The 66,874-nt window shown below is 41.5% G+C and overlaps 3 protein-coding genes across 17 annotated transcripts in view; 2 read left to right on the plus strand and 1 right to left on the minus strand.

Annotated features, from left to right (window-relative positions):
* Window positions 1-237: 237 nt before the first annotated feature.
* Window positions 238-6,099, plus strand: LOC111923831 (gap junction beta-2 protein-like). 5 transcript variants are annotated; one of them, XR_015284752.1, is made up of 3 exons: window positions 238-445; window positions 490-550; window positions 2,715-6,099. XR_015284752.1 is itself a non-coding variant. In XM_086881847.1 (2 exons), exon 2 carries the CDS (start codon window positions 2,737-2,739, stop codon window positions 3,412-3,414), a length of 678 nt encoding a protein of 225 aa, XP_086737973.1. In that variant the 5' UTR covers window positions 343-406; window positions 2,715-2,736; the 3' UTR covers window positions 3,415-5,993. The 5 variants fall into 5 exon arrangements, 4 of the variants coding, with proteins under 4 accessions (XP_086737973.1, XP_086737972.1, XP_086737969.1 ...); XM_086881847.1 differs by lacking the exon at window positions 490-550 and having other exon boundaries at window positions 343-406; window positions 2,715-5,993; XM_086881846.1 differs by lacking the exon at window positions 490-550 and having other exon boundaries at window positions 368-452; window positions 2,715-5,993.
* Window positions 6,100-14,315: 8,216 nt separating this feature from the next.
* GJA3 (gap junction protein alpha 3) lies at window positions 14,316-27,037 on the plus strand. Of its 11 annotated transcripts, none has more exons than XM_086881852.1 (4): window positions 14,316-14,510; window positions 16,233-16,310; window positions 16,523-16,613; window positions 21,286-26,543. In XM_086881852.1, the coding sequence occupies exon 4, from the start codon at window positions 21,303-21,305 to the stop codon at window positions 22,839-22,841; it is 1,539 nt and encodes a 512-aa protein (XP_086737978.1). In that variant the 5' UTR covers window positions 14,316-14,510; window positions 16,233-16,310; window positions 16,523-16,613; window positions 21,286-21,302; the 3' UTR covers window positions 22,842-26,543. The 11 variants fall into 11 exon arrangements, with proteins under 11 accessions (XP_086737978.1, XP_086737975.1, XP_086737981.1 ...); XM_086881849.1 differs by having other exon boundaries at window positions 14,432-14,510; window positions 16,523-16,624; window positions 21,286-27,037; XM_086881855.1 differs by having other exon boundaries at window positions 14,432-14,510; window positions 16,540-16,613.
* Window positions 27,038-61,386: 34,349 nt separating this feature from the next.
* ZMYM2 (zinc finger MYM-type containing 2) overlaps window positions 61,387-66,874 on the minus strand; it is a 92,624-nt gene continuing 87,136 nt past the window's right edge. Inside the window, exons 22-25 of the mRNA XM_086883792.1 lie at window positions 66,809-66,869; window positions 65,448-65,699; window positions 64,963-65,083; window positions 61,387-62,295 (exon numbers count right to left, since the gene is read on the minus strand). Coding sequence (XP_086739918.1) covers window positions 62,103-62,295; window positions 64,963-65,083; window positions 65,448-65,699; window positions 66,809-66,869 — 627 coding nt within the window. The 3' untranslated portion in view covers window positions 61,387-62,102. The remainder of the gene's footprint in view (window positions 62,296-64,962; window positions 65,084-65,447; window positions 65,700-66,808; window positions 66,870-66,874) is intronic.

The following is a 66,874-nucleotide window of genomic DNA, read 5'->3' on the forward strand; positions in this document are numbered from 1 at the left end:
GGAATCAATCACAGCACTGGGCCGTATTTGCGAGGTGCCGGGTCCGCTCCGCCCGATGCGCGCCCTGTGCTCCCGGGCGACCCCGAGGGCGCTCCCGCGGGGGCACCATCCCCATTCCCGCTCGGTCCGCAGCAGCTCCCGCCCCGCGGGCACGGCAGAGCCCCGGGCCGGCGGCTCAGCCCCGGCACAGCCCGGCCCCGCCCCGGGCTCCCACCGCCGCCTCGGCGGGCGGCCGGAGGAGCGGGGCGCGGGCGGGGGCGGGTTAAAAGCGGCGGCAGGTGAATGGGGAGGGACCTTAAAGCTCGGGGCCGGAGGGGCTGGGGCCGCCCGCTCCACAGGCGCCAGCGGACCTGGGAGCGGAGCAGCGCGCCCGTCTCGTTCGGCGTGTCCAGCCCAGCCGTGCCGGGTGAGGGTCCGGAGCGGCTTCCCCGTGTCCTGCCCAGCCGTGCCGGGTGAGGGTCCGGAGCGGCTTCCCCGTGTCCAGCCCAGCCGTGCCGGGTGAGGGTCCGGAGCAGCTCCCGCGTGCCGCACCGGTGGGATCAGGACCGAGGTTGGGATTAGGCTGTGCGCCCATCTGAGCGGGGGGCGAGCCGTGTGCCAGAGTGGGCTTTGGGTCGGGGCGGGCCCGGCGGGTCTGGGGCAGCCAGGCCGCGGCCGCGACCCCGGGCAAGCCGCGCTTGGGAGCGGCGGGGCAGCGGGCCGGGGGCCGTGACTGCGGCTGCCGCCACCTTCGGACCGCGCAGCCCGTCCCGGGAGGAGCCGTCGGACCTCCGAGCAAGGCCCGTGTTTGGCAGCGGTGCCCGCCGGCGGGAGCGGACGGCGGTCCTGCCGCTTCCCTTCGCTGAGGGCTCGCAGCCGCGCGGGAACTCGGCGGGATAAAGGTCGGCGCGGAGGGAGGGAGGGAGAGGCTGGGATCCAGTTGCTAACCCCGAAGTGGGGATTTGGAGTGGTTTTCAGTAATGGTGTCTCGGTTGACAAGTTGGGCGTCCGGGTAGATTGGCTCCCTAGCAGCCAATTCCAGTGTTTCAGTAGCGGCAGATTAGCGAGAGAAAAGTTTCCCCCCCACTCTAAGACTTGCAGCCTCGGTTCAGAACTGCAGTGTGAGAAGGCACTTGGAACCCAGGCTGTTCATCTCAGCACAGATATGCACTTCCCTGACTTTCCTTCAATTCTGATTAGCCTCTTGTGAAGGTTTAATTGACTTTATTTTAGTGACTATGCAATAGACAGACGTAAGGAAATTCTTTCTGGAATGATGCAGCTATCTCATCATAGTCTGCAGGTTTGGTCAGTGTTAAACGATTGCATAAAATAGTACCAGTTTCAGCAGAGACAAAACATGAGAAGTCTCAGGAATTTCAGCCATCTTCTCAAAGTTGTTTTCTTTTTTGCCTTACCCAATTTCACCTTTCCGCATCACAGTAAATCTGACCTCTCCCTCTTGCCTCCAGGCTTGTCCGTACAAGCTAGGCCCTCGTACCAATGGTATGTGTTGGGGCACGTTTGTCCTTTGGTTGGGATGCGACTGCACCAGGGTAAAGAGTTATTTTTTTCCCTCTCTGTTGTGTGAGAATGAGATATTTTCGTGAACTTTGGCCAGTGTTGCTTTGCAAGGTACCATGCTCTCCCCACAGCGCACAGCCAGCACCAAGTGGAGATCTATCCATGGCCTGTGTGGCTTCCCCAGTCTAGCCTTGAGATGGACCAGCTATGCAGGTTCCCAGCTCGGGTTTCAAAGTGTTTTGTCCGCTTCAGTGATAGTTTCCAAATGGCTGCAATCAGTGAAAGCTGAGCCCTGAGAATGAAGTCTGAACTTCAACAAAACTTACTTTTGAAAGGGCAAAGAGTGTGGATTTTAGTTTTTAAGAGTAGGAGGAAAGCTGAAATGGAACTTCTCTGATGTTTGACTTCCTGTATTCTGCTGGAGTGTGATAGCATCTAGAAAATCAACATAAACTCTTTAGCTTAGGGCTTTTTCTTCTCAGCTCTATGACTCTGCTTGCCTCCTTTTTTGGATGACATAGCAATGAATGTGGAAGGGCAGGCTCTGCTCTATCTGCCTTTGCCTGCTGGTTTGTGCTATATAAGCATGCAGCCCTGACAGAGCTAGCTTGAGGCTTCTCAACAGTGCTGGCAAATTCAAACATTGTACTTTTGAGATTAAGTGCCTTGTCTGAGCTGCAACAGAAAGTCTTAGAGGCCTGCTGGAGGTGTCTGGGTGGAGCAAGGACTTCTGTTGAAGAAGGCCAAGCAGTACTTACTTCTGGGACAAAGAAAGCAGTTCAGCCTTTTAGGGCTATCCTGTAAAAATGCTGGGGAAGTCTCTGCTTTGTCTAGATGTGGCTTAACTCAAGCAGTGATGGTAATTTCTTTTGCTTTGGGAAGTACACCGAAAGGCAAAATGCTGGTCAGAGTCAACCACAGAAAAGGAAGGAGAGCATAGTGGATGTACAGAGGAACTGTATTAAGATGTGCTTAGTTCCTGCCCAAAGCCTTGTTGAGAAATACACTGAGGTATGCTTGTCCCATAATAAACTGATGGAAGGAGAGAGTTTAATAAGTTGTTTGAATCCATAATCATATGGGTGACATAAATGAAAGTGACTTGCCTATGGCTCTGGAGAGACTGTTAGGGAGTTCCCTTTTTCACAGGTCTAGAGCTGTTTTTTCACAGTTTGAAAAGTCACCGTTCTGTGTATTGTGTCATCCTGCAGGTAAAAGGACACAGAAAAGAAGATGGACTGGGGAACTCTGCAGGCTGTTTTGGGAGGTGTAAATAAGCACTCCACCAGTATTGGGAAGATATGGCTCACAGTCCTCTTCATCTTCCGTATCATGATCCTGGTCGTGGCTGCAGAGAGAGTCTGGGGAGATGAACAACAAGATTTTGTCTGCAATACACTTCAGCCTGGCTGCAGAAATGTTTGCTATGATCACTTTTTCCCCATCTCTCACATCAGACTCTGGGCCCTGCAGCTGATCTTTGTCTCCACACCTGCACTGCTGGTGGCCATGCATGTGGCCTACACCAGGCATGAGAAGAAAAGGCGGTTCAGAAATGGTGAGAAAATTGATATTGAAGAGCTAAAAAATGAGAAGATTCACATTCGGGGCCCCCTGTGGTGGACATACACCAGCAGCATCTTCTTCAGGATCGTCTTTGAAGCTGTCTTCATGTACGTCTTCTATTACATGTACGATGGTTACCAGATGCCCCGCCTGGTAAAGTGTGAAGCTTGGCCCTGCCCCAACACCGTGGATTGTTTTGTGTCTCGGCCCACTGAGAAAACCACATTCACTATTTTCATGCTTGCTGTGTCTGGGATCTGCATGATGTTGAATCTGGCTGAGTTGTGCTACCTAGTGATAAAAATTTGCATGAAAGAATCCAGGAAAACAACAGTTTTGAAATAAGTCCCAACTTCCAGGATTTACTCACTCTCCATTTCCCTTAAACTTTTTTAGGTGTAACAAAACAATAAACAATATTTTCACACTCAAGGAAAAGGATAAAAAACATGAATGTTCTTTTGTGTTTTAAAACTGATAGCCTCCCTGGGAAGCCGATTCTGAAGCAGGTTTTAAAGATCATAAGCTAATTCAGTATTCCTACATCTGCAATTAGAGAGAGCAGTTTTCTGGTACCAGCTTCTCCAAGTATGCCTGCTGCTGGGATCCTATTGTTGGGACAGTTAACTCTTCAAACAGTGGGAGTGGAAAGGACCAGAGAAGGCTCTAGTGCCCAGAGGAGATCTAGTAATCATGAAAACCCTGTGTTGGCTCAGGCAAAATAATACCAAAGGTTTTTGATTAAAAGTGGGGTAAAGGATTGTTTTGGGGCACATCACATCTGGAGAGCACAAAAATGGTGTAGAACCACAGGTACTCTGGCAGTGCATGATATCAGCTTTTCTGGGCACTAGCATGTTTTTTTCTTCTCATCTTCTTGCCTGTACTGAGAAGTATTTCCTTAAGGGCTGGGGGTGGCAAGTCTCAACAGCCTGTGAATGCCATTAGGTCAATGCTGCCTCCCCACAGTCACAGAGACTACAGCAGTGGGAGGAATGAAGTTAATTTTCATTTAGATCAGATGAGAAAAAGGATTGTCACTTCTGGGTGAGTGAAGGCAGTGCAACAGTCTTCCTCCTTCTCTTGTTCTTCCCCAATATGTTGTGAGAAATCTCAGTACAGTAGACTTCACCCGATGGAGAGACATTTTACCACCTGTGCCTCACTCAGCTATATACTTTTAAAACTTTTTTTTTTTTTCCAATAAAAACCAAGAAAAAAACCTTTCTTCATTATTTTGGTTATCCAAAGAAAGTGCTTCAACTTGCACCATGATATCCAGTGCTCCTTTTATTGCTCTTTTTTTTTTCTATGTGGCCTGCACAGCTTTACTTCATAAAACCTTCTCCTTATCTGAGGTACCTTTCAAATGAGTTGAGCAAACCACTCCCAGTCTCTCTGACATTCCACATTATGAGATTAAATCACCATTCCTTTTCTTAGAGTTGGTCTAGCAGGAATTACAGACAGCTTGCAGAGCTAAAATAATAAAGGGACCCAATCAGAAATGAGGAGGAATTTGATCTTTTTCTATAAGTTACCTCTGCTGTGCTCTAAATTGTATATTACTAATTTGAAGTACTATATGAGTCAGTCTAGTCTTGTCTCAAAGTAGTCTCAAAAGGTGTTTTATGGCTGTAATGGGCAGTATCTGGCATATTAGGGCAACACAGTTTATCTCCCAAGTGCCTGCCCATTGAACCCACTTCTAGAAAACTGGCTGTTTCTCCTTGGCTTTAATAACTGGCTTTTCCCCAAAATGAATGTTATCTCAGCTTCTCTATTTGCATTTATAATTTACTGTACATTTAAGTTTGTCACTATTGGAGTAAACAAAGCTTCATGAATTAAGAGCCACGACCCTTCACTGTGCACTGAAAGTTGATCATAAACAGGCTTCCCTTGCTTGTGAGCTACATCCAGTGTTACAACCTGACTGCAGATGGAAATCTGTCATCTAAGAGGGAAGCAAGAAAACCATAAAAACACCATCCTTAGAACCATGAAAAAAATATAGAAGGTCATTCATAATGAGCTGGACTGGAACCTTGGGCTATGAAAACATCCTTAATTCAACTCCAAAGAACACAGTTTGGCACATATCAGGTTTGTGCTTGATAGGGTTCCTGCATTGTTCCATGTACAAGTACGGAGAGAGCAAACTAGTCCCTGTGCTCTAGTATTACATTTCTTTTGTAACAAGATTTTTTTTTTCTCCCTGAAATTATAGTTAAAGCATTTCTGTGGTGTCTGTTTTCTGTATTGTACGTGCTGTGTGTTACTTATTGTGTCTAATGAAAAATGTTACTTAATGTGCCATAATGGAAAATGTATGCACCAATACTCTACTCAGTAGCCAAGGGTTAGTGTAAGGATTTGAGCCTTCTGCTGCAGGTTGGTGTTTCCACTGGTTACATTGCCTGTTACCCTGAGGTTTCCTGAGCTCATAGTGGAAGGCCACATATGTGCTCCACTTGAAATCAAATATGCTGCCTAAGACAGCCCTGCAGCTAGAAAAGGCCAGTGATAAACTTAACCATAGGGAAAGAGTTTGTTTTCTCCGCCTGCCTTCGAATTCAGCTGGAACTTGAAATGAGACACACCAAAACTGTTAACACTAACACTATGAAGTTATCTTCAACTAGTAGCTTGGCAACCAGATTATCAGGAAAAAAAGAAATACAACTGGGGAAAGTGTTTGGATGTAGCCAAGACAGGGCTTTGATCCAGAAGTGCAGCATCAGGCAATGATAGCTCTGAGATCTGTATATATTTAATTTGACTGAATAGCTGCTTTATATGTGAAAAAATCAGATACGTTATAGGAACGTCGGAATTGCACTTATTTCTACATGTGCTACATTGCATAGCTGACCTTCTACAGATGGATTTCACGCAGATTAAAATATATTGCTGTGTTTGAATTGTGTGTGTTCTTTCCTGAAATGCACTAGTAGTGTCTGCATTTCTGGTACTTGGCTCCTAGGCTTTCCTCAGAATAAAGATTGCAAAGCATGTTGAAAAACTTAAGCAGCAAATCTGAGGTCATGACTGTAAAAGAGGCTGATTCCTCATTGTTCGGTGTGCAGCATAGGCAGGGTATAAAGTGTCTCATAATGTGATATCAGAACTGGGAATTGTAGGAATGGGACTGGCCGAAATTATTCTTTGACTGAAATTGCCAGGAAAAATCACCATTGACTCAATCAGGTTAAACTTCCACCCAAAACCTTGACACCAAACCCACAATCATGTTTGTCAGAAGAGTAAGGAGATGAGGGGAAGGAAACTTAATTGGCAACTCACGGACCCAGACAGAATAAAAATCCTAACTACTTTGGGAGAAAGACTGATTTAAAAGGATATCAGAAGTATCTATCTTCTGTTTTTTGACTTTTGGATACAGAAGTACCTTTATTAAAGGTTTTCTTAGACAAAAATAAAAACATCCGTTAGTTGTTTACATTTCTTATAAGCCAACGTGCTAAACTATTTTATATCTAGTAGGACAAATATGGAAGATAAATTATATGGTCCATACAGAGAAGTGCACTCCTGTACTGTGGAGGTTCAATTCACAATAGCAACTCTGTTAAAAGCTGCTTTATTTTGTAAAAAGTGTACTGCAGCAGTAAGGAACAGCTAAGAGCATTTTGCTAGAAACTAAACTTGGTGAAAATTAATCTGGTTTGTTTTTGGTTTTTTCTCTCTAATTATAATTTCCTCACCTGAAAATTAGGCTAATGGGGTTTACCTCACAACAAAATCATACCCAAAGAATTGCACTGTATTTTTGTTCACCTGTTCTGATATTCAGCCACTACCCTGACAGTTAATTACAGGGTCATTTGATTTTTCACCATCTTATTATCTACACAGTCATTTGAACTTGTTTGCAGACACTGGCAAGAGTAATGGTAACTCTTTGAAGCTTAATGAGGTGAGACTAATGGTAATGACTTTCAGCATAGTTCAGAAGGTACCTACACTTTTGTCCCCATCTGACCAACCTAGCTTGTTATTGCCATTTTCTCTTACAGATTGTATTTCTCTTCTATAAAGTTGGCTCGGCTTTGACTTGGCTATTTTCTATACAAAGTTTTCTGGTCATATAACCTAGGCTTGGAAATGCATTGATCTTTAATTTGGAAGGCCCAGATGAGGAAACAAGTCACACCTCAGACTCTCCATCTCTGAGAACATTTCTTGCTCTTGCTATGGTTGGTCCCACATCCTACTGCAGATTTAAAGGTCAGAATTGGTCACATCATTGCACTTCGCTTATCCCTTTTTCTAATAGTTTAATCATTGCCACTAACTCAGAGATAATTTCACATCCATCTTCTCTATGTATTTGAATAGCCAAATCCATTGGATTTGAATTACCTATCTACTAAAAACATCCTTTCCAAGAATCCCACCGGGCTGACAGATGCTTGCATAAGTTTTTGTGGCAAGGGAGTGATACAGTATCAGCACGATGTACAGTTTAGGGAGATTATGTTTTCAGTGAACTGAGAGACCTTGTAGAGTTGAGCCATGAGTGACTGCAGGTTGTAGATGAATGTTTTGAACAGCAGCATATATTCTGTGTGCTGCTAAGAACCCACATTTTGGTCATAGCCTGTCTCCAGGACAAGGAATACTGTAGTGTGTGGTGCAGACAAACTGGTCTGAAACACAAGGCATTTTTCAGTGGACAAGCTATGCTGGGCAGCTTTACTTGTTTATGCAGGATGTATATTTTCTGATGTCTTGGCAATTATGACAATTTTGACACATCATCTGGGAAAGAAAGTAGCAGGCTTAAAACTGTAAGTTGGGACAATGAAGTAGGGTTTAAAAGTGTTCTGCAGATAATTTTCTGTGGAGATTCAATCTTTATGACAACATATAAAAACTCCTCCCTCATCTCTCAGCAATCCACACATTAGCAGGAGGAATGCTGCTCTTCTGTTGTGATGATTGGAAAACTTGCTATCTCTTTGCTATCCAACTATCAACATTTCCTTCCTCACAAGACTTCTTTTACTTGATTTGAAAGTGGCAGTTCTGGTACACAGAGTCAACCCTGACTCTCATTGTCCTTGAGCTTTTCCCAATTGAAAGATAAAGGTGACAACTGTGTCACGTTCACAGGGATCAGAACAGTTTAATCAAGCACTGTTTGTTAAGATCATTGCAACAGGTGCCAGAAAAAAATATAATTATTGTGTGGTAAAGATTTCAAACCTATTGTGTGTTGCATCATTAGTGTAATGCCTGCTTACAGTTTGTCATGTCCCTGCCCTACATATTGCATCCTTTCCAAGGACTGAGTGTTTAATACACGGTATAAACAGCTTCCACAATCTGTCCAACACAGACAAAAAAACCCAGTCTATTCCTTTACACACACATGTGCACAAAGACAGAGCAGCAAACTGACTAAATCATTCTCTCACTGTTATCTGATATTAGACTGAATGAGACATTACAACATGGATTTGTCAGGCATAATTTCTGCCTATGTCATGATAGAACCTTTTGTGTATTGCAGTAAAATAGTTATTAATGACTCATTGTCAGAGCATCCTAATGGGATAAACTGTATGCAGCTGGGAGGAGCTGCAGGTACATGGGAAGATAAGCTTAGGATTCAATAAGATCTTTATCACCCGGAGAAATGGTTTAACAATAGCAGTTTTAGAAGGTAGGAAGGTCTAAGTGCTTCTATTGTGAAACATGAAGCACTTGCAAAACTGTTGGATAGAGACCTGTTCTGAAGCAAAGAACAGTTTTGTAAAGAAGAACTGGAATTTGTGGAAGATCATCCACAGAACATTACACAATAACGTGACTGACTTGAAAAAACATCGTACTGGTATGCACGTTTGTCAAAACCGGGATGTTCGAAATCAAGTTCTCGGTCTTGTTGTCAAAAGTCTATTTGCCAGTGCAGGGTTTGTCCAGGACAATCTCTGTCAACATTGCTCCTTTGTGCTTTTAGCAACTGCAGTAAGACATTGGTGTGCTATAGTATGTTCCATCTAACTAACTATATGAGGTGGTACTGTGAGTAAATAAAATTCCAATTAATATAAGTGAAATTTGTAATGGATTTTTTTTTTTTTTTCCTTCTCAACACAGTTAGTAAAAAGTCCCTTGTAAGGCCTTGGTTGCATGTCTCACAAAACAGGCATCGGTCCAACAGGAGAAAGACAGAAACCCAGATCACTGTTCAGTTTTGATCACTGTTCAGTCATGTTGCCCGCTTTACTGTATGTGCAAACATTGGTGGAGCTCACTGAAGCCTGGTCTGCAGCCAGGAGATTATTTCCCACCAATGGCATGCCATTTTGTGCTACCAGTTTCTTTCATTCCAAAGGCAGACCATCACATCGTGCAACAGTTTGAATTTTGTGGAGGAATTTTCCCTTACATAATACTGTTTTTTCTGTTTTAAAGCAAGGTCCTTTCTGTGAAAGGCAGTAATTATTTGAGGCCTTTACAAATTCATCATGCATGACACCCTGGTATATTCCTGGTAAAACACAGTGTGTTTGCTCTTAGCCTGAACATGAACAATGAAAAAGAACATCCTTGTTTAGAAGGATGTTTAGAAGCCTTGGTTGTGGTTTGGCACAATGAATTGCCCACTGGCAATACTAGTTTAGGGCATTAATACTGATATAATTCCTTCCTGCTCATTCTTATCCTGTCTGTATCCCTCTCCTACCTCACTGAACACGGTGCCTCCAGCTCCAGGGCCTGCACTGAGCCAGCACAGTTGTTTGCACAGCCGTGCTCAGCACTGGACTGGCCCACTGTTTTAGCTGATGAAGAAACAAATGTTTTGCTTTGCTGGATTGTTTATCAGATGGATTAATTCCTTGATCTTCATTACAGGGAAGCCATATGAACTTCCACACTGATAAGACTGTGGGCCAGTAGGCCACGGTGTTAGGCAAGAAGAGCTGCTGGGAGTGAGTGGAAGGGGTGGAGGGAATGGCAACATGAAGTGTATTTACTGCTACACATGCTGCAATTTCAAACCACAGCCTCTGGCTGTGTTTTCCTGAGTGACTGCTACTAAAAAGGCAAAAATCTTAACTGCCTTTTGTCCCTTTGCTGCTATACCTTTGCGTGCTCCCTATTCCTCTCCACTGGCCCTGCTCCTCAGCTACTGGCCATCTTCTTCCTTACTCCAACACAATCTTTCCTCAACTTTTATGTGAGTTGATTTAACTTACTAACTCAGCAGCGAACTATTTTAACTCTACATTTCAAATTTGTTTTCTTCAGCTCAGATTTCTGCCAGATTTCCTGTTGTGGCAGGAATCAATGTGTTTCAAACACCAATATTTTTATTTCTGTCTGCAGTGTCAGAAAAAAAATACCATCACCCTATGACAGAATGATAACAGGCATAATTCCTCTTAGGATTCTGCATGTCCTGTGTCTCTCTTTTTGATTCTTCCTCCTAACAAATGCCTGGCTTGTACAGTTGTAGTTCTACCTCTGCTACATCTTACAAGGAGCTTTTGATTCCATGAAGATGAATGGAATGCACCTTGCTGTTCCATATCCCAGAACATTCAGATTTATCTTGTTGCTGTTGTAGTTGTAGTATTAGGAGACTTCCCACGTTTCCGAAGGAAAGAACCAGAAAAGACTAGAGGAAGCTGGTTCTGGTGGGTGAAACACCAGCCTAGAGTCTCAGTACTATTCTCAGAACCATATAACCCAGGACGAGATATTTAGTCTTCCTACGCCTCCATTCCTACAAACTAGAACTCACAGTGTCATCCTACAAAACTAGAAATAATAATACTTCCTGACACAGTTCTTATGCTGCTTTCTCTGATGTGCTTAGCAGTAGTGTCATACAGAACACAACACTAATCACTGACTGGTACAATAATAAAAATTAGTATATAATGTGAGATCAACCTAAAGTCTTTTTATTGTCATGCTACTTATTATTTAATTAATTCTAAAGTCCTTTGATTCCCCCATGTAGAAAATAGCTAGAGATTTTAATCCTCTTTGCTTCAAGCTGTGCCTCTGGATGTAGCAGTACCCTTTCACAGAATTTAAATATCTTTAGTGCCATCTTCTGTAGGGCAGTGGCATGTCAAGTGCAATTCTCTTAACTCACATACCGTACAGTGCCATAATAAGCTGAACTGAAGGCATTTGTAGCTCTTTTTTTCGGCTGATTGTGTGGACAAAACTGCTGTCAGCACTGCTGAGCCATGTGTCACTTTGACTGAAGACATGTAGTAGAGTTTAGGGGTCTTTCCACCAGACTGTGCTTGGATGCACAGTTACATAAGAGTAATCATCTTCTGTACTTCAAAATAGACGTTTATATTAGAAATAGCAAGGGGTAAAGTACTGTTTTAGATCAATACTGAACTGTTGAGAAGTAGCTCAGGTTCAGACTAAGATCAATCAAGAAATATCTCCTTAATTTACGAGATCTTTTACCATTTCATAAAGCTTGGTGTCTATTTTTTATTTTCTTTCCGGGTACCTTGTCAGGAAAACTTGATTCATCTAATCTTAAAAATACCTGCCTGACTGCTCTGTCTCCCTGCTTCCTGAATTCACTTTGTTTCTGCGCCAGCCAAATTATATATTGCTAAATGCCTGCCTACGTGTGGAACGGGGGTCATCACTTGTGAGAAGGCTTGGATGGAAGACAAAAGACAGTACTAAAGCAGATAATTAATCCCTCTCTGGAGACATTCAAAACCCAGCTGGACATGTTCCTGTATAACCTGCTGCAGGTGACCCTGCCTTGGCAAGGATGTTGGATTGGATCATCTCCAGAGGTCCCTTCGAACCTTAACCATTCTGTGAATCTGTGTTAATTAAAGAAAGGCTGAAAAATTTATAAGTGTGCATTTTAATATAAAAATTTAAACGTCACCGTAAGTTGTATGTCAAATGCCAGCCCTTTAAATACAATGAGAACTAGCAGCACTGTGCTTCTTCAAAGGTAAGTGAGGAAACTAGCAGGATGGCTCTTCCAAGGAAATCCTGTCAGAAAGTCCACACAAAGAGACACTTTTGAACACCATTAACTAAATCTGAGCCCATTTTCTTTCTGAATAAACTCCTCAGAGAGACAAGTCCTACTTTTTCTATTTGCCCCTTGTTTGGCTACAGATCCTCCTGTTCTAGTATATGACTCACAAGTCATATGTCCTCAACATGCTTTCATGCTTGGGCTTTCACCAGTACATAATTGGTTCTTCACTTTTGAAACTGTTTCCCTCAAGTTTTCCCCATGGATTTTGCATCCTTGCCTGTCCTGTTTTCTACAAATGATCCAGAGGGTTTTTCTGACAGACCAAACCTCTTCCTGTATGAACCCAGAAGGGAATTCTTGGAAAGGAAATTTTTAGCTGATGGGTGTAGTCCCATGGCAGGCAGGCACTGCATCAGCCTCTCCTAGTTTAAAATGTAAAGGATTCTATCACAAAAATTTGTGGCACTACTAAAAGGATGCTCTAGAATCTCACTGCCCTCCTGAATAAGATTATTTTACTTAAAAAAGCAGGTGTCAAAGCCATTTTGTACAGATAGTGGGAAATACCACTTGAAACTTCCAGAGAGTGAAAAAGCCATCAGAGAAATACCCAGTGCTTCGTGCCATTAAAACTTATGAGCTGAGAGACTTCATTGCATGAAGAAAGTTTTAATGTTAGGAGTTACTGCAGCTGCAGTAGATGGGATTCCATCCTGTCCCCCAACACAGCCTCTCATGCCCCAGTGCTTCAGGATCAACCCTGTGATACACTTACAGTTGTGGCAGCACTGTGTTTCAGATATATCACCCATCTCTTGGTGATAAAAAAAAATTCATTTGTCTTTGTGCCTCCTCTGGTGCTTAAGGTCAACAGAGATCTTCCTCTCTAGAGCTTTCAGCTGAAATACTTGCAGGGACCAATCAAGTAGTCCAATAATACAAGAACGTGGGCATGGTTGATTCAGATTCTCAACAGTTGTTATACATAGCTCCTCAAAGTGTCTCAAAATTTTTATTGGATTTTTTTACTAAATAAAGACTTGGGAATGACTGGTGTGGTTCTGTTTCCAGCTCTTTGTAGAGCAGCTATCAAGAGAAACTCATATGTTACTGCTGAGGAGTTGTTTAAGTCCTTCTTTCATAGAACAATAGGATGGTTTGGGTTGGAAGGAACCTTAAAGATCATCTAGTTCCAACTCCTTTGGCCAAGGGCAGGGACACATTCTACTAGACCATGTTGCTCAAAGCCCCATCCAACCTGCCCTTAAACACTTCTGGGGATGGGGCATCTGCAACTTATCTGGGCAATCTGTTCTCATGATTCACCACCCTCACACTAAAGATTTTCTTCCTAAAATCTAAGCTAAACCTACCCCTTTTCAGTTTTGAGCCACTCCCCCTTGTCCAGTCACTACTTGCCCTTGTAACAAGTTCCTCTCTGGCTTTCTTGTAGGCCCCGTTAGGAACTGGAAGGCTGCTGTATGGTCTCTTTAGACCTTTTTCTCCAGGCCGAACAGCCCTAACTGTCTCAGCCTGTCTGTATAGCAGAGGTGCTGCAGCCCCCTGTTCATCTTCATGGCCCTCCTCTGGACTCACTCCAACAGATCCACTTCCTTCTTGTGGTGGGGGCCCGTTGAGTCGGATGTAGCACTCCCAGTGGGGTCTCATGAGAGCAAAATAGCAGCAGAGAATCACCTCCCTAGACTTGCTTTGGGCAGAACCACCTCCCACTTTAGATGCTGCCCAGATTTTGTGGCTGTTTTCCTTTCCCTGCGACAACGCTATGGAACACACAAAAGCCTAAACAAAATATAGGTGATAGTGATATTTTTGAGTACTTATCTGAAAATGTCAAGAGCTACTTTTAAATAATAACTTTCAGAACAGTGACAAATGATCTCTGCTTCGGGGAAGGGTTGTTTTTCTTTTTCCAAAAGTTCTGTGCACAACAGCTTGATAGCTGATCCTGACTGAGGAGGGGTCTGACTGAGGGAAAGAAAAAAGGGGCTGGCAGCTCTTTGGGGCTCTTCATGCAGGACATACATGCATCACATGCAAGGTTTATCTGCTCTCAGAGAGAAAACCCTCGTTTTGGTGAAGAAGCTATTGGGTTGTTTTGGTGGGGTTTTTTCCCCCTTTTTCTCAGCTATCTCTGACCCCTGACGGAGGGCCGTGCGTTCTGCGGCCGGGGCGAGGCGCCGTCCGAGCGCGGTGCCCGGGGCACAGCGCATCCCGCGGGCGGCGGCTCCCGCGGCGCTGCCTCCGCCGGAGCCCGGCGGGGCGGGGAGGGATTTCTCACGCTTCCATCCTCAGCGGGAAAACTCTTCTATTTCCCAGGAAATCCCGCGGAGGTGGGATGGGTCATCTGCACAGTGACAAACTTTTTAAAATCCAGGCAGACAATCCGCTTGGAGCCTCCCGGGTGAGGAGAGGGGCTGCCGGCCCGTCCCGTGTGGAGCCGCGGCGGGAGGCGGGGAGGGGAGGGCAGAGGGAGGGCCGGGTGCCCGGGGGCTGCGGGGCGGCCGCCAGAGGTGCCGGCGCCGGGCGGGCAGCAGCAAGCACGGCAGCGGGCACGGAGCCGGGCACGGAGCCGGGCACGGCGGCTCCCGGCGCCGCCCGCCCCGCCCCGCCGCTCCCGCCACAGCCCAGCAAAGTCTGGGGGCGCCGCTTCCCCCCGCTTGAACGACCTGTGGGCCATCTCCTCCCGGGCTCTTCCGAACGAGTCGCGCCTCTCCCGAGGAGCGTAAGTAGAGCGCCCCTGGGCTGCGCCGCCCGGCTGCGGGCAGGGCCGCGGCCGCGGGCGCGCTCCGAGTCGGCGCTGGGGGCGGGAGCCCGCCCGGGGCCTCTGCCCGCTCGCCGTGTCCCCCGGCCGGGGGATGGGCGCCAGGGAAGGGCAGGGCGGAGCCGAGCCCGCTCATCCTACTGAGGAGGAGTCGCGGCGGGAGCCTTACTGCTCGGAGTACCTTCCTGAGGGACCCTGCCGCGGGTGTCCCTCTGTTGCTGCCCCACCGAGGGAACCGTCTGCAGGCAGCGGCGCTCGCAGAGGGGACGGTAACTGAGCCTGGTGTGGCAGGGAGAAGTGTCCAAACATCACCAAATAACTCAGAAGTGGAGGACAAAGCAACAAGTATTAATATCCAGGATAGTTGTGTAGGGACGTGTAATATCTTCCTTAAAAGTTGCCACTAACATGTGAACATTGATGTGCATTTCAAGCCAGTTTTGTGCTTGGAGTAGAGTCTTAAATATAAAGCAGAGCCAGAATTTCTTTCAACGTTGTAAGTGGTGCTGCGCAGAGTGATGGAGCTCATGAGCAAAACCCGAGATGGTTTCGGGGTTCCTTGAGGTGAGCTCCGAGTTATCTGGCCCATACAAACACTTTGTGCTGATAGTGGGGAAAACGGCCGGGTGGCCTCCCTGCATTGACCAGGCTGTTACCTCACTCTCTTCTCCTCTTTGGTCTGAGAGTTACCAAACATGCCGGTCACTTGTTCACTTAAGATTCACAAGTGATGCAAAGTATTGAGATGAATAAATATTCTTAGGAAGGTATGAAGCTTGATGAAGTAAAAATTTGCCAGTGTTATAAGCAATATAGTTGTTTCATTTGTGTCTTTTTTTTTTTTTTCCTGTAGGCAAAAAATATTTGGGTTCATTGCTGACTCACTGAAGAAATCGTATAAGCCTAGCATATTATTAGAAATCCTTATTGTGTTAGGTCTTTAAGACACTGACATAGATACAAAAAAATGAATTGAGCTGAATAGTCAGAGACACTAGAAGCATTTACCTCTTTTATATAAAGGAAATGAGAGAATCCTACAGGAACATTTTAGAATTAAATTAGAAAAATGTAAATTGTTTCCATAGTACAAAAGTGTACTTTAAGGAGTAACAGGATCTGCCTTGCAGTTACTTTAACTTGCTGGAAGTCCTTTCAGACAGATACTCAAACTTTTGAGCCCCTGCTTCTCTGCAGTGAAAAAGGGTCTTGAGTCTTTGAATGCCAGAAAGGCTCATCTTTGTGTATCTGGGGTGGGGGGCGGGACACTCCTCACGGTGCAGTTTTTAGATCTGCGTGGCTGGTGGTATGTGGGCACCTGACAGCTCTGTCTCATTCATGCTTCACTCACTCGGGATGTAGGACTGCTGCCCTCATGCTCCACGGCTGTTCCGCAGTCCCCGGGTAGCTCCACACCCTTCACACCTTTCAGCTTTACCGGTAAGTTGCTGTCTTTTCCTTCCTGGGTAGAGCTCTAAGATGGCATTTGAGTATTCTGGGGGAGAAAAGGGGTTGCTTTTTGTTCCTGTTTTTCTGCTGTGGCTAATGTATTAGAGCAGGAGTTCCAGCAGGGAAGTGAGGAGTTTAACAGGTGGGGTGTAGCTCTCCTCCTGGGCTCCGATCTGCACTCCTCGCGCTTTTCCTTTACTCAGGCCAAACTTTCACTCAGAGGTCAAGTGGAGTCAAGAAGAAGTCAAAAGAAGTTTTGCCTGGGATTTAAGGAGGAGGCTCCATAGCAGTAAAGTAAGTTCAAGGTAATAACAAGATCAGTTAAGGAATTAAGTTTTAACTAGTGTTTAAAATACAGTGAGAGTGGTGATAGATGTGTCTGCAAGTATGACATTGGGAGCATGAAGAAAAGTATTTTTCATAATCCTCATTTAAACAAGTTTATAAAATAAACTGTGAAGCCTCTGTGGTGATTTATGAAACACTCATCATTGTGCTTCATATATATGTACATGGCTAAATACCATTAAGTTTCACTGGCAATTAGAGTAGCTCATTCTGTGCCTGCACATACACCAGTTTGTCTGGAATTACATGGTCATGCTGCAGGCTTTCTGCAGGATGGATGCTTTTGTCTGATTTAAGTTAGCAGAGTCAAGAACCTAGTAGTGATGGAGATGCCTGATTGTTTGGTGTAAAAACAAATTAAATATTGCAACATGTTTTAACAGCTTTTTTTGTCATGTTGCTTTATAAAATAGAGATAATTTTGAAGAAAAATATCAAAATCCCAGTTTTTTTAGACTGTCACAAGAAATTAAAGGAAATGTGGGCTGAATTTAAGGAATTGTATTCAGACAAGGATATCTGTTAAGTTTCTAAGTATTTGTTTTGGGACATTTTTTGGACATACCAGTATAATGAAATCATAAGTACATCAAGTGTCATGATCTGGTAATGTATGTAATATAGCTGTGTACTTATTTGTGTGTATACATGTATAGAATAAATTTATAAAAAATAAAATGTAAAATTTTGCACATAGTGCACACAGTGATGAACCTCTTCAGTGACATCATCAGAAATAAAAATAATTGGAAAGTTTGTCATTGTCACATTACAATTATTCTTCTCCTGACGAGGGATAGATATGGCATTGCAGCTTCTATAATTTATTCTCGCTTGCTTGTTCTCTTTGTTACATGCAAAGTGTGTTTGTGCATGTAACAAGCTAGTAATTAATAACACAACATTGATTCTTTAATGCCATGCCAATTTTTATGAATGTCCATTTAACAGTATGGTCTCAAAGGAATGATTTTCTAATACAAGAAATTCAATAAAATACACCAAATAATACAAGACTCCCAGTTGTTATTCAATGATACAAAGGTTCATTAAGTCCTTGCTTTTCATACCATTGAACTATATTGTTTCCTGAGACAGATTCTCTGTCATTCCCTTGTGGGTATTCATGGACATCTTGAAATGCAGATAAAGATGTTTCATTTCTTAATCTGCATTTTTTTCCAAGCACAAAAAGAAAAAATGTCTCTTTTCACAACCCATATTGAAGATTAGGTCTTAACAGCTGCCTGTCTCTGTAGCACTGAAAGTAATACTATACAGTTGAATTTTATATAATATGACAAAAGCAAACTTGGCATCATTTGCAGCTAAAATATTGAGTTGTAGCTATTTAAATTTAGACAGGTATTGTTGAACTCAATAGGGAAAATAGAATATTCTCTAAGCTTTGTGAACCTTCTGTTTTTATTTAATGTAACTTAACAATACTTTGTATCAAGACACTCCTTTGCAGTTGTTGGTGTGTTTTTTGGATGAGTTGTGTTGGTCTTAAGAATTGCTCATTGAAGAATGTATTGACATTGAAGAAAGACACAGGACTTGGATTTCTGGGAACTCTCCAGCCAGTGGAGATACATAACTCTGCACTGCCCTTGGAAATTATGTCCTTCCAATATTTATGTCCTATGGACAAGACACATTTGTGGTGAAGGCAACAGCTGCTGCAATTCATGCTAAGATGTACACTGAGATTTTTCACCTCTGTGCAGTTAAGATGCTGTGAGGTATCTGCTCACAGCTTAAGCACTTTCTCTTGGTGTGCAGGATGAATCTGCACACTCTAATATGCAGAAATACATATTTTAATTAATGTAAGCACTAAAATAGCTTTTTTATATGTATCCTCTGAGAACTGCATTGTGTTATGTCTTTGGTGTCCTGAATTAACTCAGTCTGGGCACTGCAGACCTGTAGTAAAAAGAAAAAAAAATTCTTGAGTAGTATTTGTGATTGGAGAATGATTAAGACCAAGTTTGATAGATTTATTATTTGTCATCTTTAAGTTTTAAAAATTTTTAATGTTCTTCTGTTAATCACTAGATAAATCCTCAGAAAACACACTTTCTGAAAGAAAACATCCTGTTTTCATTGTAGAAGTCATGGCCTGCTCATTACCTGAGCTGCCTATTTTGTTTGATCTGGATGGAAAATAAAGAGAGGCAGAGAGTATTGAACTGAGAGGCGCAGAATGGTGTAAAGAATAGAAGAGAAAGGAAATATTGAACTTTGTTTTATGCTAAACTTCTTTAATCCATCAAATGCTACATTATTTATTTTGCTTTTCCTACATTTTCCCACTCATAATGAGAACTTACCCGAACAACAGTTTAGTTCAGTTCAGTTCAAAGCTGGAACTAAACTTGGTATATTATCAAATGATTTGTAAAAAAAAAAAGTATAAAATTAATTCATTATTGCCTTAAAAATTATTATTTGTTAAGATTAAAATTACTTAACCATCCAAAAATATTTAAAACCTCATAAAATTAAGACAGATAATTAAATTTTAAAGTAATATAAACATATTAAATTAAGACTATAAAAATACTATAACAAAATTTATTCAGCTTTGGGCTACTATATTAAGAGGAGAAAAAAATGCATTCTTCAAAAATAATCTGAATATATTTTTAAAAAATGTTTTAGGACAGGGAACATACACAAAATCAGTATTTTGTTGCTAGTGTCATCATTTGTAGTTTATCATGTTATATTGGAAAAATAATTCACTTAGAATAAAGGGAATGCGTTTTTGAAGAATATCAAAGATGGATTTTTAGTGGGAGTTTTTGTTAAATTAACTTTGTGTGATATAAAATGAATTAGTATACCAGATTTTATAATACTACTGCAAAATACTAACGGGTGTGTTGCTGCTTTTTGTGTCAAAGTGTACTATTCTGCAGTTAAAGGTATTTCATTGCCTCACAGTAAAATCAAGTTATTAAAAAATATCTTAAATAAATTTAATTTCTTTCGTTGCCTTAACAAAAAGCCTGAAAGAAGTTCAGGACAGGAAATGAGGAGAAAATAATTCTTTTAGAAAATCAGTGACATAATTGCTGGAAATTACACTCATAAAATGATGAGAATAGTACACTTCTTCAGTGGTAAATTCCTAGATGTAGTGATAAACACTGTTTTTATTTCTTGGAAATTGTAAGACACCCAGGTGTTTGGATAAGAAGTATAAGCATAGTAATGTAATTAAGTTTTTTATATATATATAAAGTATTATAAGATTTTTAAACAAAACGATAATTACTTTTCTGGTAGTGGGTTATTTGTATGCAAATGGTTAAATCTGAATTAGAATTATGATACAAGTATTTCTGAAGGTATTGAAGTTAGCTAAAAGTAAATTTTTTTATTTTGTTTTTAGTTGAAGGTTGACATATAAAATATAGAAGTGAATGTATTAGGGGCATGAAATGTACTCCTTACCTATATTCCAATATTCTTATATATAATCCAGTTAGGAACAGGCCAAGGATAACAGAAGTGATACCAGGAGATTTCTCTTGTTTCTCAATTGGAGGAAGCTTGTGAGGAATCTGATATTAAAAAAATCTTGCACTTTAAGTCTTTCCAAATCAGCAATTGTGTCTCTGCCTAGAATTGTACGTGAGAGGCCCATCATACATGAATTGGTGGAAACTGCTGAGAATATATGCCTGTGGTTTGTCACAGAAGTAAGGTCATAGGATGTAATTCTACTTTTTTCCAAGAAAATCTCTGTATGTAGTGGCTGAAATGACCTTGAGTTTGTTTTGTTTTTTGTTTCATTTTGTTTGGTTTTAGTGATGTTGCAGTAGATATGGTTCAGTAACACTAACTGCCAGGACAGTAGGGGAAATGGCATGGAAACTTTTTCACCATTCCTCTCAGAATTTGTCATTCTTCCCAATTTTTCAAGTTGCTACAGTGTCTGGGATTTTTTAAAAAATAAACAAATTTGAATATGATTAGGCTTTGAGAAACATGCTTGCTGAGTTGTACAGATTCTAAAATTCAACTGTAAATTCTGTAGGTTTTGAGTAATTATTTTTCTGTGTTTGTACAGTTTGAAAATAGCAGAGACCTATTATTAACTTTCTGATCACTGGAGTAAATAAATTCTGATAACAGTAAAATTATTAGACTTAGGCAAACTTTGCTTGACACTCTGAATACTAGTGCAGTTGCATTACTAGTAGGATTATTCTGTTTAGTTGATCTGATTTCTACCTGTTCTTTTCTAAATATAAACAGGAGCAGTTAGAGCCATCTCAGACAGAGGAAACAGAAACAATTCTTTTTTAAATATTTAAATCTTGTAGAAATTCTAACTTATGAATCCCTCTTGCCAGTTGTGTATAGGCACTTAAGCCTGTATGGGTTCTGTGAGAGCATTAAACATCTCCTTTCTGTGCTCACCAAAGCCCTGGGTTGCCTGGTCCCAGGGTTATCTAGTTCCTAATGTGTGTGTGCAATACACTGCAAAAGCGAGTGCTCTTAAGAAATATCAGTTGTCGAAGATCAATCTGTTCTGCCCCCGCGTTGCGTAATTATCAGATGTTTTAACATTGCTCTAATTGCTCTGATGTTCTTGTTGTAGGTTAGAAATCTGAAGCAATGGGTGACTGGAGCTTTCTGGGGAGACTGTTAGAGAACGCGCAGGAGCACTCCACGGTCATTGGCAAGGTTTGGCTGACGGTACTGTTTATCTTCAGGATCCTGGTGCTGGGGGCTGCTGCTGAGGAGGTCTGGGGAGACGAGCAGTCGGACTTTACATGCAACACTCAGCAACCCGGTTGTGAAAATGTTTGCTATGACAAAGCCTTCCCCATTTCTCACATCCGCTTCTGGGTGCTGCAGATCATTTTTGTCTCCACTCCAACCCTCATCTACCTGGGCCATGTCCTGCACATTGTACGCATGGAGGAGAAGAGGAAAGAGAAGGAGGAGCTGAAAAAGAAGGGAAGCAGCAAAGACGGCAACTACCCAGTAGCAGCAGCATCTGGCAGTGGTGGTGGAGGTGGCAGCAACAACGTCAAAGATCAATCTATTGTCAAAAGGGGGAAAGAGAAGCTCCCAATCCGTGATGAACGTGGTAGAATCCGTATGGGGGGTGCCTTGCTCCGTACCTATGTCTTCAATATCATTTTCAAGACGCTGTTTGAGGTGGGCTTCATTGTTGGCCAGTACTTCCTATACGGCTTCGAGCTAAAGCCAGTTTACCAGTGCAGCCGCTCACCTTGTCCACACACTGTGGACTGCTTCATCTCGAGGCCCACTGAGAAGACCATCTTCATCATCTTTATGTTGGTGGTGGCCTCAGTCTCCCTGCTGCTGAACATGCTTGAGATATATCACTTGGGGTGGAAGAAGCTTAAGCAGGGCATGACGAGCCAGTACATCCTAGAGATGCCTGTCGCAACAATGACACCAGTTATGGTAACGGGGGAGTCCAAACCTGTTTCCCTGCCGCCACCAGCACCGCCTGTGGTGGTCACGACTGCCACGCCGGCCCCTGTTCTGCCTGACACCCGCGCTGTCACACCGCTGCTGGCCCCGGTGACCATGGCATCGTACTATGCTACAGCTGCTCCAAGACCACGGCCCCCCTCCAACACGACGTCGATGGCAAGCTACCCTGCTGCTCCACAGGTTCCTGAGGAGAGGCACCGTGCTGTGACTCCCACACCCATCTCCACTCCCGTCACCATCCCGACCCCCATCCCCACACCCACGCCAGCCGTCATCAACTACTTCAACAGCAGCAGCCGTGCCCTGACATCCGAGCAGAACTGGGTCAACGTGGCAGCTGAGCACCAGGGGAAGGTTTCCTCCAGCTCAGCAGGCTCCTCGACCCCCAGCAGCGTCCGGCATCCCCTTCCTGAGCAGGAGGAGCCGCTGGAGCAGCTACTCCCACCCCCAGCTGTGCTGCCCATTGCCGCAGCCAACAGCGGCAGCAGCACGAGCCTGAGCGGGGCGAGCGGCAGCAGGTGGGATGTGGAGGGCGAGGTGGAGCTGTCGAGGCCGCGGCCCATCTCGGCTGCCTGCACCACGGTGGAGATGCACGAGCCACCGCTGCTCGTAGACACGCGGCGCTTGAGCAGGGCCAGTAAGTCGAGCAGCTGCAGAGCCCGGTCAGACGACCTGGCCGTGTAAGGTGGTCGCCCTGCTCGGGGGAGCAGGTGGTGGAAGGCGGAGTGGGCAGGGGAGCTGCCCGGGGAGGCCAGGCCTGGCGTGGGTGAGAAGGCCTGGGCTTCAAACTTAGATGCTTGCTGTTTTTGCACTCTGTGAGTTGTAGTGGGGGAAATTATCAACATTTTCTAATAGGTCAGGGGTGACCGAAGCGCAGCCCGTGGGCCGGGGGAGCGGTCCCACTTTCCTTCATGTTCACGGCAGATCCCTCGAGGGCAGCCGTAGGGAAGGCCTGCACGGGTGACAGGTGGCAATGGTAGCTGGTCATGTGCCCTGAGGCTGACTTTCATCTGAGAAAAATGTCAATATCCCTAGCGCCCCTGCACCTGGCTGTCATCTCCCTCTTGCCCTCGCCTTGACTTCAGCTCTTTCCCAGAAGCTCTACGTGAGCAGATGCAATGACTTACTTTCTTCCTCTTAAATTTTACGTAGCCCTGTGGCAAACATCAGGGTGGTCTATTGCCTCTTGGCAATTGTTGGGTCTACAGACCAACTTGCCATGTTAAAGATAACACAGTTTCTTCCATATAACGTGACTTAATGAAGCCATTGTGTTCATGGCAAGTCACCAATGCAGTCCTCGGCCAGGCAAAGTTTAGGGAACCCCTGGAATAGAATTTTGAAGTTCTTCTTTCCATGATTTTTTTTTACTCTTGACCTGTTAGGAAGTGTTCAGTTTAACCTTCTATCCAGTGTTTGCCAACTATGATCACACCATGTTTATAAGCCTGCAAATATGTTTGAGCATGTTTGACTATAATTTTAGCTGACTCCTAAAATTGCTTACAGGAGGACAGGAATTCAAATCATACCTCAAAAATTACTACACAGAACTATTTCTCTTCAGAAAGCAAGGATTATGATTTCAAAACACTGTGGCCCCATACATTGCCCGTGGAGAAACAATTAGGATGAAGTATAGCTCTGCATTTTAGGCTATTAGATATCAGCTGAAGTTTGTTGGAAAAATGCTTTTTAGAAGTAAATTTGAGTGCTTATTTTTAAGTATTTGAACATTTTGAGAATAATCTGTAGGTTTAAAGTTACTTGACTGTGCACTTAATAATTTTAGTTTGATCTTACAAGAAAATGTAAGAGGAGAGAAACTGACTAATGGTGAAATTCCCAAAGCAACATTATTTGTTGCTTTGTTGCGTACCCTTTAATATCAATCTGTAGTGTGTTTAGGTCAGTGAAAACTTAGATAATATTGTATTGCAGAAAAAGTGGCTAAAATACCTGGGCAACGTGGTGGCTGAGGGGTCTATCCTGATCTAACTGAAGTCACTTTCAGAATTTCCATTCAGTTTAATAAGGAGCAAGATTTGGGAATGGATCTTGAAGGCCTTACTCAAGCAAGACTAACATTCTCAAGAAGTTATGGAAGCCAGAAGAAATTTAGATTTTGGGCCTTAGAAAAGACATTGAAATCCTGCTTTTGGAAAATGTGTGTGCCCCTCAAAACTGGGTGAAGGAAAGTATTGTTTGGTTTTTTTTTTTTCTAAGGTGCAGCTTTCCTTTCAACAGGCTCTGTCCTTTTTTCCCTCCTTAACAAGATGTTAGAATTCTGCATGCCTGAATAGGCTGAGGAGAGTTTTGGTACAAAAGGAATACAGAATTAGGCCCAGCTTCTGTTCTAAGCAAAATCCAAAAGAACTAAAGCTTGGAGTCAGTCCTGTTGCTGCTATAAATCGAAAGTACTGTAACTGGAAAAGAGCAATCAAACACACTGGGATAGCCCTTTGCATCTTCAAAGTGTTTGGCCTGGCAGTGCAGTCCTTACTCAGGCAAAGCAGAGTCAGCCTGTAGCAAGCAGTTAACTTACCAGTTATTTTTCCTGTTATATGTTTTCCTGAGTGCTTATTTTATTCAACAGTCAAAATATATTCCCACAACTCAATATTAAACATTTTTACCTCTCTCTGAGTAATCACAAAGAGCTTCTCATAATCAGAAGCACTGTTCTGCAACCTTTGGGCATGTTGTCTCGTGACTTCCTTGTCCTGCTTGTGTTGAACCAGGTGAGAAGTCCTCCTGCTGCCATGGATCTTAAGGGCATCCACTGCATTAAAATTTGATGTGTAGTAGAACAATAAAGGTATTTATTATTAGGTATTCAGCTTCAGGCATGCTTTCATGGATTTTCTGTGTTATAAGCCATAAAAACCCTTTCTGCAAGAAAACTAAAAGCCATGTTCTGCTTTCTGTCGTAACCACGCAACTATACTGAACATAGACTAAAGTTGATGAAGTTGCCTAAATATAAACAAAGGCAGACATTAAGATTCAAAATCTTTAAATTTACTAGAGTCTATAGTAGCAGTTTTGTAAGTTTTGATAAATGCCAGTTAACTACATTGCTGAAATAATGCAATATATGCATCTCTGTATTTTAATACATCAGAGTTTATGGGCTATATTTTCCTCTGTACTATGCTTCTGAAGAATGAAGTCAAAGTCTTTCTGGAGTGTATTTATATAAACCAGACCACCTGGAATGTGTGCTTTTTTATATCACTTCCCGAGAGCAAAACTGATGTTGTTTGATGGGGCTCTGCATCTTGCAGCCCTTACTTTAGTATTTCCCTCACAGAGTGTGTCCTGCAGGATTGCATCCATATTGTATATAAAAAATAGTAAGAGAGATAGATTTAACTTAGGATCAACTGAGGCCTAGGCTGACCTTTTCAAATTAATGTGTGTGGTTGGACCTGCAGAAAGTTCAGATGCTTTTGTGGAATATATGGTATTTTCAGCCGGAGTAACTAATGGAAAGCTCTAAAAGATGATTTTTCCTGTTAGGTGAAGCTCGGGGGGAGAAATGTAACTCTATTACAACCCCTAAGAGAAGTCTGAGAGAGCAGCCTCTGCATCCAGGCAGTCCTGGTCTGAGAAAGCAAAGCTACAACTCACAGGCTGCGCTTTTAAGATCAGCTTAAGTTCCATCATGTAACTATGCAGCGTCAAGCTTCTTCATTGCCTACAGTTTCATTTGGAGTCCAGTAACTGTTTCTTCATTTAAACCCAGGTGACTGTTTTGCCAGAACTCCTCCTTAGTGCTTACAACTGCTTGTAGTTGCCACATCACATCTGGATTCAGATTTGTTGAAAGAGAAATCATACTGGTGTGGCCAATTTTGACGACTTTAATCTTTACTCATGAACAGTCACTGAATTCCACATCCTGTGAGTCAAGTGCCCAATTCTATGCAGAATTCCACAGTTGTAGAAAATATGAACGAACACCCACTGACTTGCGGGATAGAGTCTATTGGCAAGAAATTACCTGCTACTTCATAAGTCATTGACTCTTTCACATCACTTAATTACAAGGTTTCATGGCAACTGGTAGCAAGTGATACCCTGATTTAGCCTGGTCATGTGGCTGTTCAAGCCACAATTCTGAAAGACCTCAGGTGCACAGCTAAGATGAAATCTGTAGGTAAGTTATCACAAAAGCAAAAGTCAGAACAGAATCATGCCTGATATTAAGCACATCGAAAAAAAAACCCACTAATTTTTGCTCCTTGAGTAGAATAATTGTGGGAAAACTTGTCCTCTCTCTTACTTGAACTTAAAAAATATGCTGAGGTAAACCATGGAATAGAAAACTGAAACAAGATACTCTTTGAACATAGTAAACTATGGAATAGAAAACTGAAAAAAGATACTCTTTGAACAAGTTACCAGGTGTATGATGTACTACTCTTTTTGCAGTATATTTGTTGTTCAAAAAGGCACTTAGAGCTAATGAAATGCCTGACATTTTGTGGCTCTTAAGATTATTTTCTGGTATGAATATGTAAGTGTAGGATCAGTAAAATAATGAAAGCAAGTCTTAAAGATCAGATCACTATTTAGGTCCTTTTTTGGTTAGGCATGGGATCTCCTCCTCAGCTGCTACAAACTGTTGTGTTCCGCTGAGTTCATGTGGGTGACAGCAGTCTGCAGGAGCAGAGTGTTGAGCCCCCAGGTCTTTTTGTTTTATACAGACACTAACACCATGGATTTGAACAGGCTGGGGTTTTCTTTAATTCAAAATGTTTTACTTTGATTTTTCTTGTGAAAAGTGTGCTCTTGTAATTTTGATTTTCTGAAGTTTACATTCAGTTTTTGATTTCAGATTGCACATTTGGATGAAATAAACTGCTTTCTGAGTTTACATTTGTATAAGAAGTAAAAGAATGACTCTGCCAATCTGTTAAACATGAGGGGAATATCTTACTATAACACAGGAACTCTTCAGACATAAGGCAGTACCATTAAATTTAACTGATCACTGATGCACAGTATCAGCTTTCTCTGTGTAATTAAAATATGGGTGTTGGATATATATATATCCAGGGATATATATATACATATATATATATACACATATATATAGGGAGCACACTATGGAAAAAATATTTTTCATCATGAACTCAATTATTGCCAAATAAACTAAGGTTCACTATTGTTCATATGCCTTCCTGTGTGTTTAGAGCTTCACTGACAAAAATTAGTTGTGACGTATGTCCTTTACAAGCTAAATTTACAGCCTGGTTTAAAATTCCAAACAAAGTACTTGTGAATAAACACTGCACTGTTACACTGTAGAAGGTTTTACAAAAAAAAAAAAATATTGTTTTTCTTTCTAGGCAAAAATATGGTTCTGAGCCTGCAAATACAATTTTTTCATGCAAGTTAAAATAACTTATTTGCAAATAAGACCATTAAAAGCAATGGGATTATTTGCATAAACTAAAAACACTGATGTGATAAAGAAATTGTAGATTTGCATTTTAAGTTTGCTGTAAGATGCCAATCTAATTCTAGAGTTTTCAGTTCTTGAAGAGTTATGCAAGATGTGTGAGCATATTTTAAGGTGGAGAGTGCATTGCTATTTGCATTGCCACTGTTTCTCACAGTTAAAGGGTTCTAAAGCATAAGGAAACTTACTCAGAACTTTCTTGTTGCTTTCTGGATGTTTGTCTTTTACATGACAGAATCTGACAAAAAAACATAGCAAGTTTTCTGGGCAGTCAGGAACTTGTAGTAACAATAAAACCAGCAAACACTTAAAAGTACTGTCTTCAGAAAAGTGCCTTGTATATTAAATTCTGTAAGAAGCAAGTTGATGTAAACGCTAATTTACCTCATATGTTTACAAAATTGTGACTAAATAAACTTTTTGTACCACAGCGTTGTCTCTTCTAGATTAAATTTTCATGGCTGTGTAGATGGTCTTTTAAAATACTAATGTGATGGAACAATTAGCTCCCTCCCTCTATTCACTTACACTGCTGCTTCCCTTCATCATGTGAAATTCATTCATTTCATCATGTGAAATGCTCACTGAATTGCATCTCTTGGAAAACTGGATGCTGAAACCTGTCTCTGTGCAGAACTCCCAGTGGCTTCAAAGGAAGTTCACACAGTCCAGAAGACATGGGAACAAGACCCACTTGAGTGTATGCAAAGGTGAAATGCTGACTACCTTGACAGCAGTGGGAGGTCTGCCTCTGCCTTCCACCAAATCTGAGTTTCACTCTTGGTTCCTGCTATGGCACAGGAGTCACTGTTCATCTCATGCAGTGTGGTTGGCAGTGACTCCCACCTTCCCCCCCAGTCACTAACTTTGATTTATCCATCTAGCCACTTTGCCACGAGACTGTTACCTATAAATGCATGAAGGATTTTAGTGCAGGGAAGGATTTTAGTCCTTACTGGGGATAATGTGGGGTGCCCACTGCATTTGAAATTTGCTGATTTGCCCCTTATAGGAATGTTTATAGTTCAGCACACAGAAGTGTAACTCAATTCTGCACTGAAACTGTACAATGTACTAAAAGCAAGTCAGTCTAAACATTGTATAGTCCTGTGAAGAGGCCAGGGCCAGATTTCTGAGAAGTTTTACATGTGAAAAGCAGCAACGTGGGCAAGATTACGTGTCTCTTCCAGAAGTGTTAAGTATGAAAGTTAATCTTTATTTTATGTGCATCACTTACATGGACCTGGCAGGTTAAGATAGTTTCTGCTCTCGAGTACTGAGTGCTTCTGTCTCATGAGAGTACAGTCAAGCATATTTTTTTGGTGCCTTCTTGTGCTCAGGCAGTGCTGTCTGCCTTACATGATGTATCTATATGGTAAACCAGACTGTTCACTATCTCTGATGACTGGGCAGGGGTAAAGCAAGCTGTCAGGTGTGTGATATGTGTAGTGTTAAGATTGTGCTTAGCAGTAATAAGCTAGAGGAAGTGCATAAGGTGGTATGGTAATACTCGCTGATAACTCACTTGCCTCTGACCAAGAGTGCTTTTTGCTACAAATATACCTGGCAAGCTTTCTATTTAGATGCATATTCCACAATTTTGTTACTTGAAGAGCAGAGAGAGTACTCCCAAAGGAGCTGAGCATGTCAGCAGTGCAGACACAGCTTGGTCATGGACTCTCCCTCCCTTGGGATGCAGCAATGCTGCAAGGATGGACCTTGAATCCACGGTCTCTGAAGAATTTCTGTCTGGAGTAGAAAATATAAATGTTGCTACTCTTGGTCTCTGAAAGTGTTTGTGATGGTGTGGGCACACATTTTGCTGCCACATTGAGCAAAGTAGCTTCATGTGAGCTTCTGGAGAAAGCGTGAAAGGTGTGCCTTCCTCATCCACAGCTGTGTTAGAGCACCCTGAAGATTCTGATAGTAGTGAAAAGAGGTGTACTGGGAGGAACTCTAACCTGCTCCAGTAAATTTCTGAACAGTTGTGCTGAAAGCCGTGTGGAGCATTCCACACACTCCTGTACCGCTGCTTCTGCTCCCAGGGATTTGGCACAGGAACAATCAGCTGGGTTTTAGCAAGCATTTTCACTGTGACTGCACTAAGAATGGGCTTTGACTAACCTCATCAGTGTTTCCCCACACTGTAGCTGGAACAGGAATGAAGGCACCGAAGGCAATACATGTTGCCTCTCAAGAAAACAAATGTCATCAAGATCTTAACAGGTCTGACATTTTGATCACTGCTGGCAGTTGGATGTGCATCAAGTCTAATTGTCTTTGTGTCCATTTTCAGCAGATTATAGAGCAAGCAGATGCTTATCCAAACCCACAAAACTGAAGAGAGCCTTCTCATAAAGATGATGTAGGAAGACTTTTTCTTAGAGTGTCATAGTCCAGGAAAACAGGGTGTTTGAGGAAGTACATATTTTAGCATGTGCAGGTATGTGATACTATGCCAGAATTACAGGTATCATTAATTACTGTTAATGCATTAGTAGGACAGTTGGATTGCACCAGCTGTTCTTCATTGTGCAAGGTTTTTTTTTTTTTTAATTTTTAAAGAGATATTAGTGGTACATAGCAGCAAAATGCTGTCCTTCGTGGGTAGTTACCTCCTTTTTTTTTTTGTGCAGTATGTGGTCTGTGTATCTTTGAGTCACTAGTGGTAGTACAGTGCCTGCCAGAACTGTTTTCAGTCTCTAGAGGAGGGTATTCAATGTGTGGGCTTTTTACCTTGTTTTTAAGGGTGGTCCTCAGCATGCATAGCAGTGGCTACAGATGTACAGTTGAGGCTCCTGGTGCCATGGGCAGTGGCAATGACTGTGACTGACACCAAGGTCACAGAGAACTTCCCAGGCTCTCTGTGTTTGCATCACTAATGTAGCCAACTCTAACCTTTTGTCAGCCTGATCTCTGTAATTTCAGAAGTTGCCTCCTGAGGAAAAAAAAAAAAAATCAAATACTTGCAGTTCTTCACCCTCCTATTTGTCCCATGAAAATATGATAAAATACATTAAAATATATTAAAAATATATTAAAATATATTAAAATATTAAAATATCCAAACCTTTGCATTTCTAAGTAGCATGAGACATGGCTTTTTAAAGATTTCCAATGGTTTCTAGGGAATATTTTTTTTAAAGTAGAAAGGGCTTCACAAGTTCAGACTCTCAAGAACACAATATGTTTTTTCATTGTTTTTTCTTGTGTTTGCACAGGATCCACCGAAGTCAGTGAATTGATGGAGTAAAACTAAATAAAACCTTTACTTTCTATGTGAGAATATAGATTTTATGTCTATACTTAATTTAATGAAAACTAAAAAGGAAGAGCAAACAATTATCAGCTATCCTATATCTCACTCCCCTGTCTGAGAAGATTAAATTTTCGAAAGATTTTTGCTTTAAGGAATGTTGTGGTCTTCTGAGCAGAGACTAAGGGATAATTATGGTTGAACTATCCTGCCCCACAGAGGAACCTACTGTTTGCTTTGCATGTCTTATGTAGTGGGGTTTGCTGTATAAATTCGGCACAAAATGCAGAAGTAAGCAGCTAAGGAGGTTTTGCCCAAGCAAACTCATTGTGTTTGGATTATGGATACTCTGAGGGGAAAGAATTGTCTTCATTATGAGAGAAAAACCTGCAGCAAAGCCAGCCTGGCCGGGATACCAGAAACACATGTGGCTAATTCTCTGGATTTTCTACATCCTGTTGTCTTTTAAACTCTGTACTCAATTAAAGTGATGCAGCCCAATGCTTTGAGAGAAAAATTCTTGGCCAAGAGTCTACAAAATAATGCCTGCATTTACATTTGTCTGCAAATGGGGCTGTACCTAGTGACTGCAGTGTTTTGGGATTTTGCAGCATAGAGAAGGATGCAATCTCTTGCTGTGGCCCACATAAGAGTTCTGTGTCTGATGTTCAGGATATATTTTTAAAATCTCTGCTCTTTATTGCTTACAGGAGTGGAGTGCTCTTTTCAGCATATTTGTGGCTGCAGGTGAAGCTGCAAGTGCCTGCCTTTGGGCTGCCTCCATGCCATTCTCCTTGCAGCAGGCAGTATCAGTCCTTCTGAGCAGCCTGGCAGCACAGGTTGCTCCTGAATCATTCAAGCTGTGGGGCTTAATTCAAGTTCAGAACTTCCTTAAGACTAGGAAGAAATTCTTCTTAGTCTTCCTGTGTAAGATACGACCATAAAATGCCTCAGTAATTTAATTTATAGTTTTGTTTTAGACACCTAATTATTTTGAATCTTATTCCTCCATCCTTGAGTTCAAACCCACTTTTTATATCCAGAATGCTGAAGTGCCATCTCTGTAGTTGATCCAGATGGGAAAATAATTCCATTGTTGTCCCAGAAGTTGGAGAGAGTGTGGACTGCTTGCTGTCCATGCATAATGGAAAAGCTTAAATATATTTGCTTAGATGTTAAAATCTCTTACAGCTAAAGCCATGACCTAACTTTCTAACAAAGTTTTGTGTATCAGGAATTCCTTTTCCCTACAGCTGCTGTAGCAAGTCATGCATGGCACTGAAATGTGCATTACAAGTTTTTGGGTGTATAGGAGAAGTGCAGTGATCTGCATGTAATTTGAGCAGCTGTCTTTATTTTCAGCTGAAAGAATTCTCTCAGTTGCAACAATGTAAATCCAGTATAACGCCACCACACCGGGGTAACACAGATGAGACTTGCTTTGTGTTTAAATGCCTGCAGTGAATAAGATCAATTGCAAAAAGAATAGTTCTTTTTAAAGAAAGAGAAATCTGCAAGTTTAGTACATAATGGGCCAAAATAATCTCAGTTGTAAGTACATTCATTTCAGTGGTGTTGCAGCAGAAATTAATTTAGCCTGAAGCAACTTTACAATAACTCATATATAAGCATGCACAACTAAATGTATTACACTTTAAACAAACTCAGCATTGTCTGGAGCACAGTTGGTCTGCTGAACCTCTGAAGTTAGGAACTAACCATTGTGTGCTGAGTTTGTTTAGACAGTACCATTTTTGTTCAATTGGCTACATCCGTGGTATTTTAGTGACAGCAGGAATGTTCCCTCTAGCTACAAAGTGACATTATAGCTGTCAGATGCGATTTTTATTCTGGGATGTTTATGCCTTAACTCTTTTGTGCACTTAGAAATAAAATTATAACAAAATAGAGAGAAAGAAATAGTTTCACCAACTCCAAAATGTTTGAGTTTAATCCTTTGAGTTATTCCTTTAATTCAAAAGAGATCAAAACGTTCTTATAGAGGAGACCAATAAGTGGTAGAAGCAGTCAAGGAGTGTGAAGAGAAAACAGATCAGATCCAGACAGCATTAATTCAGCTTTCAATAAGTTAATGTAACATTAATTTTTCTCTGGTTTCAGACTTGAATGTTGTATAGTTTTCAGTTATAAACGCTATGATATCAGACATTGCAACAGCTGCCGAGTCCCTCCGCCAACAGTGAACACGGTGTTTTTGGAGGTCATTGTCTGTTCACACTCCACTAGAGGAGCCCATGGGCTAGGTGTTTTGGACAATCACTATCTGTCACAGTTGCATAAATGCCTTTTGCTTCTTCATGTCTTTGTCACTTTTTATGCCATCATCTACCCTGACCAAGAAGAGTTTGCCTTTATTGTGTTTGTAACTCCCTTACAACCAGCTTTACATTCCTATTACATCCTCCCTCAGCCTTCCTTCACCAAACTAAATAAACCCATCTCCTACAACCTCTCTTTGGGACTTCAGGCCCCTGATTATCTTTACTGACCCTTGCTCCACCTTCTTCGGTTCCTCCTCATTCCCCTTGAGCTGAGGGCTGTGAAACTGGACACAGTACCGCAGGTTTGGCCTCACTGGTGCTCAAAAACCAATTTGCCCTCATTTTCCTCCTTGAGATGATAATTCCCAGGGCAGCTGCAGCCTGACAATGAGCACTCAGAGAAATATGCTCTCTGCTGGAACAGGGTTAGATTTCTCATTCATTCACATGTAGATTAGAAACAGGCTTTTAAAAAAACTTCAGCAGCAAGAAGAGGTCAAAAACAAGTGAGCCCAGAAAAGTGTAAATTTTTTTTTTTTTTTTTTTTGTAAAATGAAAGCACTGCAACGTATATACAAGAAGAACTAGGCAACAAATACTCCTGTGGAAAACTGAGTTTTTACAGGTGCTTTGTGTCATGGCTAGGGCCAGATTTGCACCTATTTGTGCTGTTCCTAGCAATAACCTTTGCACTTTGATGAATATAATCTTCTAATGCTGTGCATTGTCCATTTTCCTGCATTTTCTATCAAATGTCCTGCATGTCCTCTTGGGTTCACTGGCTGTGTGTGTTGGTCAGATAGCCAGCTGCCACTGTATCAGACACAGAGATTGAGGTATGACCAAAGAGCTGACTGTGATGGTGAGGTCAAGTCCCGAGCTGGCAATGCTGCTTTTAGCTTGATGGGGTGGGGACAGAGGATGTGGCTGCAAAAGTTCCAGTAGGCCAAGGGTGATTTCCATTTTTACTTAGCTGTCCACTAAGAATAATAAGGGCATGCTTATCACTCTGGATATTTATAGGGTTTCCTACAGCAGCATGGTTTATAAATAAGTAGGGATCTCAGGGCAACTATCAATGGCAGAGAGAAAGGAAGTTAGCTTTTCTCAGAGTTTAAAAAGTTGCTGTTTGTGACACTTTCTGTATGATTAGAGCTGCAACCGCAGTGTCTGTGGCCCAGCAGATCTGTCCAAGCAATTTTCTCACACTCCCTTTAATACTATTAACTTTTCAGCACCCTGAGACAATCTTGCTCAAGGGTTAGTCTCATCTTTGCAATGCCAGACAATATTTTCTTGCAATTTGCAACCCTGCTTGCAGTCAGGTGTCTTAGTTTAGAGCAAATTTGGGAGAAAAACTCTAAATGGGGGTTTCTCCAGGGAAAAAAATTCAAATGACCTCTCCCCCTAACTGGTCCGGGAAAAATAATTTCTTTGGAGAGAAGAAGTGGAAAAAGCTGTTTATTTATCAGAAATTGAATAATATTAAACAATAAAACCTCTCGCTGTTCGATAGGATGGGAAATCTAGGAAGAAAAGTCCTTTTCATGTGGTATAGCTTGGCTTGCTCAGGTTCTTATCAGTCCCTCTGGTGCCGGATAGTGCCAAGGCCCAAGCCCCAGTGTGCCACAGGCGTGAGCTCCTGAGGTTTGGCTGGGTGTTTTTCAGTCCAGAGCAGGTTTGAACAGATCCAAGAAAAAAGAAGTAAAAAAAAAAAAAAGGTCCAGGGAACTCCTCTGCCTCAGCTAGCTAAAACTAACTAAAAGCCAGAGAGAAGCTCTGTCCCGCTGTCTGTCCGTGCTGCAGACACCACAGTCCAGGAGCGGGATGTGTGGGAGTGATGTTTTTCCTTAACACACTGCGCGCTTCTTCTTCCCCCTCTCTTGCTCTCAGAGCCAGTCTTAAAGGTGCAGAACTTAATATATAACATAAACCAGGCGATTTGGGATACCAGTATCATAAAGTCATCCCAGGACATCAAGGTAATGGTCTCACTGCACAGACATGTTTGGTCTGAGCTGCATTCCAGCCCCTGGCACACTGGCAGCTTGGCACATTTTCTCCTGCATGGCTACTGTGACAGCCTGGAATTTGGGCAGGAATTAAAGTACCGATGATTTTTAGGAGTTCTCATCCATATTGTCCCACATATTTAGAGCTTGGATGGGCAATGACCAGGGTGTACTAAAGAGGGCAGATACTTTGGAATATTCCCTTCAGTGGAACGGACCAAACTGTCAGGGACAGAGATAACATGCTGTAAAGCTTGGGGGATTACTTTTAGTGACTGCAGCTGCTAGTTATGTAGAAATCCATTAAGGAATAAAACCAGGAGATCTCTTACTGTCCAGAGATCCTGGGAGGTTCTGATACTGCCAGTTGTGGGGTCAGAGCTAGTTTGTTTCTCACCTAATGATATATCAGAGCCTTCTTAGAGTTTGTGGACTCTAGCCTTGGTGCTGGTTCTGGGTTGCTGGCAGTGACACTGAGGCCATTGGACAAGCACAGTGTCCTCGATCTGTAGAGAGCAAAAGTTCCAGGGTGATGAGCACTGTGGCCTTTGCATTGCTAAACCTTTTTTCCTTAGTGTCTTTAATCCTTGGCATCCTGCAATGAGATGTAAAATCCTGTCCCCATCTCAACCAGCCACTGAGGGCAGTGTGGCTGAGGGCCTGCTCATGCTGGGGCCAGGCACTGTCTCCATGATGGGTCTCAGATAAATGCCAGCAGAAGCAGGGGAGGCTGCAATGCAGGAGTGAATAATTTCTGGCAGTGATGTGGACACATGTTCAGAACAGCATGGGCAGAGACTGATGTGCTGTGTCTGGTGCTGCATTGGTTTTATTGAAACCACGAGGCTGGAGGTGCCCTGTGAGCCAGTGCTGGGGGTTGGTGTGCTGTCTGCAGTGACTTTCTGCTCAGTATCAGGCCTTTGTGAAAAGCCTGAGGTGGATTGTGAGAAGGCGATGTTTGAACCATCATGCTAAGTATTAGAAAGTAAAACCCTACTAAGGAAGAGAGGGAGGATGTAGAAGATCCATTGGAACCAAATTCCAGAAGGACTGGAGTCCAGCTTTGTTGGTACAGAGTACCTCACTCCCAGTTAAGGAATTTGTAGGCACTCCCTGGAACACTGATACAGCTATGGGATCTATATAATTGCTGAAGAATTCATTAGTAAATGTAACGTTCAGAAAAAGGAAACTTATTTCTCAGTCTTGGCCCCTAACTCATCAATTTAAAATTTAACCAATCCACATATTGTAAAATTGATCCTCATTTCTCTGTTTGCAAAGGAACATTTTAGTTGCAGACTTGCTTTCCACAGTGCAAAAGGGCTTTTAATCATTTGGTTTTCCTAAAATTTGATATTGTGTTATGTGTTAAGAGATTAAGAGAAGCAATCAGTGCCAGAGGTGGACTGAAATTCTGGGTCAGGCTGCTGAAGAGCCCTTAGAGGATGATGTCATCACATCCAAGGATGTTCCCAGCCTGCTCAGTCCCTGCAGAGGCAGAGGTCACTGCCTCCTGGCTTCACAAGAACAGCTGAAACAGACTTCTTTAGAAACCTTATCTAGGCTATTCTTTTTCACTCTTGCTGCAACTCTGTGCTTCTTTCTCTTCCCTTTCCTGTCCACACATACTCTGCAGTCCCATCCCTTTACAATTCTTCCCTTGCCACTGTTGCTCTTCTACCTTCACCTTAACAGCTGAGAGCTAGTCCCACATCCCCATCTTTGTCGATTTCTGCTGGTAAGCACCATAGCCATTCCTATTTCTGTCCTTTCTGCCTGACACTCATCCTCACTATTTTGTGATACCTTCATCTCTTCCCCACCTTCTTTTGCTGTCATTTAGAGATGAACACACAGTTCATCTCTAAAAATGTCACTGTTGGCTGCAAGATTCCCCTGTGCTGCCCTTTGTAACTCCTCATTCTTCCAGATAAGCATCTCCCCTTTCCATAAGTCTTTTGGCTCAGTACTCAAACTATCCTTCCATCAGATTTTTTTCTCATGAAAGATCCTACCAGTCCCTGCAGAATTATTCCCCTAATTTACCTCCCCCCGCCAACTTCCTCCACTATCCAGCTTATATTTATTCTTCCTCTACTCAACAGCCAGCAAAAATGTAGTTTATCTTCTGCTTTCTCCTTCTACTCCATTTGCACATATGGTCTCCTGTCCTCTCCTGCCCAATTTCTTTTTCTTCCACGCTTCACCTCAGCCCATCCTCTTCTGCTGTTTGCCTATCCTCCAGCTTTCTCCATCCATACACAACAAGCTTTAGCACATTCCAGCCTCTAAAAAAAGAAAACCTTTGGATCTCTACTTTGCTGTCTGTCACCCACCTTCCCGTACCTTGAAGTTCAATCACTGCAGCTCAGAATTTGTTCCTGTAATTGGCTTTTTTTCTGTCCCACTCTTGCCTTCCTTTATTCTGTCTTCTTTCCCTAATGCTAACTCGCCACACACATCAGGTTGCCTTTAATGCCCTCTTCCTGGGCAAAGCCCAAAGTTGTTCCTTCCCACATACACTCTTCAGCCACTCAGGAGCCATTCTGCTTTTGAAATGTTGTGTCTTCTTTTTTTCTGAAGTTCTTTTGTTTTCTCCTTAACCTCTGCTTACATGGCTAGTAGGTCTTCCACATTTCTGGTGAAAGTCAATGTTGATTTCTGATTATAAATTATCTTCAACTTCTTGAAATCCCTGCTTTAAATCCTCTCATTAACTTGAAAACAGGAGTTATTTAGAAAACTGAGAGATTAATTTTATGTAGAATCAGGTGCTACTCAGCCTTCTTCTAGAACTAGCTCTCATGTAAATGCGCTTACATATTGATTTAGTTTAATGCTACTACAAACCTTCCCTTAGCATAATTTTAAGCACAATTTCATGGGCAATTTCTTGAGACACGCTTAAAATAGAGTTTGAATGATAATTGTATTAAAAGGTGTAAACTTGGAAGGTGCTTGGGTTGCACTCTGTAAGGTCAGTCATGAAAAATGAAGCAGGGCCATGCATATTAAGTATCTCACAGATAAACACACGTGATGAAGAGCTCCAGACATAGAAAGCTGTTTGGTTCTGGGACAGATTCCAAGGACAAACAGAACACCTTGTCTGTAAAAATAAAATACTTTCTCCTGATAGATTGGCTAGTATCACCTAGACATGAAAGACTGAAAGCACATTTTGCCTTCTTCATGGCTCAGAAATATTTTTTTTTCTTTGAATAAAAACTTTCATTAAACACTGAGTTCTTGAATTGACTGTTGTTCTGGTTCTGGTCTTTAGATTATTTAATTCTCTGAGCCATCTCTGCATTCTTCTGCATTCAACAGTCATATCTCCATACACTGGAATCTGATCACTTCAGTGTGCTTATCAGCCCCTTTGCACTGAGCCCCTGTTCCTGTGTCCCTGGCTAGATTATCTTCTAACTGTGTGCTGGGTCTTCCTGCATTTTCCCCCCTCACTCACCATGGAACAGACCAGTGGGTATCTTACTGCCTCCGTGGACCAGAAGGGGCAGACTTGCAGAACACACCCATGCTTGACTTGCAAACATTTTGTACTAGAAAAATAACAAATTACTGTTTGTGATATGCACAGGGAACTTGCTTATATTTAATTGTTTTCAGCTTCTGGCAAAGAATGAAAATTTTTCCTACAGGAAGTTCTAGCCACTCTTTTCACCAGGATTTTACTCCTCTTTGGTGCTGCAGACAGAGCCCTCCATCCAGCATTTGGCTAGCGGGATGATCTTTTGGCCACCAGTAGTCAATTGAATTTTTCGAGCTCTGCTGTCCAGGCTAAGATGCCTAATTTTTACATGTAAGAAATTAAATTCTGTCTATTCGTGTCAAAGTGCAATTTATCAGCTGTCCTTATGCATACATCAAACATGGGTAACCCCAAAGAAGAGAGCTAAAGAGTTAAATGTAAAATGTAGAGCGGTCACCGAGCAGCTATTTTCCCTTCTGTATGGAGAGCTGTGTTATCACTGTGCTGCTCAGAGATAGGCAAGAATGACACAGTGAAGTGGGCCCAGGAAGCATAATTAGCTTCACATCCCTTTCTCCTGCAAGCTCAGCTGCTCTGCTTAAAGAAAGACTGCAAAGTACAGGACACCAAGCCGGGAAAGCACATTCTGAGTATCAAAAATCCAATTGACTGTTGACTTGACTGAACATTTTTCTGTATGTCTGAGTTCATGTCCTGTGGTGAGGAATTACAAACTGTTGATGTATGTCAGCCCAAGGTTTCTGAAGGTTACTACACTGGCTGGATTGACCTTTTCTAAAAATTACCTCCTGCCAAGACTAGATGCACACTGCAGGCAAGTTTTGGTGCTCACTGCCCTTCTTATGAAGTAAGTGTAGTACATTACTTCTGTACTGACTTTCCTCCAAAATGATTCCCTAGTATTTTTGTGCTTTGTGCTCAGTGGTAATCCAATGGCTACAAAGCCTCACTTCTCTGAGCAATGCCTTCATGTTAACCTTGAGGAAGTCCTGTCACTGCCCAGTACCTTCCACACCCCATCTGCAAAAGGGACTCATGATGTTCATCTGCTTTAAGAAGTGCTTTCACATCTGCAGATGAGAAGCTTTATGTTTTATGTCTTTCAGTTATGGGAAAGGGTGCTGAACTTTTAAGAATGGACTATGGTAATTAGTATAAGCTTTCTTTTATACACAAACATACAATAATATCTCAAATTAAGCAAATGTGATTTAGCTAATTGAATATGATGGGCAAGATAAAAGTCTTGCAGAAAACAGCCTATGAAAAAATATTTCTTTCTAATCATAACACTGCTGATTCTGTATATCACTTCATCCCTTTTTACTGCTCTAAAAATGTCTGCCATGTGTCTGTAGCTTCACTAACTAGCTAAAGACGTATTTAGTGTTAAATGTTTAATGATAAATGTTCCATATAATGATATGGACAATTAACATAGTCATCTTTCATATGAATTATGTGTCAACAAGTCCCTAAGGCACAAGCCAGGGTAATTTTAGAGAGAAGACCCAAACTGAGGAAGAATTTGAAGACCTGCCATGAGCAATGGATGTTTAACGTAATAAAGCACCAAAATGTAACTGAGGGGGACAGTGCCACATGGCAAAAGGAGCTGAGGAGCAAACTTGTGCTTCTCCAAGCTCTTTTTCCCTATCCTGAGAAAAGGAAACTCAGTGCGTTACTGGTTATCTGTTAACTGTTTTCCATACACCAGAAAACAGCAAGGAACTTCCTACATTTTGAAAGACTGCATTTTGTGGGATCTGTCAAGAAGGGAGGTCTTATTTTTCAGGAATCCCTATGTCTGGGATAAAATCCAAGCACAGTGGCTTCATGAAACTGGGACAACTAACACAGGCAAAAGGAGCTCATGGTCACATCTCATGGGGTAACTGCTGAAAATGTATTTCAAGATCAAGACAACTATTTTTATAATGTTTAATTGATTCTGCATCCTTAGCCCGTCTTTTAGATCCTATTAACACTGGCCCAGAATCTTCCAGTGGGAAATATCTTCCTATGATTGGTTTCAGAAAGCAATTGCAGATGCTCATCTGTTTTTGGAGGATCTCAGAAAGTGGAGAACAAGTGCTTTGGAGTAGTCTTGGACAAGAACAAGATCTTGGACAGGATGGCACAGGGGGTGGACTGGCATCCCTGGCCTGTGGAGGTGACTCTGTCTGGCCTGCAGCAGCAGAAATGGTGCCCAGCTCTTTGTCTCCCCAGTCCTGTGCCGATGCTGGCAACTTGTTGGCAGTGCTAGCAATGAGGTCAAGCACTGAAAGCACAACAACACTCAGTCCTTCCCTCAATCTCCTCTGTTATACTGGCACTTGAGAGGAAGCACTCTGAACTGGGGTGGATGGTAGAGGACACTTCTGGTCTGTTGAAGAAGACTTTGCCATCATCAAGTTGCTCTTCCCAGTAGACAGCAACTTTCAGCTTTAACACTAGAGGGAAAATGGTTAACATAAAGAGAGAGCTGCAATGTTTTAGTATCTTGTTGGGATGTTGCTTTGGCATTGGATTCAGATGGTAAAATATGTTTCCTTTGATGCTGTGCCACATGGAGGGGATTGGAGATGATTTGTCCCAGAACAAACTATCAGTAGATGCTGCACAGATCTGACTGGTGTGCTGCAGCTATAGGCTGAGGCTAAACTAGAACACCAAGAGAGGCTGAGGGATGCAAAGATGAATAATGCAAAGACCAAGAGATGCAAAGACACTGCAAAGATGTAAAGACGAGAGATGTAAAGACAGAACAGATGACAAGCTGGATGCCAGCAGATGAGGTTTGGAAATTATGTTGTGGCTACAGCCCAGAAAATAAACTTCTTCCAGCTTTACTTCTGGAGAAAACAAAAAATAATTCAAGTGAGATAAAAGATAGGATGTTGTACAATTTTATCATTTTCATACCTAAATTTCATTTTACACTATGGTGTTTAATACACTGGCCTCAGGCAGGTTGCAAAATAAATGTCTAAAACTGCTAGAGACAAAGCAAACATCATTAGGGCAATTAGCACATGCTGTCCTGGCATTTGGCACTAATTTACTTAAACATCAACACCACAATGTTTTTGTTCATAGTCTGTACACAGGATGTCTGATGCCAGGAAGATACTTTAAGATGGAACAAGTTATTGCTATCTTAGACAAAATAAATGACAAACAAAAGAAAACTACAATCCACAGCTGCTTTCCGAGAAAATAAATCTGGTCCCCTTTTTCTAAACTGTTGGTATATTTCAACTCCTCAGTTGGGTTTTTTTTTAATACACTCTATAAAAACAATCCACAAACAAGTCCCTAAATTAATTTTTGCTTGAAGAAGCACAGGAGGTCACACACAGCTGCTGTAAGGTTTCTGTGCCTCCATCCTGCCCCAGCCTGAGCGGAGGCATGTAGAGTCACTTCAAGAACCCCCACGCAGAAAAAGATGACCTTGTGGTCAGAAAAGAGAGTCAGAATATTGCAAGCAGGCAACTGAGTCTCCAGCCCTGCCATGATCAACATATTTTTGAGTTTAATTATCTATGAAGCTTTTGCAGGGGATCCATCCTCTCAGAGATTTTATTATCAATACCACTTGGTTTGCTTTGCCAAGAAGGAAAAAAAAGAAGAGAAAAAGTTCATTTGCTAGTAGTATTTGAGCTTAAATTAAATTTGCTAGAATTTTTACTTGTATAAGCCCCACAAGGCCAGGTAATTTCAGGAAGAACTCATTTAGTATGAAATGACCTAACACAACAAAAATGCGTGAGATACAAAGTCTCTGTTTCTGATTCTCTTTTCACAAGTTGTCTGCATGTCCTGTGTGTTTGAAAATCCAGGTGTCTGCAAGGTCCTTCTAAAATTATAACACCCCCTCTCCCCCACCCCAGATGCTCCCTCATAGGAAGTTTCAAAATGGGATATGAGCATGAAGAAAGCATATATGGTGAACACTGTCCCAGTAGCATGTGTTGAACAGGGTTAGCAGACATTGGTGAATTATCTTTAAGATGGAAAATAACTCTCCAGTTTGATCCAGAAGTCTTAAAGGCTTCCTCATATTTCTGCAAGATTGGGATCAAAGTGAAAAATTACATGCCAAAGGAGTAAAACTTCTTTTAAAATAAAGCCAAAAGATATGTTTCTACGCTCTTGATTTCTCCTATTGTTTCTTGTGCTTTATATGTATTCACATTGCCAAGAAAATAAAGAATTATTCTGAATTTCAGAAGAACCTACCTGCTGGAGACCTGAACAAACTTTCCTCTGCTGGGAAAAGTAATTCTCTCCAGTTCTGGTCCTACCTGGCTTTTCCATGCACACAAAGAATAGGCCTATGTTGTTCATCTTTTCACACCTCAGAAACATGAGTCTACCTGATATTTAAGGTCTTGTATGTCTATGGTCCCATATGGGCTAGGCTCCTACTTTTCTCAGAAAAGGCAAGGAACAACAATAGCCCCTTTCCTGGAAATTTCGTGTGCTTTGCTCTTGCCTCCCCAGAGAGCTGATCACATCTGCTATGACTTCTGAAGGGCTGGCTCAGAAGTCCAAGAATAAGTTGGCAGTAAAGCCCAGGGTAGTTAATCAAATGCAGAGGGTGACTGGACTGGGAAATGGCAAGTAGTTTGCTAAAGGCCCAGCTTCAATAGACAAACCTGTTTCAGGGTACAAACATACGAAAGGCTAATGCTCAGGTCGCATGTCTTACTCCCTCAGCCCATAGCCCTGTGTGAAGGGCAGAATATATCCTATCCAGCTCTGGTTGCCAAAGTGCAGCACAGCTGGTCCATCCCACTCAAGCAGGCTCATCCAGCAGCCCAGATAGTGATTTATTCCCCAGTCCTCTGATTCCCCAGTGCATGACAAACTCTTTATTTCTCCTGTCTTTTCCTCTGGCAATGCTTTTCTAATCTAGGGCAGAAATATCAGGGGTTTCCCAGAGTTGGTGAGCCATGGGCAGGAAACCCACCCAGCTCCCACTCAAGGGTATAGGATACTTCAGTATCCTTTAGGAGAAATAGGAACAATCTTTTTCTAAGGTCATATTTGTCAAATAAATAATTCACTTTTCTGGCTCATTTGTTTGCTTGCTATCATACAGCGATGGCAGTTCTAGCGCTTTGCCTTAGTTATGAGGCTCTACAGACATCCTTCCTGCCATTTAAACTGTTTATACTGCTTTTGTTAATCACTGTTTTGTGAAGGGCAGAGGCTTAAAAGACACTGATATCACGTAATGTCCCCACCCAACATCAGCAGAACAGAGCTGCCAAGAGCAAACCAGCTGGATGGGAAGGCCATGGTCACTGTGAGGACATTATGTAAAGCTACCTACAGAGCAGGAAGTGCTTTTCTCTGAGAAGCCTGTGCTGAGGCAAAAAAAGGGGCCAACTGCTGAAGGATTAAGGCAGCCCTTTTAAGTTCCCCATGGAGTATCTGGGTTTGTAAACTTCTACTCATGCATAAAACATAATTCTTTCTCTAGAGGAGGCAATGAGGATAAATCACCAGGTGTCCTCTAACATTTCCCATCCTCCAGCTTCAGAGGGCAACACTTTGCCTTGGACATTAATTCTCCTGGGAGATTTGAAAAACAAACTGTTGTTCCACTATAAATGAACTTTGAGTTGTTCAGGGAAATTTTCTTTTTAGTCCTTGACTGATCTTCCCTTTAGGTCCTTTAGGTCTCTCCAATTTTGTGTTTTGAAAAACAAAAAAAATTCCATGTTGACCATTTAGATGGGACACTGTATTGCAATGTTCTAGCAGTATTGTCTTTAGTTCAGCAGTAAATCATGTAACTCCAGGATATGGGAAACTGTGGACGTGATTTCTGGCAAAACACCGTAGTATTCCTTTCTTGTTGACCTCATTTTCCCTTTCCTTCTAGCAGAGTTGTGTGAAAATGTTTCTGATCTGAAGGCACCTTTTGAACTCCCGTTGCTGTCGCCACTCTAAAGGAGGCAGAAATCAATGAAATAGAGAAAGTACTGTGGGCACAGCAATCAGCAGCCACATTCTCTATTACACCCATGCTTTTTGCAGGCTTGTCCCTCAAGCACAGAATGTTGCACCATGTTCTTTCCACGTTTTCATGAAATAATGGTAGAAAGGGGTGTCCATCAAGAAAAAGCCTGTATGAAGAAGGCAAATGATACATAGCTGACATGTGAATCATATTTCCTGGCTGCAGAGCTATAGATTTTCTGATGTGCAGCCAGGTCCATGTCCATCTTCTCTGTAACTCCTGTTTCACCCCAGACATCCTGTCTGCTCTTTCCTGTCTCCAGGGACGACAACAGTTCTCTTGGATTTCAGAGATTTCATATTCTAACTGGACGTAAGGATTTCCTCTGTGAATTCTGGCACACATGAATGTTAATTAGTTGCAAACTTTGTAAATATACTCTTAAAAGTATTTGATTGTAGTCAGCATAAAAGACATCAAGAACTTAGGGGAAATTTTCCATATATAATCAAGCAAAAGAATATATATCATATATATATTTTCCATATATAATCAATCAAAAGAATGATTTTATGGTTGTGGAACTAGAGAAAGGCTCAGATGCTGGTTTAGGCTCCAGCTTTGCTGCTGGCTCCCTGTTCAGCCTGAGCTGAATAATTCACTGTCTTTCACTGCAGAATTACTTCTTTTTTCTTTCCTTTTCACTCTCCTGTTTTGTCCTGATTTCTCAGATTAGAAAAACCTCAACTTTATAATTGTTTTAATGTGTGTTTGTAAAGCTTGAATGTGAGAGGACGCCGAGGTGCAGCTGTGTTACTCATAATTACTTTGTCAGTCTTATGCTTCACTTGACAAGAAAGACAGTGCTGCAGAGCACCCAGTTATGCTCTGGTTTGATTTGGGTTATTTTTAGCTCTTCAACAGGCTTGGAATAGCAAGAGTCAGCAGAAGCATGTAAGCAAGAAGAAAAAAACTTTCTGAGGATGTCTGCCCACCTTGTCTGCTGCAAGAAAAAGATCATAGCTTCAAGGGGAAGTTGTGTTTGACCACTTGACAAACTTCTATGATGAGATGAGTGGCTTGTTAGGAGGGGCACGGAGCAGCAGATGTTGCCAACTTAAACTTCAGTAGGGTTTCTGACACCGTCTGGATCTGCAGACAGGGAGGTGGATTGAAAATTGCCTGAACTGCTCTGGTTGGAGCCAGAGGGTGGTGACCAGTGGGAGGAAATCTAGCAGGAGGCAAATAACTTGTGTTGTGACAAATGGTATAACCCAGAGAACAACAGTGGGGTGGATCTTTTCTTAACATTTCCATTAATGATCTGGATGGTGGAGCAGAGCGTACTCTCAGGTTTGCAGATTGCACCAAATTAGAAGTGGCTGATAAACTGCCTTTTCTGCCATCCAGAGGAACCTTGACAGGAACCTTGATAGGCCAGCAATGACCTCATGAAGTTCAACAAGAAGTGCCAAGTACTGCACCTGGGGAGGGACAAGCCCAGGTACCAACCTATGCTGGGGACCAGACAGCTGGAAAGCAGTTTGGGAGAAAAAGACCTGGGGATGCTGGCAGACACCAGGTTGAACATGAGCCAGAATGGGCCTTCTCAGCAAGGAAACCTGATGTCCAGGGCTGCCTTGGGTAGAGCACTGTCAGCAGGTCACAGGAGGGGATCCTTTCCCTCCACTCAGTCCTGGGGAGGCCACACCTGGAGTGCTGAGTCCCGTGCTGGGCACCCCAGTACAAGGGAGACAGGGAGTTACTGAAGAGAGTCCAACAAGGGGCCACAAAAGTGATGAAGGGATGGAAGCATCTCTTCTGGCAGGAAAGGCTGAGAGACCTGGCATTGCTCAGCCTGGAGAAGGCTCTGAGGGATTTTATCAATACATATGAGTAGCATGAGGGAAAGTACAAAGCAGACGGAGCCAGAGTCCTCCCAGGGACAAAAGAGGAAACAGGCACAAATTGAAACACAGAAGTTTTCTCCAAACATTGGGAAACACCTTTTTTTACTGTGAGGATGACTGAGCACTGACACAGGCTGCTGAGAGGGGTTATGAGGTTTCCATCAGGTGGAGATTTTCAACAGTTATCTGGACAAGGTTTTGGGCAATCAGCTCTAGCTGTCCCTGCTGGAGGAGGAGGAGGTTGAACCAGGTGGTCTCTGGAGGTCACTTCAAACCTTTCTGTGACTGTGAAAGGCTGTGAAACAGAACAATCTCTGACAATGCTTATATCATCTATCAGCAAAGATCCTGTAACAACAAAGTCAGACAATCTGCTTTGTTGTTGACAAAAGCAGAGCCTTCTTTCAAAAACCAAAAACACAGCTGCAAGAAAGGGTTAATCCAGGAATGGTCACATGTTCTTATTTATGAACCTGAAGCTCTGGAAATGGAAGAAACTTCTGCACTTTGTCACTGCAGTGTTGTTCCCCATGAGACACTCCACCATGGTACACCTCTTCCAAATTTAAATCTTCTGGTTCATATACTTCTAAACCATTTATTACAAAACTATTTTACATCGCAAGTCACAAAGATTTTTTTTTTTTGCCACTTTTTGTCTTAATCAATGTACTTTAAACCTGTGAAACCAATAATGTCCTGGTTCCAGTGATACATAGGGGCATGGGAGGCCAGTCTTGGGAACAATCTTTATAGCAACTTTCAGTTAAAGTCTGATTATTAAGGAGCAAGGTGAGGAGATGAGCAGTGCAGATTCCTGCTCCAGAAATCTGAGGAATAAGGGCTGTGCAGGGCAGAGGGGAGGCATGACAGTGTGGTTTGGGGTGGCAGAAGGCAGAGGAAATCATAGCAATGTTTTTGTGCTTCCAGACAGGACTTCCACACAGCTTAAAAGGCCATCCAGAGAAATTCTGCCCCCAATTTTATTGTTAAATAAGTTTACCTGGCTGCTGGGTATTTGAGTTAAATGAGTGCTTCCCACTGATACTCCCGCTACCCCCTGCCTGCCAGGAACTACGGACCTTTCCTAGGCCTATGAATTAAACTAGGTAAGAAATGAACTGAATCAGTGATGTAAAGCAGGATCTATTCAGCAAATCAGCTCTGTGATCTGGAGCAAAAGATCTGAGGTGGCTGGGCAAACTGGCCTCCACTTTGGCAACCATATAACCATGATTTCTGAGTGATGGTAAAGCCCTGGAATGCCTCACCATGTTCTCTTCAGGTACAATTCTTTTTGACTGTCTTGAACACCAGAAATATTTTGTAATAAATGTACCTAGAATACTGGATGGACAGTTGAAGATGTGACAAAATTGACAGTATTTTCAGACTTTTCCTCTACCATTTTGGCATGAAACAATGTCTATCACTCAAGAAAATTATATTTAAATAACCATTAGAAATCATTTTAGAACAGAACTGCAGTTAACTTTTGTATTTACATTTTAAAAAACAGATCTTGAATTAACTTTTTAAAAAAAAAATTAGCATAATAACCAAGTTTAGTTTTCACTTGAGCTCATAGATGCAGGTGGATACTGGCTGCATATCCCCTTTTCAGGGGATAAATCTTCATGTCCTGAAAAGACACCTGTTCTAACCAAAACCATCTGGAAATACTTGCACTTATTTTAACTTCAATTTTTTCTAGTTATCTAAAAAGATCACACTGTACTTGCTTAAACAAAACATTGAAAAATGCAGTTGTCATCCATTCTATTCCTCCTGTAGCTGAACACTTTGTTGTTTTATAATAAATGGTGACATTAGTTCATATCATGTGATTAAAAAGGATTCATCACACATTAGAGCCCATAATCGCAGCCTATAGTCTCATTTTAACATTTCTCACTGGCATATCCTACTTGACCCTGCTTACTGCAGCACTTCTATTATGCTGTCTAAAAGGACAAGAGGACTGAACAGAAACAAAAATGCAGGGGTGAACATTGCTTTCACACTCACAGCTATGTGTTCAGTACTGTTACAGCTCTCAGTGAATAGAAGAAATCTGGAGTCTGGCCAACGCCGCTCGATAGAAATCTCCATCTTCCAAAAAAAATGTCCTGATGTGTTAAAATAAAGTGACCAGCTAAACCAGTGAGCAAGAACTTTCTTTCACAGAACTACAGGACACCACTGAAGAAAACCTGGTTTAATACTGTATCAGCTTCATGCTTTACGCCCTATCACTGTTTAATAGTGTATTTATTTTCTTGGCACATCGGTAAAGTATGATGAGGATAAATCTCAAAAGGTTGAAGGTTACTGATTAAGTCTTTCTGTCTAGGTTTGTAGTAAGTAATGCAACATTGATGTATTGCTTAGGAGACAAATCAAGATTCAATAAAGCAAAAATGCACCTTTGTGGGTCAATTTTGTAACAGATGGTAATAAATAACAACATGAAAATCGTTTTCATGTTTTCAGTGATATGAACAACTAAACCAGATCTTTCTTGGTTTAGCTCTTTCTTTTTGCTATCTTTCAAGATATCAGCATATCAAACCAATGTGAAAATAAAAGGCAGTGAGGTGCTGTCTGAAGCTGAGAAAAGAGTTTAGCTAGAGCTGAACCATGGGCAGGTTTGTGCCGAGGGTGCCTGGGGCGGGCAGAGGGGCAGAGAGGCTGCTGCTGGCACTGGAGCTGCTGTGGGACAGGGAAGGAGGGTTTGCCTCCAGCCCACAGCATTGGTGCCACAGCCTGTTTGCCTTGTGTTGCACCAAGAGTTTCCAGATGGAAATATGGTGAGGAAGCCCAAGCTCAAAAGAGATCCCAGCCTGAGGTTTAGCTTGGACATTTTTGCTTCTCTGTTACTTAGTTATCATTATTTGTCATGTCCACACTGCTTTGCTGTGGGCTCTGCCACCCACCTCTCCATGGCAAACCTGCTTGAGATGGGGCTGGCTTGGGGCACTGTGGGCACTGTTTTCCTGGTGCCTCAGGGCTGGGGATTTTGTCTTGATTTGTTTTATTTAGCATATTTAGAATAACCTTACAGCAGCAGGTCTGAAAGAAAGCTGTAGGCTGAGCACATAGTGTGGCACAGTGGTGAGGCAGCAGACATCCTCCTGCCCTCGTACCCTGCTTCTGGGCATCCATCTGCACCTTCCTGAGCTACACCTCTGGCTCAGCCAATTCAACTCATCTTCTGAACCAAATCTTCTCCAGCTTTGCTAAAGTCCAGGCGCTCAGTGATGGCCAGTGTCTACCCAATAGCATTTCCCCTTCCCGAGGGAAAAAAATCCCAATCAATCTAAATCACAGCACTTCGGTTTCTTAATTTTAAAACTCTATGCCATGGCCTATTGCTCATCTCTCAATTGCTTGTGATTTCTTCTGTGATGAAGAGACAGTCTATCCTAGTGCCTCTTTTTCACTTGGCAAAAGCAAGGTAGGCTTGGGCTTTCCCCAAATCTGTCACAGCTATCAAAAAATGTTGTGTACAAACTCCCTTGTGCAAAAAACCCACATGTTTCTCCACATGCCCAAAGTATTTTACATCTCCCATGGGGGAAATTGCTCAGGTTTTCAAATTTAAACAAAATCTTCTCACCTCATTTTGCAGAGGGTGGTTATCTTGCCAGGGACTTTTTTTCCACATTGTTTAACATATTTTTCATCATATCTTCTAAAGTTCATTTTTCAGGACTGCCTTAGGTGGATCTCTTTTAATCTTCCAGTGTGGCTGATGATATGCTGCCTTTGCATAGTTTTCACAGTCCTCTTTCATCTCAGCTCTCCTCCTGCCTGGATCCAGTCCCTTTGGCTGGTCAGCTGCTGTCCCATTTTGCTCACACCTGGGCCATGGAGCATGCGTGGGGTAACACGTGAATAGGTGTGGGAATCAGCGTGACCATTCCTGCAGCTATCAGAGCTTCCCTTCCCATGGGAAAGGAACCCACTCACCAAACCCAGATCCTTTTGCAGGCTACCACAGAGATCTGCTGTTTCTTCCAGACCCATCCCCCACTGCTGCTATTTTACCACTGAATCAGCATTTTTTCAGCAAAGGTAATAGTTAAATGCTCATTTCCAGCACTTACAGTGAGGTACTTACTGAACTATCTACCCTCCTCATACTCTGTAGCAGTTAGGTGACTAAGGGGAATTTTGTTACTTTGGTTTTTTGGTTTTGATTTGATTTGCTCATAGCCATACAGAAAAGCCCCAGTGCAGCCAGCACAGGAAACTCATGCTCACAGGGGCTATGGCAGCAACCAGATGAGATACAGCTGTCAACACAGAAATAATCCTCTAACAACCCAACCAATGATAGTGGTACTGAACAAGTTATATTTCTTTAAAAAAGAGTCTGTGCAGCAGTGGGAGAAGATGTTGGAAAAACTATTTTAACTTTAGCACAATAGTGTTTGATCCCAATATCTTTGGTTAATGCTTATTTTTGTACCATATAGTGCTTAGTACAAATGCCAGAGATAATTGTGGCTTTGTATTAACTCCCTACAGCTGTGACTAATAAGTCCTGTGCCAGTTAGAGCTTCCTTATTTACCTCTTACAGTGACTAATATGTACCAGCAGATGACTTAGTTTTGAAAACAAAGATAGCGTGCCAAAGAAAAAAATGATAAGAAAAGTGCAACCTAACCACATATCTGAGATATTCTTAAGGAGAAAAGATTCATTAGAAGATCTGGAACCATGAAAAGGAAATTTAGGGAATGGGATGTTCCCAAACAACCACCAAAGACCTTCAAGAGATCCCTACTCACAGCCAAGTAAGTCCACAGATAAAATTAGCATATATGTATGTATTCAGGAAATGTAATGAATTTGTAATAGAAATGCAGAGAATATGTATAGGTTTCATGAACAGAACCTGGTCTGTTAGGCTGCTGGGTGGGCACAGTAGGTGGAGTGATGCCCATGCACCAAATGGTCTCTAAGAGGACTTGGTCTCCCACAATGTCTTCTTCCATGCTGAGGGATTAAATGATGAAATCATTGCTGCTTGGTTCAGTCCTCCTCTACACCAAGTACACCTGGTGGCTGGGTTTGGCTGCAGGCCTCCTGCAGAGCTCTGCTGCTTCATTTCATTTCTCTCTTGTCCGTCAAATTAGAAAGAAAAATGTGCAGTGTAAAATTCCCACCACTCTCCAACTGTTTTTTAATCAGATATTTTTGTTTCAATTTATCTGGTTAACACTGGCTTTGTCTTGCCCTGCTTTATTATAGCACATCAATGTGCCTGGAAACCAGCAGCACTGAAAACGAAGTTCAGGGAAGTAAGAGCTGAAATTAGATAATTATTGTCCCCATCATTCTTAAATGAAATAGATTTTTTTTCTTGAAAACTTGCTTGTTAACAGCACTACGTCATTATTGTATCTAATTTCACTTTAATATGAAACTCTCTGGGACCTGCATTGTCCATGTTCCTGAGTTTTCACAGAGTTAACAAAAATGTGGTTACACCAAGCTTTCATTGTATGTGGTGTCAGTGATGCGCTGTGGGCTTTGTTGGGCACTGGCTGTGCACGCGACCACGTGACTGTCTCAGACACCTCACACAATGGCATAAAAAGGCTCTCGTCTTGTCAGCAACACCAAATTTGTGAAAAAACTTCAAACAATTGTCTTCTGTTGGAAGAGCACATATTTTACTAAAAGCTCTGATATACCATTTGTCTTTTAATGCTTTTTTGCCTCAGTGAGAAACGTGCAATGGCTGCACTGTGGTCTGCCTTCCTTCATGCATCACCAGCTAATTCAGCTGGCACTGCCAGTGAGATTCTTTTACAGCACTGAACAACTAAAAATTATGATTACAATTACTACAAATTATGGGTTAGCATAATATAAACTACCTGCCTGCTGACATATATTGTTTCTTCAGATGACAAACTTGTAACTCAAGACACATGGAAGTCAAACCTGTTAGAGAGTACAGAAGTATACAGCAAACAGTGTTAATGCTCCCTTTTACAGGGAAAAAACCTGATTTAATTCTTACTGTAACTGAGAAACAGAATCACTGTAAAATGCCTGCAGATCTATGTACAAAGCTCATGGAAGACATTGTCACTGCTCTCCTTTCCTGCAGCCACCACTGGGTCAGGACCTCTCAGCAGCAGGTGATACAGCTTAAAAAGGCTAGAAGACATGTAGCATTTTTGTACTTAAGAAATGCGGTTTGGCATTGGGAAAAATGTGAGTAGTACACAAAAGGCTTAGTTTGAAAACACAACTTTTTTTGAAAGAAAAAAGTTGATTTGTCTCAGGTGTGGTATATGTGCTCAGAATTCACTAACAATTGTGATTCCAGTGGGAGAAACTGCTTAGAATCATAGAATTATGGAATAGTTTGGTTACTTAGAGCCCCGCCTAACCTGACTGTGAATCTTTTCAGCAATGAGCTATCAATCACCTCTCTGGGTAACCTGTTCCAGTGTTTCACCACCCCACCATAAAAAATGTCTTCCTTATATCTAACCTGAATCTACTCTCTCTTAAATTAAAAGGTTTAGTCTTGTCCTATCACTACAGGCTGCTAAAAAAATTTGTTCCCACCTTTCTAATAAGCCCCCTCTGCTTAAAAGCCTTCTCTTCTCCGGGCTGAACAACATCAGCTCTCACAGTCTTTCCTTAAAGGAGAAGTGGTCCAGCCATGAGCATCTTTGCAGTTCTTCTCTGGACTTGCTTCAACAGGTCCATGCTTTTCCTGTGCTGAGGACCCCAGCAGAGATGAATGCAAACCCTGTTGCTCATGGGCAGAAAATGATGCATGGAAAGATTGGTTTTCTATGCCTGATCTCCCTGCTACACCTAAATAAGGTTGTTCTCAGAAGCTGAAATACTGTCCTGATAAAAACTTTGGGTTCTCTTGAATTGGACCCAATCACCAGGTAGCTTCCTGGGCATCTTGGGTTAACTCCTCCCTTTGACCCTGGGAATTCTTCACGTTTCTTAACCACAGACAGAGAAATTACAGGACCTTTTACAGAGTCCAAACCATGACTTGCTATAGTCACTGTATAAATTTCCAGAGCCAGTAAAGCTGTTTCAAAGGTCTTCACTTCTGTGTTGGTTACCCCCCTGAAACAGGAAGTTCGGCTCTACTGATTGCTCTAGCAACAGTTCAGCAGCAACCATCATGAAGTAGAAATGATAGGCTATAAATGCCCATCTTCAACACCTTTTCAAAGAAAAAGCAACCCCAGCCCTTGAAGGTTTCCTAGAAATCTCCCTAGTACCTGTTTTCTGAAAGATACAGTTTGGGAGGCTGAAATGCTGATTCCCCCTAGGAAGTTGAGAATGACACAAAAGCAGGTTGCAGCAGAGCTTCCAGAGCTGCATTCAAAGGAGCCAGCTTATGCCAAATTCCCTGCCCCTCCCATGCAGGGTCTGCCAGGACCACCACAGTTAGGGCAGCTGGCAGGTGGCAGAGGCACCAAAACCAGGACTGGTGCAGCTGCAGCTGCCTCACCTCTTGCAATTGGGACATTTCCAGCAGGACATGGGATTTTCTCTATTAATGAGAAACAACAGAAGCCAAATATCAGAGCAAACACTAAATTGGGCTGGTGTTTCCCAGGACAGGCACATCTGGTAGCAGGAGCAGCACCTCAGCCCCCAGCCTCCTCCACCAGACCACCTGCAGCCCCCACTAGCGCATCTCTAGTACGTGCTGGCAGTGAGAATGACAACACTGAGAAATCTTCTTCCTCCTGGTAATTTTCATCTCAGAAGATAACAGCAGCAAGACACAACTCTCCCTTAACTTGGGAACCCACTTCCCTATACTGATAACAATTGTGCCTTTGGGAAGGTAGAGCACAAAACAACTCATAGATGATCTTGTTTCCCTGAGGCTCTTTTTGCCTGTTTCTCCCTGCCCTGCAGAAATCTGTCCCAGGATGCTGCTGGAGTAGAAGAAGGAAGAATACTTGCTTCAAACAAACAAACAAACAAACAGTTGCTTTCTTGCATTAAAAAAAACCAAAAAAACTACACAATTCTTCTGTGACCGTGAAAATTCTGATGCAAAAACACATCCATCCTTATACAGAAGACTTAGCAGTGTTCCTCCTCTCCAAGATCCCATCCTCCCATCCCAATGGATTTCTGCACAGTAACAAAATACTGTAAAGGAGGCATTGCTCTTCTTGTTTTTATTTCTTTTGCTCAACAGTTTGTTCTAACACCCCTTGCTATTCACTTCCTCCCTACTGAGCTCAAGTAGTCCAAACTGTTCAGCCTTGCTCCCAGAAAATCCTTTTCACACCTTTGCTGTGCTCAGGTCCTTAGTAAATTCAGTAACTTGCACTAAATCTTGTTAAACTGATTGCAGAGCCACCGAGGAATTTCAGAAGCACAGAATTTTCTGAGTTGGAAAGGACTCACAAGGATCATCTTTAAGAGTCCAGCTCTTCAGTGAATGGCCCATACAGAGATCAAACACATGACAATGGCATTATTAGCACCATTCTCTAACCAACTGAGCTAATCCCTGGTATTTCACAGGATTCTCTCTTGTTCTGGAAACATACTGAGACTTAACTCACCACTGGCCTGTGGTTCTAGAGATTTAGATGATGTGAGGAGTTACTTTGAACCTCCTCTTCCCTCACTTTGTGGGACTCTCCAGTTGAAGCTGGAGCAGAAACCACACTGTATCTTGACAAGACACCAAAGATAAAGGTGAGAATGTTCTCCCTTGAGAGTGAGGACACCTTTTAAAAATACTCCAAAATACACGTTGGACATCACCTTGGGATGAGGTGAATTCTATTGTAAGAAATACTTTCTGCCTGAAGGTCCTCAGGGATGACTGCTTCAGCAGGAGCGATCAAAGATACAGGAAGATGTATATGAACAAGTCTGTCCATTGCTAAAGGTGCCTGGGCACTCCAACCAACCTGAACTGAATGGACACACTGGTGTCATTTGAGGCCTTTTCAGTGCCGAAAGACTGCTCTTCCTCCTGTTCTTTTTCAAACTTAGTCTTTTCTTGTTTATTATGCTTTACAACTTTCACCTTTAATCCCTTGGTCACTGATACAGCCAGAATTCATCAGAGGTGAAAGGAACAAAAAAGGTTTTTTTCTTAAATTAACAGAAATCAGATTATAAATCCTCCTGTATTTATTCTTTTTATTACCACAATAGAGTTGTTACATAATGGTGTGGATGTCACATATAGGGCTGGAGAAAAGGCAAACAGAAAATACCTTAAGATATAATAAGGCAGGAAGATTTTTGGAATTAGGTTCTTTCCAGAGGTACTGAGGCTAATGATTTTGCAGTGATGGTGAGCCCTTTCCTTTGTCCTAGTGACACAGCTTTATCCTGAGCTGAAAAGTTCTCTCTTCACTTCCAAGCAGGGTATTTTAAAAATGTTAATTAAAGATTAGAAATCTGGTATGCAAATACAACACATATTGCCTTGTATAATGCATGCTGAAAGCAGAAATAACCTTCATGACTGGAAGTAATCTTCATGACTTACTCAGCTTACTCAGCTAACTGACTTACTCAGCTAACAAGAAATAAGAATTTAATAAGAAATAAAATAATTTTTCGTATTTTAAGCTGGTAAAGCATTTCCACATTTTGGCACAAATGAAATATCAGCAGTTTGAATTGCACAGATGACAAGGCTGCTCCCATTCCTTTGCCTAAAAGAACACAGAGGATTCATGTTTTATGAAACAGAATTTCAGTATAAAAGCAAAATAGAGTAGGTACTTAGAAGTACAAGCATATTGTATGTGACACAACCTGCTACTGCTTTGAACACTTCCTACTTCTGTGACTGTGAACCAGGAACAATTATTTCAATAAATAAATCAACAAACACATTAAATAAAGGAAGAAGATGCTAATAACCCTAACTCTACTTGTACTGGGCAGAGGACCCATCCTTAAGGAGTTCTGAGAGAAACCAAAGCAGTGTGCTCCTGCCTGGGGGAAGACCAAGGCACGAAAACATATATTTTTATTTTTTTTTTTAAATATACCAACTGAAACTCAGGAATAGGCATAACTCAAAGAAGGAGCTGGTCTAATGTTAGGTTTTGTTCTTTCCAGACCTCTCAAGTCCAAACTACTGCCTTTCCTGCTTGGCATCCATGGGCTTTGCCTTCCCAAGCTTTCACCTCCCACACAGCTGTAGGCACACAGGGACAGAGGGACACACATTTTCAGTATCTGCACTTCTGTCAAACTCTCACTAATTTGGGCCAAGGCAGGTAATACACAGTAAAGATTACACCTGGGAACAGTTCTAGGAGGCTTTCAGCTCTCACATCAGGTAGGAAAACAGCAGCTTTGCTGCCGCCTTGACATTGTCCCCAGCCCCAAGGCAGGGTGGCAGCCAGAAATGGTCCTCACCAAGTGCCACACGCCACCTCTCCAGGAAACACCACATTTCAGAGAAAGCAAAACACAGATCATGTTCATGTCTCATTCACACTCACATTCCTGGAATTTGAAAAAGTAGTTGAGTAAGAAATCAAAATTGAGCTTGACCTTATTTTCTTTTTCTATTTACTTTTTGTGAGCATCTGCAGAAGTTGCTCTGCTCAGAAGTGTTTCCAGGACTGACAGTGGTTTGCCTGGGTAAAACCATGCTTCATGAGGGGAGCAGCAGAATCTGGGCATTCATGTCATAGCTCTTCCAAGCTATAAAAACAAGAGGGCTACTCAATGGCTCCTGGCCAGTAGCCACCTCTCACATCCTCCCGCCAGCAACAGAGGAAATGGTTGATGGTGTCCTGGAAGGATTTTTCCAAGAACTCTCTTCAGAGATTTTCTTCTTTCATTTCACACACCAAGCAAAACAAAACTGAACCAAAACAACCATAAATAAAGGCAGGGGGGTGAGTGAGATAGAAAAACATGTCATGAAACAATCAGTAGAAGCTGCAATACCTCATCAGTACCTGGGTCACAACACAGAGAGTTAAGAGCATCCTTCCCTACTCAAATTATGCATTTGCAAATGTGTCATGCATGGCTGCTGTATCTTTATTCCATAAAGACAACCAGTTCTTGGGTGAGGAAGCAACTTTCCAGATATATGTACTTGGAAACACCAACACACCAATTTCCTGAAAATAAAACTCACCAGACTAAACCCTTTTAAATACATACCTCTTTTCCACATTTACCGCACGTACAGGAACTACTGACTGAAAAGCTTTGAGCCAGGCTACTGGGGAAGCTGTAACATGCGTACGAAGCTCGGAAGGCCTCATCAGAAAGTACATGTTAAACCTGCAGCTTTTAAACTCTGGTAGTTCTTCAAAGTGGACACAGTCAACCTTTTCTGTCCTGTTTCCCTGTGCCACAGACACAAACACCAAAAAGCAAAAAAAAGCTTTTTGAGTTTCACATGCTGATTCCAAGTGCTGTGGCTCATGCGCTGAGGCTTTCGGGTTTCAACACTTCAAATTCAAAAGCTGCCAGAAGAAAGCTTTATTTCTCACTTGAAAAATGGGAAATTGCCACACATAACTGAGCCCCTGGGGACAGCAGGCCATACTTAGAACCCTCACGAGACACAAAAACCCTGTGGTTCGGCTCTAATCCTAAACAAAGGGGAGCTGAAAAGTCAATGCTTGTAAAACATCATTAACCTTTGGCATTATCATCCAGAGACTCGTTTCACCTATTATGGCCAAATACCCTTACATCTCAGTAACCTAAATTCCCATTCCACTTAACTCTGCAACATACTCAGTGCTGCATATAATGTGTATTATATAATGCACAAAATGAGTGCAATGAACTGAGAATGGATGAAAATTTAAACACTGAAGATGTTTTAAAAAAATGGAAATTAAAATATTTAACTGCCATTCCTAACAGTAACAGACAAAATGTGAAAGTGGAACAGAAAAAAACGCTCCTATATAATAAGAAAGGTCAGCAAAAATGGGTGTGGGATGAGTTCCTACCACTACTCATACCTTTTTCTCTTCCATCTCACACACTGCCTTCCTTGTGGGACTGCAAAGTTTATGGACCATCTCTCCTGTTTTCCCCACCTACTCATATAGCCTCTCATGAGACAGTATCATAGATACTAAGAAAATAAATTTGGCTGCACTGTAGAGTCCCACTGTGAGTACTTCAAAGGTAATTAATATTGTACACAGTGAAATTATTTCACAGCCACAACCTTTTGTTCAATGAAAATCAACTGTTGTAATTTATGCTTAGTTCTCTAATTACAGAAAGCTGCATTACTCTCATTGACTGAACACAGTCACAGATAAAGATGACTAACAAAGTAAATTTATTTTTTGAAAAGTGCATGATTTTTTCACCGTTTCTCACACTGAACTACATTTTCCATGTAATATTCTTACTTCTACTGTCTATCTTTCTCAGTGTTTTAACTGACAATCTTACTTCACCTGGGAATTGTTCAAAACTTGATCTGACAGCAAGGAGATGCAGAACACATGTTGGCACGACTGGAGAAGTTAAGAAAACCCCACCAGGACTGGAGTGCAGGGCTGTGTGTGGACAGAGTGGTGTAGTCCCCACACTGCATTTCTCAGGCAATTTCTGCCAGAGCTCACAGGGATGCCTCTCCACAGCCAGCCTGCCACTTCACACCCTCTTAAGGAGGAAAGTGAGGGCAGGTTTCTTAGACACATCACTACCTGAAAGCTGTCTGCCTCTGTGTAGAACAGAGCCTTATATTTTGTCCTGCACAGCATATATAATTCCTTGACATCAACCTTAGTCTACTCCAGCTGCTGACAGTTCTGCCAAAGGAGGAAAAAAAAAAAAAAGGATTTGCCCTGAACTCCTAATTATTATAAAATTGCATATCTTTATTTTTTCAGAACTAATTTTATTGCATTTCGCATCACCATTCAAATTTAGGAATAAAATGCATACATCGAACCATGATGCAGACTTGACTGCAATATTTCTGCAGTTTACAACGTTCAATCTGAACACATGAACCACTCGAAAAACATTATTGCTGATGATGGAATAGCTCCATCTTCTGGAATAAAAGTTATTTTCTTGACAACCATCTTTATATTTCCAACATGGATCTATACGCAAAAATGTCTATTTCAAAACCCAACTTAGATATTTTTACTGATGGCAGATGAATCTTGGGTAGAAAATGGAAGGAATTTACAACAATAATATGGTTTCTGATGAAATTTAAGAAGCATTAATTATTTCCTCCTGGTGCTGAAAATGTCTACAGATTGTTCAACCTGCCATACTAAAGACTGACCTTACTATTTAAGAAATAGCTGTAATCTTATTTTGAGAACAAGAATTTAAAATTCTTGCTTAAGACAAAACACTCAAAACATATTCTTAACTTTCAGCTTTACACTAAAGGTTTGCAGTTCTACAATAGTGTGCTTGTGATTAAACACTGTTACAACAGGGAACAATTGAAGCCTCTGCTGAAGTCCCCAAAGTCTGAAATACAGAGAAGGGGCTGCAAGAGATCCTTACTGCTATTTATCAAAACACCTCAAGTTACGTTTAAATTAAATATTTCAAATTTCATTTTATGCAGGTAATTAGTAATGATCCCCATATTTAAATTTAACTTATGGTCAAGTCAGGTGTTAAAAAAGCTGGAGAGACCAGAACAAAACAATGACTACAATTCCTGATTTCAACCCTTTTATGCATCATGGGCATATTCTATGGCTGCTGTTTGAAAAAAACAAGTGTCAATGAACTAAGTTCTTAAGTATTCACTCACAAAGGGAAAGGAAAGCATTGAAGCTGTTGGTGATCTACTCACTGGTGCTGTGTTGTACTTCTTGATTTCACAGGGAGGGTAATGCAACCAGAAAGAAATGAAAAATTAAACCTGTACATTTCCATCTCCATTTGGAATAGTGGTATATCTAAAATTAATACATACTCACAGACACACCAGAATAGCAGAAATTTAAATAAACTTGTTTAACAAAACAAAGCAACTGAAGCTTTATTTATCTATATAGAAAGATGCATCCTTATGTGCATTCTTTTAAGCTAAGGAAAATGAAAAAGCCATGCAGCCCTTGCAAGAAATAAATCCTCAGGTGGTAAGATATATATACATAGAAAATTTCTCCTTTAGCAGATGATTCCTCTCAACAGATAGTTAATGCCATTTAGGAGAGACTTAAGTTTATGAGTACTCTATATAGTAGAATATTCTACTACAGTTTTTCAGTACAATAGCAAAACCATTGCTTGAACCACCATATTGTTTGCATCAGTTAAATAAGAGCAAGTAACAAAACTTGAGCAGTTAAACATGTTTCTGGAAATCAGACTACTTAAGTAAGCACAAGGAAAAGATATAGAGCAAAGGAAAGGATTTTTTTCTTTGAAAAAAATTATCTTTCGACTTGTTGCAACTTCACATCTCATATGGCTTTTGAATGGAGGCATTAGTTAAAAGAATATTCCCACCCATAGTCAAGTATTGACTGTATTTAAATACAGCAATGCAAGGACAAACAGAAGTTAAAAATTTAGCATACCATATTACTTCATGTAATATGGCATAGAACCCCTTTCTGTAAGGCTACGAAGGACAAATTTACATTAATATGAGGTACTGGCATTAATGATTGGAAAAGTAAAGATGAAAAAAGGATTATTCAGCATCGTCATCAGACATCTCTTTTTTTTTTTCCCTTTTTCTTTTTTTTTCTTTTTTCTTTTTTTGAGGGGCTTTTGGTTTTTTTAAGTTTTCTTTTTTACAAAATATGTGTCTTGATGACCACATGCTCTAAGCTTATATTCATTTATTTTTACATATATATTTTATTTGTAGGGGCAATTGAGAGAGTCACAAATAACGAAAGGACACTAAGGTTTTAATAAGGGCGACAAAAAAATGTTTTCACCAGAATAGATTCACATTACAGTACACCAATATTGACAGCATTCTCTTTTGTCTATTTTTGGTACATAAGATGGAATCTCTCTACATAACCTTATAAGGCTTCAGTAACTAAAAAGTAAAAAACCTATTAGTTTACAATTCATTTAAAAATTTTCAAAGACACAGCAAGTTCTAAACTTTAGTAGTGCTACCCATACACAACCATCCGGTTCAAGAAGTCATTAAAAGAGCCTCCTCCGAGGGAGCATCCAACAGCAGAGTTGTGCAACATGGATGTATCTTACTACAAGGGGAAAAAAAATTACACATGGCACATTCTCATTTATATTTTGCAATGTAAAAAGTTACAAACATACCTAGTCAAATAAATAATAAAAAAAGAATCTGAAATGTGTTTGTTATGTATCCTAAAACCATTACGCAGAATAATGGAGACTTCCACTCACAAACTATTTACATGGTAATACCCGGGTGAGGGTACACACTGCTACAAAACTCATAAAACAAAGGGTAAACTTGAAATGTTTTCCATAGTAAAGGTCTAGCAGCATGACTATATCTAATGCTGTTTGTTTTCTTGACAGTTTTTGGAAGTTTGTTTTAATCTATGTCTTCATCCAGTTCATAATTGTCTTTATCATAAATATCTTTTACTAAAAGAACCCGTACGAGCATATTTTCCAAAGTGTTGCGGTCCAGTGAAGTGGCAGTGTACCAGATGGGGCTCTCTGCGGACACAGAGCACTCTGGCTGCAGATAGAACATGTCTGTCCTCTGATTCAGATTCTGTGGGCTACAAGGAAGAAAACACAGGGGGTTAGAAACACAGCCTCACAGGACGAAACAGTACATTAGCAGCTCCAAAATCCTGCACAAAAAAATTTCTAACTGTAGCTAGGCAAGTTACAAAAAAAAACCAAAAAACAAAAAACAAAAACCCAAACCAAAAAAACCCAAAAACAACCACAAAAAAACCCAAACCGAAAAGAATAATGTGGAGAAATGTGGTCTTGTTGCTAGAAGGAGACATGCCAGGCCTGGCCCAAACCCAGCCAGTCCCACAAGCTCAGAGTCCCAGATGCCTCAGACTAAGAAAGCATGCAAGAGACCACAGACTCTTCAAAAATCTTCAGATCCAGGTCTTGCTAAAGGAAGTACTTTCCATGATTTGCAAAGAGGCCCAACACTAATTACAACACCAATTACATCAATAATTGCTCACACAATCATTTGCTGACATGGCTACCTCTGAATGTAGAGCCGGGGTTCCCTTGAAAAGTCAAGGATGGTAGTTCTGAGATGCACAGGAATGTAAGCAGCTAAAATCCCTCCTCCTGCTATTTTATTTAAAAGGTTGGTTGTTATAAATCTTAATCCCTTAATTCCTTACTCGCTATGTTATGGAGTTAGATGCAGCTCAGAAACATCCTCTAAGACACTAGAGAAGACTTCTTTCAGAAAATTCTAGCAGTTCATCCATTTAGGCAAGTCTCAGAAGAGAATTATCAATTCTGGATGAGCAAGTGATCACTCAAGCTCCCTCCTTCATAAATACTGCAGACTTCAGGAGTCATCTCTATTTCATCTTTCTTCAGTAAAAATAAGGATTTTTACCAGCTCACCTTTCCAAATTGGTTGATAAGATTTCACATGTTGCTCTTCACCTGCTGGGGTGATTGTTTGGATTGTTTTGATCTCATGTAAATCAAACTAAGAGTCAGATAAGTAAGATATGGTTGTTTTAAATAGTCTAATAATTTAAATATTTTAACCTCCTCCCTACTTTGTAGGAATAAGCAAGCACAGAATCACAGAATTAATTAAGCTGGAAAAAACCTCTGGGATCACTGAGTCCAACCTGTGGCCCAACACCCCCATGTCAACCAGACCACAGCACTGAGTTCCTTTGTCCAGTCTGAAAACACCTCCAGGGATGGCTACTCCACCACCTCCATGGGCAGCCCATTCCAATGTCTCATCACCCCTCCTGTGGAGAAATTCTTCCCTAATGTCCAAACTAAACCCCCCATGCGCAGTTTGAGACTATAATGAGACAATAATAAAGTATTCCATAGCTGTGAATGAAAGCATCCTGGAATTTCTGCTACAGCTGTCCACTGGTAGCCAAGTATATTTCAAACAGCTGGCATTACCTAGAATTTTACAATAGTTTTTACAGTGTTAAGTATTTCATTAAAATTATTTCAACAAAGTCAGAAGCAGAACCAGGAGAAACAGTGTGCTCCTTTAGTTAACAATGGTGACTAACATCTGCAAGACAGCATGGCTTGAACCTACATCATAACTAATGCTCCAAATGGGTTTAAGAGCATTCTTTTCCCCAAAGTTGAGATGTTTCTCCTAAAGAAAAAAAATTATGTGGCTTCTCCCCCAGTGACTGTGTAACTCAGTCCAAAAATCCAACTTAGACTTTTTTATGACAAATCCTCTCCAAATCATGAAAGCAGAGAAAGTGAAGGGAGAATCTCCCTGCAATGACTAGGATCAACTGAGTTTAAGAAAAACAGGTGGTTGCATTAACAGGCCACAAGCTACTCTTTACTTGTTTCTCTCTGTAACACCACATGCTTGTACTGCTGGTGATGGTGTGTGTGAGCTCTTTTTTCACCTTTAAGACTACGATGCTGTTTCGTAACACACGCTGAGTCTCATACTTAATTTATTGTGTTCTATATACAAGGTGATTTTATTTCTTTGGTATCACTTGCCCACATTTCCCTTAGAGTTACACAAAATCTACATTAAAATCAGAACCTTGAATGGCTGTTACAATTAAGGAAAAGAACTTTCCAAGAAATCTTGTTTTCAAGCTTCCAAACTATTTGGGTAGTAAATTAATTTTTTTAAGAGTTTACTAAGCTTTTTTTTTTTTTTTATGTAATAATATCTGCTTCCTTTCTTCCTGCACAATTAATTGTGGAGATTGGAAAGAAACAAGCTATTTCTAAATACTGGGCTACTGCCAGTAGTAGTTTTCCTACTACAAAATATTTTAAACATGCTTCCACAGTGGGTACCTCAAAAGTATCTACATTTCAGATGCCTGGTAACTTATAATGAAGCAAATCCATTGTCTTAATGCAATTATAAAGAGATGGGGACCTCACAAATAAAACCCTCAGCAGTAAAACCCACCAGATCCCTTGCTGGCAATTCTCTGCAGAGATGCTTGGTATTCCCAAGTAAGGAAATTGAATTGTATTGTCATGCCCAGATGGAGCCCTTGACAATTAGCACTGAAGTACTCCACTGCTCCCACACTTTATGCATATCTTGTCCAGATACAGAACTGGAGATTTCAATACTTTCATTCAGATATTTTTCAGAAGATTTCAATCCATTCCCTTTGCTTGAGCACATTTCATGTTGCATCAAAACAGTTCCTTTCTGGACCAGGTTTACTCTAGACTCTGTCTGTGTTACCCTGTATCACACTTACCTTTTAGATAGATAGCATTCAAACATTTTCACAGGGCATCTAGCCGGATCAGATGTGTTTTCAATCTGTTCAAATACTGGCACATCATCTTCATGTTTCCTTTTTCCAGTAGCAATTTTATCTTTAAGAAGAAAATAAACAACATCTAAGCTATAACTTGAAGTTATTTTACATTTTTCAGTAAAATTCCAAATAAGCAGCCCACCAAGTACCACATGGCAGTCACCACAACTGTGCAAACCTGTAAACTGGAAATGCCACCCACAGCAAAATCACAGCATTTCACAAGGAAACCAGTGGGCTCAAATTAGCTCGGAGACCCTGCAGTCCCAATGGACCACACATTCCAATTAGAGTTCTGGGAGCTGAGAGCTGCTAGACTTTGTATGCAAAGGCAGAGCTCTGGCTCCTGGCCAGGTCCCAGATGTCCCTCATCAGTGCCATGTGGATGTTCCTACAACACTAATTTTGAAGTGCCATAGTACCTTCATTATCTGCTCTGCACAGGGAAGACACTTGATATCGAAGACAAGCTTTGCTTTCCATTGTTAGAGGATTTTTCTTCCACTGTCTAAAAACAGTGCCAAAAGAAAGTCTTAAGTGCTGCTCCACTGTTTTCAGGCCAAAATATTTAGTGTTAAAGTAGAACAGAGTATTCAAAAGAGCAACAGGTGAATGCGATCCTAGCTGTTTAATCCTCCAAAGATAATCTTCTTCAACTCGAGAGAATATTGATCCTTGGAAAAAAAAGAATAGTAGAGAAAATGCAGTGGATTAGCCCATAAACTGTCGAGATGCAAAAACAGTTGTTTTAATGAGAAAAATGACAAATGAAAAAATTATCATGACAGAAGCCACTGATAAACTTTATTTATATGTTCATGCTCCCCAAACCCACGTGTTAAAGACACTCACTGAGACAGTCAATGGGAAATATCAGTACAGGAAATTTCAGAGAGCATAAGTTTCTGTTTAATTAAAACAGCATTGCTGACATGCAGCTCTCTCATGCTATTTCATAGAAATTATCATCCAATGGAGTAACCTTAATTCCATCATAAAAGGCATCTTTTTGAGTTCATTTTATTCTGCTCAGGTTAAGGCCTCCAAATATTCTACCTTCTTCTTTCTTATTAATAATGGGCATCTCAGTTGGAAAACACTCCTGGACCATAGCAGGATATAGAAAGGCCCAGCACAGAGGCTCCCTGGGCAGTACTGAGAGAAGCCAACATAGAGAAGAGAAAGGAAAGGGTCTGGCAAGGACAAGCCCTTACTCAAGAGAGGATTGTAAGAAAGATGGAAGAACATTTGATTCTGCAGTTCAGCACCAACATAGGTCTGCTGGGAAAAATTTGCTTTCTCCATGAATTGATGATCCCTCTGAGCAGAAGACTGCCAGTAAAATTCAGGTGAGAAATTCTAAAATACCTCACTTGTTAGCCCAACCTACATAATGTGCAGTGCCTGTCTCCTTCCATCTGGGAAAAAAAAGGGGCAAAAAGAGTAAGTTCAGCTCAGGTGAAAACTACAGGTCAAAGAGCTTTTTTTAACTTTCTCTCCTAAAGATGGATAGTCAATTTTAACAGACAGTGGCAAAAACAACTCCTGTAGCATGGATTAGCCAAAACCAAGACAAATAAAAACAGGCACAGTTTTAAACTAAATCTTAGAAGACGTCTCTGTAATTCTTCATCAACTACTACTGCAATGCATGACATGTATATATACATACATACACACACACACACACACATATATATATATATATATATATATATCTGCATGCTTAAGAATACATAACTATTAGGAGATTAAAAACATACATGACCAAAAAGAAAATTACCATCTGGAAGTATGCTTGGTTGCCAACTTCGAAGGATTTTATTTAATTCCTGTTCAAACGTCTGGT

The sequence above is a fragment of the Cyanistes caeruleus genome, chromosome 3 (assembly GCF_971803275.1).
Source record: "Cyanistes caeruleus chromosome 3, bCyaCae1.hap1.1, whole genome shotgun sequence".
NCBI classification, from domain to species: Eukaryota; Metazoa; Chordata; class Aves; order Passeriformes; family Paridae; genus Cyanistes; species Cyanistes caeruleus.

Coding starts and splice junctions, on each gene's coding strand:
- LOC111923831 (XM_086881847.1), top strand. CDS start 2,737: ATGGACTGGGGAACTCTGCAGGCTGTTTTGGGAGGTGTAAATAAGCAC.
- GJA3 (XM_086881852.1), top strand. CDS start 21,303: ATGGGTGACTGGAGCTTTCTGGGGAGACTGTTAGAGAACGCGCAGGAG.